Source organism: Myotis daubentonii, chromosome 11, assembly GCF_963259705.1.
Source record: "Myotis daubentonii chromosome 11, mMyoDau2.1, whole genome shotgun sequence".
NCBI classification, from domain to species: domain Eukaryota; kingdom Metazoa; phylum Chordata; class Mammalia; order Chiroptera; family Vespertilionidae; genus Myotis; species Myotis daubentonii.
In genome coordinates this window covers 65,658,425-65,730,513 of record NC_081850.1, presented here as the reverse complement: position 1 = coordinate 65,730,513, position 72,089 = coordinate 65,658,425, and the positions used below count along the sequence as shown (strand labels likewise).

The 72,089-nt window shown below is 41.2% G+C and overlaps 4 protein-coding genes across 4 annotated transcripts in view; all 4 read left to right on the top strand.

The window, feature by feature from the left end:
* The window catches only part of LOC132212813 (olfactory receptor 1J4-like), a 14,534-nt gene extending 2,412 nt beyond the window's left edge, over positions 1–12,122 (top strand). The window contains exon 2 of the mRNA XM_059658801.1: positions 11,144–12,122. Coding sequence (XP_059514784.1) covers positions 11,144–12,122 — 979 coding nt within the window. The remainder of the gene's footprint in view (positions 1–11,143) is intronic.
* A 25,612-nt stretch (positions 12,123–37,734) lies between these two features.
* On the top strand, positions 37,735–38,670 carry LOC132212812 (olfactory receptor 1J2-like). The gene has a single exon (XM_059658800.1). The coding sequence runs from the start codon at positions 37,735–37,737 to the stop codon at positions 38,668–38,670; it is 936 nt and encodes a 311-aa protein (XP_059514783.1).
* A 9,706-nt stretch (positions 38,671–48,376) lies between these two features.
* On the top strand, positions 48,377–49,138 carry LOC132211729 (olfactory receptor 1J4-like). Its single transcript, XM_059656227.1, has one exon. It carries the CDS (start codon positions 48,377–48,379, stop codon positions 49,136–49,138), a length of 762 nt encoding a protein of 253 aa, XP_059512210.1.
* A 9,313-nt stretch (positions 49,139–58,451) lies between these two features.
* On the top strand, positions 58,452–71,604 carry LOC132212811 (olfactory receptor 1J4-like). Its single transcript, XM_059658799.1, has 2 exons — positions 58,452–58,948; positions 70,662–71,604. The coding sequence occupies exons 1-2, from the start codon at positions 58,452–58,454 to the stop codon at positions 71,602–71,604; spliced, it is 1,440 nt and encodes a 479-aa protein (XP_059514782.1).
* Positions 71,605–72,089: the final 485 nt, after the last annotated feature.

Here is a 72,089-nt window from a genome sequence, read left to right as displayed (position 1 = left end):
GATCATGGCTGGGGGGCAGGGCAAAGGCAGCCCCAGGGCCGCCTTTGCCCTGCCCCCCAGCTCTTAGCTCCCCCCTGGGTTTCTAATCACTGTCAGTGGCAGGGGGCTTCTTCCTGCTTTCCCTTTTGCCTCCCTGCATTGTGCCTACATATGCAAATTAACCGCCATCTTGTTGGCAGTTAACTGCCAATCTTAGTTGGCAGTTAATTTGCATATAGCCCTGATTAGCCAATGAAAAGGGTAGCTCGTACGCCAATTACCATTTTTCTCTTTTATTAGTGTTGATTAATTCCTTTTTGTGCTGTATGCAGAGGTCACTTCTTTCTTTTTTTAGCCATTTGAGGCATACAAAACAGTGGCATTTAGGACACTTAGCAGCAATATCTCATTTTATGACCACTAAAGAAAATTCTATAAAATATCAACTGAGTAATTTTCAACTGTGAGGAAAATAAGAACAAAGATATCTATAAATCATTGTGGAGAAATATTAGAATATATTGCTAAATGAAAAAAGCAATGTGTAAAAGAGTATTTATAGCATGCTACTTCTTACGTAAAATTGAAGGGGAATAAAATATATATGTGTCTGCCCATTTGCGCAGAAAGAAGCACAGGAAGAATAAATCAGAAACAATTGAGATTATTTACCTATAGGAGTTGGGGCAGAAGAGATAGGGAAATGAGCAGAATTATTTGTGTAGTTTTGACTATGTTGTCTTTTGTAAGTAAAACATGAATAGTAAAGGTGGTTAATAAAGCAAAATAGAATAAAACAAATGAAATGAACCTAACTGTATTTTAAATTAACCCCAAACTTAGACTTAAGAGGGAAAATTAAATAAGTACCCTAATTACTAAACCCAGAATTTATCTATATCTCTCAATTAAAAATAAAACACTGAAAACAATGTTTTTAATCTTTATTTTGTGTCATTAACAGTGATATGTGTTCCAGATTCTGAAACAACTCACCAAGTAGCCAAAGATTCAGTAAATAAGTAAACATTGAGGAGAATGTAGTGACTGTCACTCTTGGGGAAAGGAGCTCTGTACATGGAAAAGGAGAAGCTGGGAAGGACAATATGGTGTCAACTAGAATTGGAGATATCAACTCGAAATCATGGGTTTAAAAATGTATAAGTATATTGCAATTTATATGTTATATATCAACATCTATACTGTTCCCACCCATTCTTTCTGTCCCCCTCCTGACCTACCTCCTATGGATGAACATACCTTTAGTTTCTTAGTTTCTAGTTTTTCCTTCCTGTGTTTTTTTTATATATATTTAGCAGTTGGCTTTTCTGAGACCGTTTAGAATCCTTGAAAGCAATGAACTCACCGAAAGCTTCAAAATGAAAAACAACAGTAATGGATTGTAACTCAGAGAATAAGAATCCATGAATACATAATAACATAAATGGATAAATAAAAAAACTAACAAATGTAGGATAAGAATAAGTCTCTTCTTTTAGGACAATACAAATAATAAATAAATAAGAGATGATCAAAATAGAAAAATCACCATTTAGCTTTCACATTTGCAATAATTTTCTCATATAATAATCACCAATGACGGCTTCACAGGGGAGTTTTACCAAACATTCAAAGAACTAACACTATCCTCCTTAAAGTATTCCAAAAAATCCAAGAAGAAGGAATACTTCCAATGTGTTTTTATGTGGCCAGCATTATCCTAATTCCAAAACCATTCCAAAGAAAGAAAATTACAGGCCAATATCCCTGATGAAAATAGATGTTAAAATCATCAATAAAATATTAGCAAATTGGACCCAGCAATATATTAAAAGGATCATATACCATGACCAAATGGGATTTATTCCAGGGATGCAAGGCTGGTACAATATTTTCAAATCAATAAACCTAATATAGCACATAAACAAACTGAAAGACAAAAATCACATGACCATATCAACAGATGCAGAAAGATCATTCTACAAAATGCAATACCCATTTTTTATAAAAACTCTCAGCATGGTGAAGGCCTGGGGTGGGGGTTGGGGAGAGGCTAGAAGAGGTCAATAGGGGGAAAGATGTAATGCTTTCAACAATAAAGATTAAAAATATAAACTCTCAGCAAAGTGGGAATAGAAGGATCATAGTTCAACATAATAAAGGTCATATATGACAAACCTATAGCCAACATCATATTCAATTGGCAAAAACTAAAACCATTTTCCCTAAGAACAGGAACAAGACAGGGATGTACGCTTTCACCACTCTTATTCAACATAGTACTGGAAGTCTTAGCCATATCAATCAGACAAGAATATACATACACACACACACACACACACACACACACACACACACACACACACAGAAGCCTAAGCGACTGTCTGACCATTCTTCCATCCAACCGATTGCTGTGACACACACTGATCACCAGAGGGAAGATGCCTACTTCTGGGGTGCGTCACCTGAGAACTGCCCTCTCGCAATCCAGGACTCCTTGGGGGATGTCAGAGATCCGGTTTAACCCTGATCCCTGCAGGCCAGGCTGAGGGACCCCACCAGTGCACAAATCCGTGCACCAGGTCTCTAGTAAAAAATAGAAGGCATCCAAATTAGAAAGGAGTAACTAAGAAAAGGACGCAAGAGCATACAATGGAGTAAAGACAGTCTCTTCAATAAATGGTGCTAGAAAAATTGGGCAGATACAAGCAAAATAAATGAAACTAGACCACCAACTTACACCAACACAAGAATAAACTCAAAATGGATAAAAGACTTAAATATAAGTCGTGAAACCATATAAATCCTAGAAGAAAGCATAGGCAGAAAAATATCAAACATCTCTCCTAGCATTATGTTTGTGGAGACATCTCCTAGGGCAAGGGCAACAAAAGAGAAAATAAACAAACTGGACTACATAAAAATAAAAAGCTTCTAAATAGCAAAAGAAACCATAAACATAATGAAAAGGGAGCCCACTATATGAGAGAATATATTTGCCAATGATACATCTGATAAAGGGTTAATATCCAAAATATATAAGGAATTCACACAATTAAACAAAAGGAATGCCGGGGTCCAACCCCAGCAGGTCCAGGGGTCCCCAAAGGCGTGGACGGAGTCGGCGAAGAAGGAATGACATGGAGACAGCGTTCAGTTGATCAGCAACCTAGCCAGGATCTCTAGCCCGGATCTCCAGAGAGGTTCTGCTTCGGATCTCCAGCGAGGTTCTGTAGCCATGTTCCCTCGCTAGGTTCTCCAGCCAGGTTCTGTCCAGGCTCTCCAGTCAGGTTCAGTGTCCAGGTTCCAGTCAGGTTCTCCTGCCAATCTCTGTAGTCAGGTTCAGTCCAGGATCCCTTGCCATGTTCTCCCGCTAGGCTCTGTCTCTAGGCTCCGAGGCCAGTCCCTCTCCAGTATCCTCCGGCATGCTCTCTCCAGCGAAGTTCTTCTGTCTCTAGGCTCCGTGTAGGTTCTGTCTTCTTGATTCTGTTCTAAGTTCTGAGTGTTTCTGTCTTGTTACAACTGTATTTATACCAGTTGATTCAATCCTATCAATCTCTATTACAAAGGTTAGGGCGTTTCTTATCTCCATTCCAGGGAGAAAAGATTATGTAGTTTAAGCATGATTGTTCGTAGTTAAAGGGATTAATTACCCGCCTGGCACTTAGTTGAGGGGTTTTATTCCCTCCCTAACTTCAGGGGAAAATCCCTACCTGGGGAAAACAACCTTTCTCAGAGACCTTGGTTAAAACACATAGTGCCAAGAAGGTGAGCAAACATATTAAGAACAGTATGCCATATATGCCAGGTCCCTTGAAACAGCAAGGATGGACCGGCTCCCGGCAAAGGAAGACAAACAATCCAATTGAAAATGGGCAAAGGACCTAAACAGACACTTTTCCAAAGTGGACATACAGATAGCCAAGTGACATGAAAAAATGCTCAAAGTCACTGATCATCAGAGAGATGTGAATTCAAACAATGAGGTATCACCTCACACCTGTCAGAATGGCTACCATCAACAAATCAACAAATGACTAATGAGGGTGAGGATGTGGAGAAAAGGGAACCCTAGTACACTGCTAGTGGGAATACAGAATGGTACAGCCATGATGGAAAACATTATGGAGTTTCCTCAAACAATTAAATATGGAACTGCCATTTGACTCAGTAATCCTACTTCTAGGAAACCCAAAACACCAATCAGAAAGAATAAATGCACCCATATGTTCATAGGAGCTCCATTTACAATAGCTAAGATCTGGAAACAACCCGAGTGCCCATCCGTAGATGAGTGGATAAAAAAGCTGTGGTACATTTACACAATGGAATACTGTGCAGCTATAAAAACAACGGAGCCCTTACCATTTGCAACAGCATGGATGGACCTGGAGAGTATGCTAAGATAATTAAGCCAGTCAGAGAAAGATAAGTATCACATGATCTCACTCATATGTGGAATGTAATGAACAAAACAAACTGATGAACAAAAATAGATCCAGAGACATAGAAGCATCTAACAGACTGTCCAACCTCAGAAGGAAGGCAGGGGAGGATAAGAGATCAACCAAAGGAATTGTGTGCATGTACTAGTATATAAGCATGCCCAATGGACACAGACAGTAGGGGAGTGAGGGCATGTGCTGGGGGGTGGAAGTGGCCAGGGAGAGGTCAATGGGGGAAAAAAGGAGACATATGTAATACTTTCAACAATAAAGAATTTAAATTTAAAAAGAATGCATTTAACAGCATACAACTAGTAATGGGTCCTACCTTAACACCTCGTCTACTTCTGATATTAGTATAGATATATTATAGCTAAATCTACAGATATAGATACTTACACAGATATAGATATACTAGGGGCCCAGTGCACAAATTTGTGCACCTTGAAAGGAACTGTGGGCCACTAGGCTGCGGTGGGCACAGGAACAGGTCTCAGACCATCCTCTGCGCACCCACCTGTCCCTTTCCACCACAGTCTCCAGTACCATCTGCCTGCGGCCCCACTCCCTCCACCACTGCTCCCACACGCTGACAGTGCTGGTCCCGCTCGCACCCGCTGACACTGCAGAGTTATTGGGGCCGGTGCCAGCAGCAAGTGCAAGTGGTGGCTGCTGCCCCGATCGCCCCTCAGAAGCAGGGGGAGGTGGAGAAGCCCTCAGGGGCAATCAGGGCGGCGCTGGGTGTGGGCAGTGGGTGTGAGCGGCAGCAGGTGCAAGGGCTGGGAGGGACCACAGCACATGGGAACAAAGAATTTTCAGTAACCACCAGAGGCTTGCCCCAATGACAGCGCTGGTGCCCCGCCTTAGTCTGGTGCCCCAATTCACCTGCTCCACCATCCTGCTGCAGCTGATGCCTGCCATATTCTGCACTCTGCCACCTACTGCCAATGCCACCATGTTCTGCGTGTGCCCTCTGTTGGTCAGTGCACGTCATAGCAACCAGTTGCTCGGGTGTTCTGCCATTCGGTCTATTTGCATATTAGGGTTTTATATATATAGATGAGTACAGATAAAGATACAGGTAGAGATATAAATACTAGTACAGCATTGGTAGTAAAGATGCCCCATACTCATGGTTAGTGTTTACATGGTATTATTTCCATCCCTTTAAACTTTGCTACATCTTTATATCTGTGATGTATCCATCGCTAACAGTGTAAAGTTGGATTTGCTCTTTTTATGTAAAGAAACAATTATTATATTTGTGGAGAATTTTATCTATTGATATCCTATATAACAAAACCCTAATATGCGTGTGGAGCAGCAGCGGCGAGAGTGGGGCTGCCGGCACAGAGGGGTCCCAGGGCCATGGCAGGAGGGGCCCAGCAGGGCATGGAGGATGGGCTGAGACAGGCTCCTGTGCCCACCGCAGCCTTGCAGCCCACAGTTCCTTTCAAGGCATTCGTGCACTGGGCCCCTAATAATCCTATCTAATAATAGACAAACATGGTAATTGACTGTACCTTTGCTACGCCTCCCATTGGCTAATCAGCCCAATATGCAAATTAACTGCCAACAAAGATGACGGCTAATTTGCATATTGCAGGCAGGGCAGGACAGCGCGAGCCGCCAGCTCACCAACATCCAGGGCAGGCTGGCCCGGGAGGTGGGTCCTGGGCGGCAAGACAGGCCAGCCCAAGAAGCCGGCCTGCCTTGCCAACCGGGATCCAATAGGGTCCCCAGCGGCAAGGCAGGTCAGCCCCAGAAGCCCCAAAAGCCACCTGATATGGTAGTAACTCTATCAGTAAGCACTCTGAAAGTCAGTGGCATAAATGCACCAATTAAAAGACAGATTATGAGGAAGAATCAAAAACAAAACCCACTTTAAATATAAAGACACATATAGATTAAAAGTAAATGAATTAAGCTGCAGCCTGTTTTGCTCAGTGGATATAGCATTAGCCCATGGACTGAAGGGTCCAAGGTTTGATTCCAGTCAAGGGCATGTACCTCAGTTGCTGGCTTGATCCCCAGTCCCTATCAAAGCATGTGCAGGAGGCAACCAATCAATGTATCTCTCCCTTTCCCTTCACTCTCTCTAAAATTCAATGGAAAAATATCCTTAGGTGAAGATTAATAGAAACAAAGTAAATGGATTAAGTAACATTAAAGAGATTATAAGAAAAATATATTCCAAATTTTGTTAGTTGTATAATGGTTAGGTTTAAATTATTAACACCTAAGAAATTGGGTGAAGGGTACATATAATATGCTGTAGTATTTTACAGTTTTTTTTTACATATATGAAATTATTTCAAATTAAAATATTAAAAAATTAAAAATAAAATATTAATTAAAATGTATCTGCATTACATGAAAAATCTCCTAATTGCTTCTAGCATAATTTATTAAATTGTGCTAAAATTTACAAGGGTTCAATTAAAAAATATCTTAATCCTAGTGATATAATAGAAAATATATAATAGTGGAGTTATAAGCACTTATCTGAAAATAAAAATTTAAAGAAGTGAATTTAAAGAAGGGATTAGTCAAAGAAAATATATGCACAACCCATGTACACAGACAACAGTATGGTGATGGCCAGAGAGAAGTGGGGGACAAGAGCTGGGTACAGAGGGCAAGAGGGGGGAAATAGGGACATCCTATATAATAATAATAAAAGGCTAATATGCAAATTGACTGAACAGCAGAATGACCAGTTGCTATGATGCACACCGGCCACCAGGGGGCAGATGTTCAATGCAGGAGCTGCCCCCTGGTGGTCAGTACACTTCCATATGGGGAGTGCTACTCAGCCAGAAGCTGGCTCATGGCTGGCCAGCGGAGTGGTGGTGGCAGGAGCCTCTCCCACCTCCGTGGCAGCACTAAAAATGTCCAACGAAGGGTTTAGACCTGATCCCTTGGGGGCCTAAGCCTTTAGTCAGACATCCCCTGAGCGCTCCCTGGCTGCCAGAAGGATGTCTGACTGCAAGCTTAGGCCTGATCCCCCAGGGAGTGGGCCTAAGTCGACAGGTGGACATCCCCCAAGGGGTCTTGGACTTTGAATGGGCGCAGGCCAGGCTGAGAGACCCCCACCTCCCAAGTGCACAAATTTTTGTGCACCGGGACTCTAGTATAATAATAAATAATAATATGTGAATAAACTCTGTGTTTTGTGTACTCACAACTGGAAACCTACTTTTTTCCAACCCTATATGGCATTTTACAATTTTTGTCTATGTTTAAAATCATTTAAAATGTTAATTGAAAAAATCATTTTTTTTTAGCTGAAATAATGCCCAAGAAGAAAGGTGTCCAGGACATGACTGGAATCAGGGACACTGTGCCCTAGGACTCCCGTCCCTCTGGATCTTGGACACATGGCTCCCCAATGGGCAGGCAGAAATTAGCCAGAAACTTGTGGACTTGGACTTTGTTGCAGTCTCTCATTAATAATTGTAATCATTGGACTCAATTCCCTGGCGCTGGTTAAGGAAAAGGAAAGTCTGCAGAAGTGCCAAGTCTCCAGATATTGCTTCTGTGTGTCTACATATTAGGTCTCCTGAAGGAAACCTGAGATGGGCAACAGACTGGAGCAGAAGGTGTCTGAACTCACCAATGATGAGCCCAGGTGAGAGGAGCTGGAAATCTGCACTTGCCAATGGATCTGCCTGTGTGCTAGTGGGTTCACGTGTGAGACTCAGTGTCCATGAATTTGTGTGTGTGCCTGCGTGTATTGTATATGCTTGTGTACCTGGTATTTAATAGCTGTATGTGTAAGTGTGTGTGTCTGTGTGCACTATGTATCTGACTCAAAGTCCTGTTTTCATGCATGTAGAACAAGTTATCACTTCTTGGCGTGTGGTGAGGGACTCCTGATTCATGCCTGTCAGCATAAACACTGGCATCACAGCTGAGCATCGGGAGTGAGATTGTTGTCTGCTTCTGGACAAGATGCCCGACCTCACCAGGACCAAGGTCAGGTCAGAGAGGGCTCACACCTCTGCTCAGCAGCATGTACTGGTGCACATGGGAGCTGTGCTGTGGGTGAGACACTCGTGTGTGAGAGCTGGAAGGGGTGTTGTTTGATTTTCTCTGTGTGTATGAGACCATGTGTATGTGACCAGGTGATTGGATATTGTTGCTGGTTTAATGACTGTCTGTGACTGAATAGCCTTAACTGCACCAAGTAGACACCTGTCCCTGGAAGGGGATGGTCAGAGGGGTGGAAGCCTGCCTCTCAGTAATAGGAAGGTGTGTGCTATTTGTTGTGGTCAGTGTGTGGCTGAGGGTGCATATGTGCTGTGGTATGTGATTCTTTTGAGATTTTTTACAAAAATATTTTTTATTGGTTTCAGAGAGGAAAGGAGAGGGAGAGAGACATAGAAACATATGTCTCTATGTTTGATGAGACAGAATCATTGATCAGCTGCCTCCTGCACACACCCCACTAGGGATTGAACCAAAAGACCAGACATGTACCCTGATCAGAATCGAACCATGACTTCCTAGTTGATAGGTTGACACTTAACCACTGAGCAACACCAGCTGGGCTCTTGTAAGATTTTCTAATTGTTTGTCGTCTTGTGTGCTTTTGGTGATGTGTGTACAGTGCTTGAGTTATGTATACGTGGTGAGTTGAGTATTACCAGATGAGTCCCTGAGTCAGATGTGTTAGCATTTTTGTTGGTGAGTGGTCCATCATTGTGTGTTGTGCATGTCTCACTTAGTGTGTTACTTATGATTTGTATGTGTGTAGACTAGTATTTTTGAGCTGAACCATATATTGACTATTCTTCCCTGAGGACGGGAACATGGTCACAGGTGACTGGAATCCTCAGCTCAGCGTGTGTGTGTGTGTGTGTGTGTGTGTGTGTGTGTGTGTGTGTTTATGTGTGTTTATGGGTGTCAGAACTCAAGTATGTCCTTACCTGTCCTCCGTCTCTGGCACCATTTAGCTGAGATAGCCACACTCTAAGCAACTCCTTGTTTCTTGAAATAAATATGCTCTCAATTCCATGTACCAGAGTACATGGTACAGAAATTATCTCAGTCCTCAGATTTTGAAACTTATTCTTTACATTTTCTTTTCTTTTTTAAATGTTTTTCTCTGGTTTTTGGTCATTTTTAAAATTTCCCTTTCCTCCTCTTTAATTTTATTAAACATCCCAGGAAATTAACCTCCAGGCATCATGCTGTGTGAGGTTACAGGGCAGAATCACCATCAAATAGCGGTGAGACCTTGGGAAAGTTACTTAAATTTTGGTCTTAGTTTCCTCATCTATAAATGAAAAGAATTACACTGCTATTGTGAATCTTACAGAGGCCCTCAATAAACAGTTACTGTGCAAAATAAAGTTAATATATTTGAGAATTTATTGTCAGTTGAAAGGTATATAAATAAAAAGGAATGAAATTATCTAGTAAGAGGTTTCAGAATTTTGGACAACTTTGAGTCCTCACAGCTCTAATGTAATACTTTGTGCTTGGCTCCTCTAAGCAAGAAAAGTGATGTTTTCCTGTGTAATGGTTAAGAACATGGGTTCTGACCACAAATACTAGTATATATTAGACAGAACCCCATGAAGTAGCTAATACTTGGAGATTTTTATTAGATAAAAACTAGTGGCCGGTGCACGGATTGTGCACCCATGGCCGACTGTGGAATCACGCGGCTTCCTACTCTCTGGTTCCAGTGTGTGTCACCCGAGAACGCCGCTGCCAAATCACCACAGCTTGGCAGCTCCGGCATAGTCTGTCCACTGGTGGTCATTGAGCGTCATATATACTGGCTGGTCAGATGGTCGGGCGGTCACTTAGCATTTTATATATGTAGATGATAATACAAGTTTTATACATTACATATTACATGCATTATACATACAGATGTACACACATGTGTGTGTCCTTCTATTCCGTACTGCATCGCTGTGTGCCCGGAGAATGTGTATCATTTATGTTTCTATTTGTTAAAAACTAAAAAAGGTGAAAGAACATGAATTATTAGTGCAGCTGTAACAGGGTTTTAAAATCTGGGAATGTAAGTTTGACATGTGAATTTAATTAGGAAATGTAGGTAGGTCCTTAGGCCAATGTGAAAATATTCTATTAAATGTTCAACCATATTTTGAAAGATCGTTTTCGCACTATTTTGGTTTTGGAGCTGTTCTGGCTTTAAGTGGTTTTAAATGGCCACCCAGTTTTTGAATCTCCCTGAGTTTACAGCTGTGGGTCAACGACCCCAGCAGATTCACAGGAAGAGTGTGAAAATGCTCCAAGAAGCCCAACTCAGTCCTGTAGTCTCACGTTATTTTAAGGCACTAACAACTGATACCAGTTTCTGGGGCTCATCTTTAGTTTCTGCCACAATGAATTATTAGGATTGGGCTCTAGCCTGGTCCAGAAATTTTCTCAGTCCGTAGAAGAGGTCCCGACACAGACTTGATGTTAAAAGTAATGGTTGAATAAAACAAAGAACCCCTTCTTGCTACTGTGGGAAGGGGTCTTGTGTACTACTTTGGGGGCTCAGTGTTTTCCTGGAGCCAGACTGGGAGAGAGCGAAGATGCATACCTCCACAGGTGTGAGAAATTAATACGAAAGTATTTAAAAATGAATGTTTTCTCAGAGAATAACAGTATGAGTTGTGATGCTTATGGTCGTATTTCTTAGGTTCCTAAGATTTCCACACCTTCTTCATCCCCAGCAGACAGAAGAGCAGCATGAGGCCTGAGAACCAGAGCAGCGTGTCCCAGTTCCTCCTCCTGGGGCTCCCCATCCCGCCAGGGCAGCAGGGCGTGTTCTTCACCCTGTTCCTGGGCATGTACCTGACCACGGTGCTGGGCAACCTGCTCATCATCCTGCTCATCAGGCTGGACTCTCGCCTGCACACGCCCATGTACTTCTTCCTCAGCCACTTGGCCTTCTCGGACCTTTCTCTCTCCTCTGTCACTGTCCCTAAGATGCTCATGAACATGCAGACTCGGCAACAATCCATCTCCTATGTGGGGTGCATTTCTCAGATGTATTTCTTCATACTTTTTGTTGGTCTTGACAATTTTCTTCTGGCTGTGATGGCATATGACAGGTACGTGGCCATCTGTCACCCTCTACACTACACCACCATCATGAGGGAGGGGCTGTGTGTGCTGCTGGTGGTTGGCTCCTGGATTCTCTCCTGTCTCCATGATTTGCTGCACACTCTCCTCTTGGTCCGACTGTCCTTTGGTGCCGATAATATCATCTCCCACTTCTTGTGTGATTTGGCTGCTCTCCTGAAGCTGAGCTGCTCAGACATCTCCCTCAATGAGCTGGTCCTATTCACCGAGGGAGGAATGATTTTCTTCCTGCCTTTTGGTGTTATTTTGGGCTCCTATATCCGTATAGGGATCATCATCCTGAGGGTGCCCTCCACTAAGAGAATCTTTAAAGTCTTTTCTACCTGTGGCTCCCATCTCTCTGTGGTGTTTTTATACTATGGAACAGCTTCAGGTGTTTACTTTTTCTCCTCATCAGGGGGTTCTAAAGACATAATTGCTTCAGTCATGTATACAATAGTTACCCCCATGCTGAACCCCTTCATCTACAGCCTCAGGAACAGAGATATAAAACAGGCCTTAGAGATGTGTGTCAATAGGGTTAAGTTCTTTAACTGGCAATCACTAAATCCTCTTGTTGCTGTCAGGAGCAGAGTGAGATAAATCTCCTAAAATTATTGTATGTTTGACATTTCCATATAACTTTCATAGAACATGCCTTCTGTTGTCTTGTACAAATTTGTTACTATGTCAACTTATTCATGTTTGATACTTGTATTGTTAATAATTCTGTCTTACTAATTGATGTTTTTCATTTGTTCATCATCTCTTATAAGACAGATGCAAAATCTTATGCAGAACATGGTGCACAATTATAATTTGTAAATTTGTCTCTGTTTTGCGATATGTAATTTTTTGCTTATGTATTTTTTATTTTATATTATACAAGACTCACTTATTTAGTATCATATTCTGCCTCTGGTGAACTTTATTTATTCATTTATTTTTTTAACTAATTCCTTTATCCCGGGTTTAGTTGGCTTCAAGCTGATTGTGCACATCTCTTCCCACTGCACAAACAATGACATCATGTTGTCAGAATGCAATCAGCCATGATGAGTAATTACATATGAAAATTGGTATGTGCTACAAAGCATGGCTGTTAAAAATATAGAGACTTCAAAAATGCATTTAAGAGCATACGACTTCATTTATAATTAGGAATATTTTTCTAGTAATGGGTTCTACTTTAATACTTCATCTACTTCTCATACTAGTATAGGTACATCCTATCTAATAAAAGGGAAACCTGGTAATTAGCCATATATCCGCTACCCTTCCCACTGACTAATCAGGGCGATATGCAAATTAACTGCCAGCCAAGATGGCGGCCGGCAGCCAGGCAGCTTGAAGTTAACACGAGGCTTACTTGCTTCAGTGACGGAGGACTCCAATGTTCCCCACCTGTCGCTGCTACCCTCTGAGCTTGCAGTTTGAAACATTGTTACAAATATAGAAGCTAAACAACACCTCAGAAACCTGCTTTCAGCCAGCCGGGATCTCAGAGCTGGAGTTGAAACAGTGTTTCGATTATAGGACCCAAACAAACCAGATACCTGCTTTCAGCAGCAGAGGCCTCAGAGCTGGAGCCAGAGCTAAAGCTGGCCCAGAATTTAAAAAAAAAAAAAAAAAAAAAAGGAGCAGTTGGGAGTTTCAGTCACCTGCCAGCCTGAAAACAGCCATCAGCCCCTCACCCAGACTGGCCAGGCACCCCAGTGGGACCCCCACCCTGAAGGGTGTGTGACCAGCCGCAAACAGCCATCATACCCTCATCCAGGCTGGCCAGGCACCCCAGTGGGGACCCCCACCCTGATCCAGGACACCCTTCAAGGCAAACAGCCGGCCCCCACCCGTGCACCAGGCCTCTATCCTATATAGTAAAAGGGTAATATGCCTCCCAGCATCGGGATCAGCGGAGCCGCGAGGCCTCCCTGAACCGGGATCAGCGTGACAGGGGGCAGCGCCCAAACCCCCTGATCGCCCTGCGGCTCTGTGTGTGACTGGGGGCGGGGCCACAACCTCCCTATCTGCCCTGCTCTGTTCGGGACAGGGGAAGACGACCCAACCCCCTGATCAGCCCTGCTCTGTGCCTGATAGGGGGGAGCTCCCCAACCTCCTGATCGCCCTGCGGCTCTGTGTGTGACAGGGTGAGGCACCCACCCTCCCACAGACCCTGCTCTGTGTGTGACGGGGTAGAGCCATAACCTCCCCATCGGCCCTGCCCTGAGTGTGAGAGTGGCGGTGCCCCAACCACCTGATCGGCCCTGCTCTGTGGGTGATAGAGGGCAGCACCCCAACCCCCCCCCACGGGCCCTGCTCTGTGTGTGACAGGGTAGAGCCATAACCTCCCCTTCGGCCCTGCCCTGAGTGTGACAGGGTGCGGCGCCCCAACCCCCTGATCCACCCTGCTCTGTGTGTGACAGGGGGCAGTGCCCCAACTCCCCTATCAGCCCTACTCTGTGAGTGACAGGGGGGAGCTCTCCAAACCCCTGATGGGTCCTGCTCTGTGCATGACAGGGGGGAGCTCCCCAACCCCCTGATGGGCCCTGCTCTGTGGGTGACGGGGTGGCGCCGCAACCTCCCCATCGACCCTGCCTTGAGTGTGACAGGGGGCAGTGCCCCAACCTCCCAATCGGCCCTACCCTGAGTGTGACTGAGGGTGGCATCGCAACCTCCCAATCCGCCCTGCTCTGTGCATGATAGGGGGTGGCGCCCCAACTCCCCAATTGGCCCTGCTCTGAGCCCAACCAGGGGCTGCACCTAGGGATTGGGCCTGCCCTCTGCCACCCGGGAGCAGGCCTAAGCCAGCAGGTCATTATCTCCTGAGGGGTCCCAGACTGCAAGAGGGTACAGGCCGGGCTGAGGGACCCCCTCGAGTGCACAAATTTTTGTGCACTGGGCCTCTAGTCTACACTAATGAGAGAAAAATGCAAATTGGTGTCACTCTGCTATGCCTACCAGCCAATCAGAGCAACTATGCCAATTAACCCAACAAAGATGGTGGTTAATTTGCATATGCAGGCATGGAGGGAAGACTGAAGACTGAAGAAGCTTGGCTTCTCCATTGCGGCTGCAGTGGAGAAGTCAAGCCTCACTGAGGCCGCAGCAGAGAAGCCAAGCCTCACTGCGCCCGGACCAAAGGCCTGGGTCCCAGGTGCCGGAGGAAAACCACTGCCGGGAGCCAGGTGAAGGAAGGCCTATTGTGCGAATGTTCGTGCAACAGGCTTCTAATATATAAGATATAAAAACACATACAGATGTAGATACTGGTGTAGTTTAGGTAATAAAGATGCCTATGACCTGGAATTGAACCTGCAACCATTCGGTGTGCAGGCTAAAGCTGTAACCACTTAGCAACACTAGCCAGAGCTATTCCCCATTCTTTATTTCCCAGTCCTGACCTATATCCTATGAGTACACACACCCAAACCTTCAAAATGAGTAACAATGGTAATGGATTATCACTCAGAGAATAAGAACCCATGAGTCCATAATGATATCAATGAATAAATAAAAAACAAATGACTGAGGAATGAGGGTAAATGTTTTCTTATAGGAGAATGCAACTAATAAAATAAAGAAGGAAGATATGATAGAATTAGAAGAATCACCATTTGGCCTCAACGTTTTCAATAATTTTATCATATAAGAATTACCAATGGGAAAGAACCAAGATGGCGGCGATATAGGCAGACGTGTCCCAGGTCGTGTCCCGGAGCAAATGGAGCGAGCAGCTGAAGCTAGTAACACTCACACCGAATTGGCGAAATTGCTCAGCTGGTGAGAGGGTTTGCAGCCGGGAAGAGCAGAACTCCCCTGGAAAGGTAAAAAAAACCCAGGGATTTGGGCAGGAAAGTTTGCCAGACCTCTGAGCCCAGAGAGTCGGAGGGAGACTGCGTGGCAGACAGCCGCGTCCCTTGGGACAGGCACAGCCCCTGACGGGGGAAAGGAGAACCGCGGGATTCCTGGCGCCGCCAGGGAAATTGAGAGCTGGGTTCTGTGACCGCGGAGGACTGAGCCTAAAGGGGGCAGCCGGAAGAGCTGACCTGACCATGCAGTCCCGGTAAGAGAAGAAGCTTACAGAAACCAAGCCTTCCCCGTTTCCGCGCCCGGTGTTTGTCTGTTTTCACTGAATCCTGTTCATGGGACACTTCGGATACAGACACTCACCTGTGCTGAAGAGAGGGAGAGTGTGCGGAGGAGTGGAATCTGGGGAGAGACTGGGGAAAGAGGGGGAGCCGGGAGAGGTGGCAGCGAATTGAGTGCTGAGACACCCCTGAGCCCAAGACTGGGGCAGCCATTTACTCCAGAGAGTGAGACTCCTCCCCCCGGCCCCCAGGCAAGGAGCACAGCCACACCCAGATTCCACCCTGTAGGAGATCAAGGATTAAGATAACCTGATCAGTCCCTGGGAGTTAACAGGGTCTGGCCTATAGGGGGATTTTCAATCCCAGCAACAACATAGCGCCGGTAACTAACTATTACGCAGTCAGCTCTGGGCAGTGAACTTCCACTGGACAGAGAGGCCCTATAGCCTCAGAGGCCAACCCCAGAACACTGCCACCCAGAGGCTGACCCAAAAACTGACTCTTTGCTAAACACAAAATAAGGCAGTCTGGGAAATAAATGCGGCATGCTTTAAAATAAGGACTGTGGTTTACAACACAGAGGAACAGTATATCGCAGGGAAACTCAACACTCTCCTGAATACCTGGAGGGTCTAAGGCGAGCCACACTGAAGAATAGAAGAAACGAAGGACCTCCACTACTGCAATTTTTTTTTCTTTTTTCACTTTTTAACTAAGAAACCAATTTTTTTTTCATTCTTTTTTTTCTGTTCTTTTTTCTTTCTTTCTTTCTTTTTTTTTCTTTCTTTTCTTCTTTTTCCATCACCTGATTTTACCCTTTTAATTACTACCTTCTTATTTTTAACCAGTATTATTACTGCTACCATTTTACCATTTTTTAAAGTGCCATTTTATTTTTTCTTTGTTTTATTTTGGGATTAGTGTTCACCATTCTATTTTCATCGTTATATTATTGGTTGTTTCTAGTTTGCATTCATATCCAGGGAGCTGTTGCTGGAATTTGTTGGGATTAATGGCTGTTCTATAGGAGTATTCTCCTCATATAAAAAGTCTCTTCCCTCTTCCACTTCATTCTCTCTTTTCGCTCTTTTTTTTTTTCCTCTTTCCTTTTCTCACTTTTATTTTCCCCCTTCCTTTTTCCCAATTTCATTTTTGCACTCCCTTTTTTTGGTCCCTACTTTTCTTTTCCTTTTTCTCTTTTATCTTTTTCTCTTCCTTCTTCCTTATCCCCTAATTCTCTTAATTCAGGTGGTGACCTTGAATTGGGGTTATTAATATCGTGAATATATTTGTGTATAGTGCCTGGCACGTGGTGCCTTGTTGTGTTGTATTTTGTGCCTTTAAATCAACGCAGCAGATCCAAGCAACAGCAACCTCCTCAGCACCTCATCCTCTGCTGAGGAACAGCAGCTGTACGTGAAACCTCGCCCCACCAGGCAGAAGAGCCACCACAGCTGTGAACAGCACCCACCAGAAGAGCTGCTGACAACTGAAGAGCAGCTGCTACCGCAATCGCCCGAAGAGCAACCACAGACCAAGGAGTCACTGCCGCCAAGGGAGCAACCACTGAACAACTCAACGTCTAGATATGTCAGTGAGATCAAACATGGGTAGACAAAGAAACCCCCAAAGGAAAGAGAAGGAGGACTCTCCAGAAAAGCAGCTAAGTAATACAGAGGCATGCAACATGACAGATAAAGAATTCAGAATAAGGATCCTAGAGTGCATAAACCGGATGGAGGAAAAAATCGACAACCTCTGCAAGAAGCAAGAAGAAACAGATGAAAAAATCGATAACATATGGAAGAAGCTAGAAGAAACAGATGAAAAAATCGATAACATATGGAAGAAGCTAGAAGAAACAGATGAAAAAATCAACAACCTAAGTAAGACCCAAGAGGAAATGAAGAGTGATATAGCTGCAATGAAAAACTCCATTGAAAGTATCAACAGTAGACTAGGAGAAGCGGAGGACCGAATAAGTGAATTAGAAGACAAGGAAACAAAACACACCCAAAATGTACTGCAATTGGAGAAAAAAATTAAAAGACAGGAGGAGAGCCTAAGGGAGCTTTGGGACAACATGAAACGAAACAACATACGAATAATAGGAGTACCAGAACAACAGAAGGATGAACAAGGATTAGAAAACCTACTCGAAGAAATAATATCAGAAAACTTTCCTGAGGTGGGGAAGAAAAAAGTCACACAAGCCCAGAGAGTCCCAAACAAGGTGAACCCGAAAAGACCCACACCAAGACACATCATAATCACCATGGCAAATGTTCAGGACAAAGAGAGAATCTTACAGGCTGCAAGAGAGAGACGGAAAGTTACATACAAGGGATCTCCCATTAGATTGTCAAATGACTTCTCAACAGAAACACATCAGGCCAGAAAAGAATGGACTGAAATTTACAAAGTGATGCAAAGCAAAGGACTGAATCCAAGAATACTCTATCCAGCAAGGCTATCATTCAAACTTGAAGGGGAAATAAGAAGCTTCACAGACAAAAAAAGGCTAAGGGAGTTTGTCACCACCAAGCCAGCAATGCAAGGAATGCTAAAGGGACTGGTATAAAAATAAGAAATAAAAAGCTCAGAAAGAAAACAGCCACACACAAAAAGAAATGGCTACAAACAAGTACCTTTCAATAATAACTTTAAACGTAAACGGACTAAATGCTCCAACCAAAAGACATCGAGTGGCTGAATGGATAAAAAAACATGACCCATACATCTGCTGTCTACAAGAAACCCACCTCATTAGAAGGGACTCACACAGACTGAAAGTGAAAGGATGGAAAAATATCTTTCAGGCAAATGGAAAGGAAAAGAAAGCTGGGGTAGCAATACTTATATCGGACAAAATAGACCTCAAAGTGAAGGCCTTAACAAGAGATAAGGAAGGCCACTTCATAATACTAAAGGGATCAATACAACAAGAAGATATAACCCTGGTAAACATATATGCACCCAATGTAGGAGCACCCAAATTCATAAAAAAACTCCTGGAAGATATCAAAGGAGAGATCGACAACAATACAATCATAGTAAGGGACTTTAATACACCATTGACAGCACTGGATAAGTCCTATAGACAAACAACCAGCAAAGATACAGCAATCCTAAATGACTCACTAGATCAGATGGACTTAATAGACATCTTCAGAACACTTCACCCCAAAGCCAGAGAATATATGTTCTTCTCAGGTGCTCATGGGACATATTCAAAAATAGACCACATATTGGGTCACAAGCAAAGTATCCCCAAATTCAAGAAGATTGAAATCATAAAAAGCGTCTTCGCAGACCACGATGGCATAATATTAGAAATAAAATACAATAAAAACAACCCAAAATACTCAAACACCTGGAAGCTGAATAGCGTGCTATTAAATATTGATTGGGTTACCAATGAGATCAAAGAAGAAATTAAAAACATCCTGGAAACTAATGACAATGAAAACACAACAATCCAAAACCTATGGGACACATTGAAAGCAGTCCTGAGAGGGAAGTTTATAGCTCTACAGGCCTATCTCAAAAAACAAGAAAAAATGGTAGTAAATCATCTAACTCTACAACTCAAAGAATTAGAAAGAGAGCAACAAGAAAACCCCAGAGTGAGCAGAAGGAAGGAGATAATAAAGATTAGAGCAGAAATAAATGACATAGAGACCAAAAAAACAATACAGAAAATCAATGAAACCAAGAGCTGGTTCTTTGAAAGGATAAACAAGATTGATAAACCTCTGGCCAGACTCACCAAGAAGCAGAGAGAGAGGACCCAAATAAATAAAATCAGAAACGATAGAGGCGAAATAACAACAGACCCCACAGAAATACAAATGATTGTTAAAAAATACTATGGACAGCTTTACTCCAACAAACTAGACAACCTGGAGGAAATGGACAAATTCCTAGAAAAATACAGCATTCCAAAACTCAATCAGGAAGAATCTAAAAATCTCAACAGGCCAATAACTATGGAAGAAATTGAAGCAGTCATCAAAAAGCTTCCATCAAACAAAAGCCCAGGACCAGACGGCTTCACAGGGGAGTTTTACCAAACATTCAAGGAAGAACTAAAACCTATCCTCCTCAGACTACTACAAAAAATTCAAGAGGTAGGAACACTTCCAAGCTCATTCTATGAAGCCAGCATCACCCTAATACCAAAACTAGGTAAAGACAACACAATGAAAGAGAATTACAGGCCAATATCCCTCATGAACATAGATGCCAAAATCCTCAACAAAATCTTAGCAAATCGGATCCAGCAGAACATCAGAAAGATCATACACCATGACCAAGTAGGATTTATCCCAGGGATGCAAGGATGGTACAATATCCGCAAATCAATAAACGTGATACATCACATAAACAAATTGAAAGAAAAAAAACACATGGTCATATCAATTGATGCAGAAAAAGCATTTGACAAAATTCAACACCCATTTTTGATAAAAACTCTCAGCAAGGTGGGTGTAGAAGGATCATACCTCAACATAATAAAAGCCATATATGACAGGCCCACAGCCAACATCATACTCAACGGACAAAAACTAACACCATTTCCCCTAAGAACAGGAACAAGACAGGGATGCCCCCTCTCACCACTCCTGTTCAACATAGTACTGGAAGTGTTAGCCATTGCAATTTGGCAAGAAGAAGAAATAAAAGGCATCCAAATTGGAAAAGAGGAAGTAAAACTGTCCTTATTTGCAGACGACATGATATTATACATACAAAACCCTAGAGACTCCATCAAAAAGCTACTAGACTTAATACATGAATTTGGCAATGTAGCAGGATACAAAATTAACCCCAAGAAATCTGAGGCATTTCTATACACCAATAGTGAACTTTCAGAAAGAGAGATTATAAAAACAATCCCGTTTACCATTGCACCGAAAAAACTAAGCTACCTAGGAATAAACTTAACTAAAGAGGTAAAAGACCTCTACTCAGAAAACTACAGGACGTTGAAAAAAGACATAGAGGAAGACATAAACAGATGGAAGAACATACCGTGTTCATGGATTGGTAGAATCAACATCATTAAAATGTCCATACTACCCAAAGCAATCTATAAATTCAACGCACTTCCCATTAAAGTACCAACAGCATACTTCAGAGATCTAGAACGAACTTTCCAAAAATTCATCTGGAATAAAAAAAGACCCCGAATAGCTGCAGCAATCCTGAAAAAGAACAAAGTAGGTGGGATCTCAATACCAGATATCAAGTTGTATTACAAAGCCACTGTTCTCAAAACTGCCTGGTACTGGCACAAGAATAGGCATATAGACCAATGGAATAGAATAGAGAGCCCAGAAATCGGCCCGAACCAATATGCTCAATTAATATTTGACAAAGGAGGCAAGAACATACAATGGAGCCAAGATAGTCTCTTCAATAAATGGTGTTGGGAAAATTGGACAGATATATGCAAGAAAATGAAACTAGACCACCAACTTACACCATACACAAAAATAAACTCAAAATGGATAAAGGACTTAAATGTACGACAGGAAACCATAAAAATTCTAGAAGAATCCAAAGGCAACAAAATCTCAGACATATGCCGAAGCAATTTCTTCACTGATACAGCTCCTAGGGCACTTGAAACTAAAGAAAAAATGAACAAATGGGACTACATCAAAATAAAAAGCTTCTGCACAGCAAAAGAAACCATCAACAAAACAACGAGAAAACCCACTGTGTGGGAAAACATATTTGCCAATGACATATCTGATAAGGGCCTAATCTCCAAAATTTATAGGGAACTCATACAACTTAACAAAAGGAAGATAAACAATCCAATCAAAAAATGGGCAAAGGACCTAAATAGACACCTTTCAAAAGAGGACATTCAGAAAGCCAAGAGACATATGAAAACATGCTCAAAGTCACTAATCATCCGAGAGATGCAAATCAAAACAGCAATGAGGTACCATCTCACACCTGTCAGACTGGCTATCATCAACAAATCAACAAACGACAAGTGCTGGAGAGGATGTGGAGAAAAAGGAACACTTGTGCACTGCTGGTGGGAATGCAGACTGGTGCAGCCACTATGGAAGACAGTATGGAGTTTCCTCAAAAAACTGAAAATGGAACTCCCATTTGACCCTGTGATCCCACTTCTAGGAATATATCCCAAGAAACCAGGAACACCAATAAGAAAGGATATATGCACCCCTATGTTCATAGCAGCACAATTCACCATAGCTAAGATCTGGAAACAGCCTAAGTGCCCATCAGTAGATGAATGGATTAGAAAACTGTGGTACATCTACACGATGGAATACTATGCTGCTGTAAAAAGGAAGGAACTCTTACCATTTGCAACGTCATGGATGGAACTGGAGAGCATTATGCTAAGTGAAATAAGCCAGTCAATGAAGGAAAAATACCACATGATCTCACTCATTCATGGACAATAGAGACCATTCTAAACTTTTGAACAATAATAGATACAGAGGCAGAGCTGCCTCAAACAGATTGTCAAACTGCAGCGGGAAGGCCGGGGAGGGTTGGGGGGCAGGAGGTAGGGGGGTAAGAGATCAACTAAAGGACTTGTATGCATGCATATAAGCATAACCAATGGACATAAGACACTGGGTGATAGGGGAGGCTAGGGGACTGTCTAGGGCGGGGGGATAAAATGGATACATATGTAATACCCTTTGTAATACTTATTTAATTAAAAAAAAAGAGATGGTATGATGAAAAAAAAAAAAAAGAATTACCAATGGATGTTAACTCTAGTGGGTGAAGTTTTAATAAGGAAAAAGTTATGCTTACATAATATCAAGATATCTACCCAAATGACCCCTATTAATTACAAGGATAAAATAGTAACTTGAAGAAAATTGTGACTATTCTGTGGAGAACTCTCAAACACCACCTTAGCCAACTGATCAAGGATAAAAACACTAGAGATTTCAAGATACCTGCAGATTAGCTGAAAGCTGCACCTCCTAGCTCCCAGCCCCAAACCAGATTTGCAATTAAATTGCAGAGCAAACAATTTGAAAAACAGTTCCAGGATAGCTAATCTGGAAACTTATAACCAAAGAGTACAGTAGAAATCACATTGGGGATGGGGGTGGTATAAGGAGGGTGGAAGATTGTAAAAGGGAGAGCCTCCTCATAAATGTGTGGTTGTGCTGAAAAGCCTGAGGGATATCCCAGGCATGGATGGAGCTCCCTCCCCCTAGAAGCATCAGGTCTCAACCTCACACAGGGATCCCAACCCAGAGCAACATAGAAGTGAGGAGGAGCCTGTGTAGCATCTGGTGTTGGAAATCAGTAGAGATTCTGACCACCCAGGAGCTTCAGACCACGCTATCCCAAGGAAAGAAAACAAAGACTTCCCAGTCTTTATTCATTACCACCAAACCAGCACTGCAAGAAATGTTAAAGGGACTGCTTTAAGAAGAAGAAAATATATATTGTAGAGAGGAACATAGGTAAAAGAAAAAAATGGCAAGAAACAGGTAGCTATCAATAATATCTTAAATGTAAATGGATTATTTGTTCCAATCAACAGACATAGGGTATGGGGAGGGTAGTCGAGTGGGAGATAATCAACCAAAGACATTGTATGCATATGTGCATAACCATGGACACAGATGAAAGGGTGATGAAGGTCTGAGGTGGGGGGGGGAGGGCGGCTAGAGGGAGTCAATGGGGGGTAAAAAAGAGGGACATATGTAATACTTTCAACAATAAATAATTATTTAAAAATAAAGATGTTAACACATCTTATGTTCAAAAAAAAAGAAGACATAAGATAGCTGAATGGATAAGAAAATATGAGCCATATATACATACATATATATATATATGATGTCTACAAGGGACCAACCTCAGAAAAAAAAAGATTCACACAGGCTCTAAGTGAAGTAATGGGGGAAAAAAGAATCCATGCAATGGAAACAAACAAACAAACAAAAAACCCCGCTGGGATAGCAATACTTATATATGACAAAATAGACTTCAAAACAAAGGCCATAACAAGAGACAAAGAAGGTCACTACATAATAATAAAGGGATTGATCCAACAAGGGGTTATAATCCTTGTAATATTACAAGAGCAACTAACTATATAAAGAAATTCCTGGTGGACTTTCAGAGAGAGATTTACAGCAACAAAGTCATAGTAGGGGATCTTAACACCCCGCTGTCATTACTGGATAGATGTTTCAGACAAAATATCCAGGAAAAAAAGAAGTGACCTTATACAACAAACTAGATTGGATGAATTTAATTGATATTTACACAACATTTTACCCCAAAGCAGCAGAATATACATTATTTTCCAGTACACATGAAACATTCTCAAAGATACACCACATGTGAGGACACAAAGTAAGTCTTAATAATTCAAGCTGATTGCAATCATATCAAGCATCTTCTCGGATAACAATGGTATGAAACTAAAAATCAACTACAGTAAAAAAAAAAAAATTCTCAAAAACATTCAAACACATGGAGGCCAAACAGCATGTTATTAAACAATGAATAAGTTACCAATGAGATCAAGGAAGAAATAAAAAATTCCCTGAAAACAAACAAAAATGAGAACACAAAACCCAAAATCTATGGGATATAGCAAAAGCAGTCTGAGAGAGAAGTTCATAGCATTACTGGACTATGTCAAGAAGCAAGAATAATCTTAAATAAACAATCTAATCCTACACCTAAATGAACAACAAAAAGAACAACAAATGAAACCAAGAGGTAGTAGAAGGAAGGAAATACTTTAATAAATATCTGAGTGAAAATAAATGACAAAGACTAAAAAATCAACACAGAAGGTCAATGAAACCAAAAGCTGGTTCTTTGAAGACATAAACTAGATTTATGAACCATTAACCACACTCATTAAAAAAGAAAGAGGGGATACAAAGAAATAAAATGAGAAATGAAAGAGAAGTAAACAACTGGTATCACAGAAACGCGAAAGAGTGTAAGAAAGGACTATGAAAAATTAAATACCAACAAGTTGGAAAACCTAACTGAAACGAACAAATTCCTAGAAACAGACAATCTTCCAAAATTTAATCAGGAAGAATCAGAAAAACGGAATACATCAATAACAACTAATGAAATTAAATAAATAATTTACAAACTCCAAACAAAAGTTCTTGACTGCATGGCTTCACAGGAAAATGTTACCCAACATTCAAAGAACTAACTTCCAAGCTCTTCTGATGAGGCCAGCATTATCTTAATTGCAAAACTATATAAGGCCACCAAAATAAAATAAAAGGTTATAGGTCAGTATCTCTACTAAACATAGATTTTTCAAAAAATTTTACCATCTGGATCTAGCAATGCATTACAAAGACCATACACCATCATGAAATGAGATTTACTCCAAGGATGAAACATTGGTGCAATATTTGAAAATCAATACATCACCCAAACAAAATGAAAAATAAAAGTCACATGATCTTATCTATAGATACAGAAAAAGCATTCAATAAAACCCAGCACCCATTTATGATATAAACTCTCAGAAAAGTGGCAATAAGGGGATCATAGCTCAACATAAGTAAGGCAATGCATGAAAAATGTACAGCCAAAAAAATACTCAATAGGCAAAAATGATATGTGTTTCCTTTAAGATCAGGAATAAAACAGGGATATCTGCTTTTACCACTCTTTTTCAACATAGTACTGGAAGTCCTCGTTCAGACAAGAAAAAGAAATAAAATGCATCAAAATTAGAAAGGAGGAAGCAAAACTGTTATTATTCGCAGGTGACATGACATTGTACATAGAAAACCTACAAAGTTCACCAGAAATCTACTAGAACTAATACATGAATCAACAAAGTAGCAGAATACAAAAATAATACCCAGAAATTGGTGGCATTTTTATGCACCAATATATAACTATCAAAAAGAGAATCTAAGAAAATTATCCCATTTACTATTGCAACAACAACAGAAATAAGGTAATTGGGAACAAATTTAAACAAGGAGGTAAAAGACCTGTACTCGGAAAACTATAGGACATTGAAGGAAGAAACTGAGAAAGACACAAATAAGTGAAAGCATACACTATGTTCATAGATTGCAATAATTAACATCATAAAATGTCCCTACTGCCCAAAGCAATCTATAAGTTCAATACAATTACTATTAAAATACCAATAACAGGAGGGAAGATGGCGGCGATATAGGCAGACGCGTCCCAGGTCGTGTCCCGGAGCAAATGGAATGAGCAGCTGAAACTAGTAATACCCACACCAAATTGGCGAAATTGCTCAGCTGGTGAGACGGATTGCAGCCGGGAAGAGCAGAACTCCCCTGGAAAGCAGGTCCAAGCAACAGCAACCTCCTGAGCACCACACCCTCTGCTGAGGAACAGCAGCTGTAAGTGAAACCTCGCCCCACCAGCCAGAAGAGCCACCACAGCTGTGAACAGCACCCACCAGAGGAGCTGCTGCCAACTGAAGAGCAGCTGCTACCGCAACTGCCCGAAGAGCAACCACAGACCAAGGAGTCACTGTCACCAAGGGAGCAACCACTGAACGACTCAATGTCTAGATATGTCAGTGAGATCAAACATGGGTAGACAAAGAAACCCCCAAAGGAAAGAGAAGGAGGACATTCCAGAAAAGCAGCTAAATAATACAGAGGCATGCAACATGACAGAAAAGGAATTCAGAATAAGGGTCCTAGAGTGCATAAACCAGATGGAGGAAAAAATCGACAACCTCTGCAAGAAGCAAGAAGAAACAGATGAAAAAATCAACAACTTAAGTAAGACCCAAGAAGAAATGAAGAGTGATATCACTGCAATGAAAAACTCCATTGAAAGTATCAACAGTAGACTAGGAGAAGCGGAGGACCGAATTAGTGAATTAGAAGACAAGGAAACAAGACACACCCAAAATGTACTGCAATTGGAGAAAAAAAACTAAAAGACAGGAGGAGAGCCTAAGGGAGCTTTGGGACAACATGAAACGAAACAACATACGAATAATAGGAGTACCAGAACAACAGAAGGATGAACAAGGATTAGAAAACCTATTAGAAGAAATAATATCAGAAAACTTCCCTGAGGTGGGGAAGAAAAAAGTCACACAAGCCCAGAGAGTCCCAAACAAGGTGAACCCGAAAAGACCCACACCAAGACACATCATAATCACCATGGCAAATGTTCAGGACAAAGAGAGAATCTTACAGGCTGCAAGAGAGAGACGGAAAGTTACATACAAGGGATCTCCCATTAGATTGTCAAATGATTTCTCAACAGAAACACATCAGGCCAGAAAAGAATGGACTGAAATTTACAAAGTGATGCAAAGCAAAGGACTGAATCCAAGAATACTCTATCCAGCAAGGCTATCATTCAAACTTGAAGGGGAAATAAGAAGCTTCACAGACAAAAAAAGGCTAAGGGAGTTTGTCACCACCAAGCCAGCAATGCAAGGAATGCTAAAGGGACTGGTATAAAAATAAGAAATAAAAAGCTCAGAAAGAAAACAGCCACACAAAAAAAGAAATGGCTACAAACAAGTACCTTTCAATAATAACTTTAAACGTAAACAGACTAAATGCTCCAAACAAAAGACATCGAGTGGCTGAATGGATAAAAAAACATGACCCATACATCTGCTGTCTACAAGAAACCCACCTCATTAGAAGGGACTCACACAGACTGAAAGTAAAAGGATGGGAAAATATCTTTCAGGCAAATGGAAAGGAAAAGAAAGCTGGGGTAGCAATACTTATATCGGACAAAATAGACCTCAAAGTGAAGGCCATAACAAGAAATAAGGAAGGCCACTTCATAATACTAAAGGGATCAATACAACAAGAAGATATAACCCTGGTAAACATATATGCACCCAATGTAGGAGCACCCAAATTCATAAAAAAAACTCCTGGAAGATATCAAAGGAGAGATCGACAACAATACAATCATAGTAGGGGACTTTAATACACCACTGACAGCACTGGATAAGTCCTCTAGACAAACAATCAGCAAAGATACAGCAATCCTAAATGACTCACTAGATCAGATAGACTTAATAGACATCTTCAGAACACTGCACCCCAATGCCACGGAATATACATTCTACTCAAGTGCTCATAACACATATTCAAAAATAGACCACATATTGGGTCACAAGCAAAGTATCCCCAAATTCAAGAAGACTGAAATCATAAAAAGCGTCTTCGCAGACCACGATGGCATAATATTAGAAATAAACTACAATAAAAACAACCCCAAATACTCAAACACCTGGAAGCTGAATAGCGTGCTATTAAATATTGATTGGGTTACCAATGAGATCAAAGAAGAAATTCAAAACATACTGGAAACTAATGACAATGAAAACACAACAATCCAAAACCTATGGGACACAATGAAAGCAGTCCTGAGAGGGAAGTTTATAGCTCTACAGGCCTATCTCAAAAAACAAGAAAAAATGGTAGTAAATCATCTAACTCTACAACTCAAAGAATTAGAAAGAGAGCAACAAGAAAACCCCAGAGGGAGCAGAAGGAAGGAGATAATAAAGATTAGAGCAGAAATAAATGACATAGAGACCAAAAAAACAATACAGAAAATCAATGAAACCAAGAGCTGGTTCTTTGAAAGGATAAACAAGATTGACAAACCTCTAGCCAGACTCACCAAGAAGCAAAGAGAGAGGACCCAAATAAACAAAATCAGAAACGATAGAGGCGAAATAACAACAGACCCCACAGAAATACAAATGATTGTTAAAAAATACTATGGACAGCTCTACTCCAACAAACTAGACAACATGGAGGAAATGGACAAATTCCTAGAAAAATACAACATTCCAAAACTCAATCAGGAAGAATCTAAAAATCTCAACAGGCCAATAACTATGGAAGAAATTGAAGCAGTCATCAAAAAGCTTCCAGCAAACAAAAGCCCAGGACCAGATGGCTTCACAGGGGAGTTTTAACAAACATTCAAGGAAGAACTAAAACCTATCCTCCTCAGACTACTACAAAAAATTCAAGAGGTAGGAACAATTCCAAGCTCATTCTATGAAGCCAGCATCACCCTAATACCAAAACCAGGTAAAGACAACACAATGAAAGAGAATTACAGGCCAATATGCCTCATGAACATAGATGCCAAAATCCGCAACAAAATCTTAGCAAATCGGATCCAGCAGTACATCAGAAAGATCATACACAATGACCAAGTAGGATTTATCCCAGGGATGCAAGGATGGTACAATATCCGCAAATCAATAAACGTGATACGCCAAAACCGGTTTGGCTCAGTGGATAGAGCGTCGGCCTGCGGACTGAGGGGTCCCAGGTTCGATTCCGGTCAAGGGCATGTACCTGGGTTGCGGGCGCATCCCCAGTGGGAGATGTGCAGGAGGCGGCTGATCGATGTTTCTCTCCCATCGATGTTTCTAACTCTCTATCTCTCTCCCTTCCTCTCTGTAAAAAATCAATAAAATATATTTAAAAAAAAAAAAAATAAATAAAAAAAAATAAAAAAAAAAATAAACGTGATACATCACATAAACAAATTGAAAGAAAAAAACCACATGGTCATATCAATTGATTCAAAAAAAGCATTTGACAAAATTCAACACCCATTTTTGATAGAAACTCTCAGCAAGATGGGAGTAGAAGGATCATACCTCAACATAATAAAAGCCATATATGACAGGCCCACAGCCAACATCATACTCAATGGACAAAAACTAACACCATTTCCCCTAAGAACAGGAACAAGACAGGGATGCCCCCTCTCACCACTCCTGTTCAACATAGTACTGGAAGTGTTAGCCATTGCAATTTGGCAAGAAGAAGAAATAAAAGGCATCCAAATTGGAAAAGAGGAAGTAAAACTGTCCTTATTTGCAGACGACATGATATTATACATACAAAACCCTAGAGACTCCATCAAAAAGCTACTAGACTTAATACATGAATTTGGCAATGTAGCAGGATACAAAATTAACCCCAAGAAATCTGAGGCATTTCTATACACCAATAGTGAACTTTCAGAAAGAGAGATTATAAAAACAACCCCGTTTACCATCGCACCAAAAAAATTAAGCTACCTAGGAATAAACTTAACTAAAGAGGTAAAAGACCTCTACTCAGAAAACTACAGGACGTTGAAAAAAGATATAGAGGAAGACATAAACAGAAGGAAGAACATACCGTGTTCATGGATTGGTAGAATCAACATCATTAAAATGTCCATACTACCCAAAGCAATCTATAAATTCAACGCACTTCCCATTAAAATACCAATGGCATACTTCACAGATCTAGAACGAACTCTCCAAAAATTCATCTGGAATAAAAAAAGACCCCGAATAGCTGCAGCAATCCTGAAAAAGAACAAAGTAGGTGGGATCTCAATACCAGATATCAAGTTGTATTACAAAGCCACTGTTCTCAAAACTGCCTGGTACTGGCACAAGAACAGACATATAGATCAATGGAATAGAATAGAGAGCCCAGAAATCGGCCCGAATCAATATGCTCAATTAATATTTGACAAAGGAGGCAAGAACATACAATGGAGCCAGGATAGTCTCTTCAATAAATGGTGTTGGGAAAATTGGACAGATATATGCAAGAAAATGAAACTAGACCACCAACTTACACCATACACAAAAATAAACTCAAAATGGATAAAGGACTTAAATGTACGACAGGAAACCATAAAAATTCTAGAAGAATCCAAAGGCAACAAAATCTCAGACATATGCCGAAGCAATTTCTTCACTGATACAACTCCTAGGGCACTTGAAATGAAAGAGAAAATGAACAAATGGGACTACATCAAAATAAAAAGCTTCTGCACAGCAAAAGAAACCATCAACAAAACAACGAGAAAACCCACTGTGTGGGAAAACATATTTGCCAATGACATATCTGATAAGGGCCTAATCTCCAAAATTTATAGGGAACTCATACAACTTAACAAAAGGAAGATAAACAATCCAATCAAAAAATGGGCAAAGGACCTAAATAGACACCTTTCAAAAGAGGACATTCAGAAAGCCATGAGACATATGAAAACATGCTCAAAGTCACTAATCATCCGAGAGATGCAAATCAAAACAACAGTGAGGTACCATCTCACACCTGTCAGACTGGCTATCATCAACAAATCAACAAACGACAAGTGCTGGAGAGGATGTGGAGAAAAAGGAACACTTGTGCACTGCTGGTGGGAATGCAGACTGGTGCAGCCACTATGGAAGACAGTATGGAGTTTCCTCAAAAAACTGAAAATGGAACTCCCATTTGACCCTGTGATCCCACTTCTAGGAATATATCCCAAGAAACCAGGAACACCAATAAGAAAGGATATATGCACCCCTATGTTCATAGCAGCACAATTCACCATAGCTAAGATCTGGAAACAGCCTAAGTGCCCATCAGTAGATGAATGGATTAGAAAACTGTGGTACATCTACACGATGGAATACTATGCTGCTCTAAAAAGCAAGGAACTCTTACCATTTGCAACGGCATGGATGGAACTGGAGAGCATTATGCTAAGTGAAATAAGCCAGTCAATGAAGGAAAAATACCACATGATCTCATTCATTCATGGATAATAGAGACCATTCTAAACTTTTGAACAATAATAGATACAGAGGCAGAGCTGCCTCAAACAGATTGTCAAACTGCAGCGGGAAGGCCGGGGAGGGTGGGGGTGCAGGAGGTAGGGGGGTAAGAGATCAACCAAAGGACTTGTATGCATGCATATAAGCATAACCAATGGACATAAGACACCGGGGGATAGGGGAGGCTAGGGGACTGTCTAGGGCGGGGGGAAAAAATGGACACATATGTAATACCCTTTGTAATACTTTAAGCAATAAAAAAAATAAAAATAAAAAATTAAACATAGAGAAACACAGGAAGTAGTTAAGATCCGAAAACAGCCTAAGTGCCCATCAGCAGACGAGTGAATAAAAAACCCATGGTACATTTACACAATGGAATACTACTCAGCAGAAAAAAAGAAAATCTTTCCTTTTGAGACAGCATGGATGGACCGAGAAATTATTATGCTAAGTGAAATAAGCTAGTTAGAGAAAGACAAATGCCATATGATCCCACTTATGTGTGTAATCTAATGTTCAAAGTAATAAAAACCACAGAAAATAGAAACAAAAGCATAGATACATAGAGTAGACTGACAACTGTCAGATCGAAAAAATGGTGAAGGAATAAAGCAAGAAAAAATATATATCATATATAGACACAGAAAACAGTACGGTGAGTGCCAGAGGAAAAGGGGTTTTTGGGAGGAGGTGGAAGTAAACAAAGTGGGATCAAAGGAGAGGGAAAGAGATATGACTTTGGGTGGCGAATGCATGATGCAGTGTGCAGGTGTTGTTTTATTTAGCTGTACACTTGACATCTGTATGGTTTTATTAAATAATGTCACCCCAAGAAATTAAATAAAAAAGAAACTAATGAGATAGTTTACCTACAGGAGGTAGGGCAGAAGAGATGGGGAGAATTATTTGTGTAGTTTTGACTCTGTTGTCTTTTGCCACTAAAAATAAATAGATGAGTTGGTGAATAAAGCAAAATATAATAAAACAATAAAAGTGAAACTAATTATAATCCTAATATACTCTGTAATTATACCAAAGAGGAAAATAAGTACCCTAAGTAATTCTTGAACCTACAATTTGACTATATACTCTCACAATAATAAAACCAAACCTGGGCCCAGCTGCCGTGGCTCAGTGGTTAGTGTTGACCTATGAACCAGGAGGTCATAGGTTCGATTCCCGGTCAGGGCACATGCCCAGGTTGCGGGCTCCATCCCCAGTGTGGTGTGTGCAGGAGGCAGCCAATCAGTGATTCTCTCTCTCCCTCTCCCTTTCTGAAATCAATAAAATCAAACAAACAAAAAATACCTGGAAACAACGTTTTAAGCTGTACTTAGTGTGTCATTGACAGTGGTGTGAGTCAAGATTCTGAAACAACTCACCATGTATCCAAAGACACAGCAAATAAGTAAACATTGAGGAAAAGGGAGTCCCTCTCTCTCTAGGGAGCTCTGTACATGGAAAAGGAGAGGCTGGAAAGAACTCTATGGTGCAAAACTAGATTTGGAGATATCAGTTAGAATTCATGGGCTTTAAAATGTATAAATAGATTGAAAGTTATGGGTCATATATCAACATCTATGCTGTTTCCATCTCCCATTCTTCCTGTCCCACTCCTGACCCACCTGCTGTGGGTAAACATTCCTTTAGCTTCTCAGTTTCTAGTTTCTGCTTCTTGTGTTTCTTTTATATATATTTTCCAGTTGGCTTCTCTGAGATCATTTAGAATCCCTGTAGGCAATAAGCACAACTAAAGCTTCAAAACCAATAATAATGATAAAAGATTATAACTCAGAGAATAAGAATCTATGAGTCCATAATGACATAAATGAATAAATAAAAAACTAATCAGAGGGGGAAAGAGTAATTTTCTTCTAATAAGAGAATACAAGTAATAAATCTAGAAGAGATTTATTATGGAATTATAAATATCACAATTTGACAACAACATTTGCAATAATTTTCTCATATAAGAATCACCAATGGATGTCAAATATAGTGAGTTGAAATTTTAGTAAAGGAAATGTTATGTTTGTATAGTATCAAAATATCTACCCAAATGATATCTATTAATTACAAGGTTAGAATAGTAACTTAAAAAAAATAGTAACTTTCCAGTAGATAATCTGGCAGACATTACATTAGCCAATTATAGGTTAGGATGAAAGTATGGTTAGAGAGCTGGAAAGTGTGTTGTTTGGTTTTCTCTGTGTATATGTTACCATGAAAAATCTCTCTATATAAAACCCTAATATGCAAATAGACAGAACAGCGGAGCAACCAAACAACTGAACAACTGATCACTATGACGTGCACTGACCACCAGGGGTCGGACGCGAAACATGGCAGGCATCAAGCAGGCGGCAGAGCACGGAACATGGCAGGCAGGCTGCAGCAAGATGGTGGAGCAGGTGAGCAGGGGTGCCAGACCAAGGCAGGGCGCCGGTCGTTGGCATCAGGGTGAGCCTCTGGTGGTTACTGAAAATTCTTTGCTCCCATATACCACGGTCCCACCCAGCACTTGCACCTGCTGCTGGTGCCAGCCCCGCTCGCACCCACTGCTAGCACTGGAAGCACCGCTCACACCTGCTGCCAGCGCAGTCAGTGGGTGCGAGCGGCAGCTGCCAATCCCAATCGCCCCTGAGGGCTTCTCCACCTCTTCCTGCACCTGAGGGGCGATTGGGGCAGCAGCCGCCACTCCTACCCATGATGGTGCTGGCCCTGCTTGCACCCGCTACTGGTGCCGGCCCCAATTGCTCGTCATGGCATAGTCAGCGCATGGAGCAGAGGCTGGGAGAGCAGGGCTGCCAGCACAGAGGGGACCCAGGGCCACAGTGGGAGGGGCTGAGCGGGGGCACGGAGGATGGGCCAAGTCCTGCCCCTGTGCCCACCACAGCCTCACAGCCCACAGTTCCTTTCAAGGTGCATGAATTCACGTACTGGGACCCTAGTGATAAAATAATAATAAATAATAACATGTGAATAAACTCTGTGTTTTGCATACTCACAACTGGAAACCTACTTTTTTCCAACCCTATATGGCATTTTACAATTTTTGTCTATGTTTAAAATCATTTAAAATGTTAAGTTGAAAACTCCTTTGTCCCAGCTGGAATAATGCCCAAGAAGAAAGGCGTCAGGGCATGAGTGGAATCAGGGACACTGTCCCCTAGGGCTCCCGTCCCTCGGGCTCTTGGGCACATGGCTCTCCAATGGGCAGTCAGAAATTAACCAGAAACCTGGGGACTTGGACTTTGTTTCAGTCTCTCATTAATAATTAAGTGTTATCATTGGACTCATTTCCCGGGAGCTGGTTAAGGAAAAGGAAAGTCTGTAGAAGTGCCAAGGCCACAGATATTTCTTCTGTGTGTCTGGATATTAGGTCTCCTGAAGAACAGCTGAGGAGATGGGCGACAGTCTGGAGCAGAAGGTGTCTGAACTCACCAATGAGGAGCCCAGGTGAGAGGAGCTGGAAATCCGCACTTGGTGATGGATCTGCCTGTGTGCTAGTGGGTTCGCGTATGATACTCTGTGTCCATGAATCTGTGTCTGCATGTATTGTGTATGCTTGGGTATCCGGTATTTAATGTTTGCATGTGTGTGTATGTGTGTGTGTGTGTATGTGTCTGTGTGAGCTATGTATCTGACTCAAAGTCCTGTTTTCATACATATAGAACAAGTTATCACTTCTAGGCATGTGGTGAGGGACTCCTGATCATGCCTGCCAGCATAGACACTGGCATCACAGCTGAGCATCGGGAATGAGACTGTGGTCTCTGCTTCTGGACAAGAAGATGCCCAACCTCACCAGGAACCAAGGTCAGGTCAGAGAGGGCTCACATCTCTGCTCAGCAGCATGAACTGGTGCACATGGGAGCTGTGCTGTGGGTGACACACTCGTGTGTGAGAGCTGGGAGGGGTGTTGATTTTCTCTGTGTGTATGTTATCATGTGTATGTGACCAGGTGATTGGATGTTGTTGCTGGTTTAATGACTGCCTGTGACTGAACAGGATTAACTGCACCAGGTAGACACCCATCCCTGGAAGGGGATGGTCAGAAGGGTTGAAGCCTGCCTCTCAGTAATAGGAGGGCGTGTGCTACTTGTTGTGGTGAGTGTGTGGCTGGGTGTGCATATGTGCTGTGGTGAGTGTTTCTTATGACATTTTTTACAAAAATATTTTTTATTGATTTCAGAGAGGAAGAGAAGGAGAGAGACATAGAAACATATGTCTCTATGTTTGATGAGACAGAATGATTGATCTTCTACCTACTTCACACACCCCACTAGGGATTGAACCCCAGGCATGTACCCTGATCAGAATCGAACCGTGACCTTCTGGTTGATAGGTCGACACTTAACCACCGAGCAACACCATACAGGTTCTTGTAAGATTTTCTAATTGTTTATGGTCTTGTATGCTTTTGGTGATGTGTGTACAGTGCTTCAGTTATGTATATGTGGTGAGTTGCATGTCACCAGATGAGTTCACAAGTCAGGTGTGTTAGTACTTTTGTGGGTGAGTGGTCCATCATTGTGTGTTGTGTATGTCTCACTTAGTGTGTTACTTATGATTTGTATGTGTGTAGACAAGTGTTTTTGAGCTGAACCATATACTGACTATTCTTCCCTGAGGACGGGAACATGGTCACAAGTGACTGGAATCCTCAGCTCAGCAGAGTGCGTGCGTGTGTGTGTGTGTGTGTGTGTGTGTGTGTGTGTGTGTGTATGGGTGTATGGGTATCAGAACTCAAGTATGTCCTTAGCCGTCCCCCCTCTGGCACCATTAGCTGAGATAGCCACACTCTAAGCAACTCCCGGTTTTGTGAAACAAATCTGCTCTCCTTTCCATGTACCCGAGTGTGAGAGCCCCTCAGATTTTGCAACCTCTTCTTTACATTTTCTTTTCTTTTTAAATGTTTTTATCTCCTTTTTGTCTTTATTTTATATTTTCCTTTCCTCCTCTTTACTTTTATTAAACATCCCAGAAAAATAACCTGCTGGCATCATGCTGTATGTGTTTATTGGGCTGGTTCACCATCAAATCGTGTTGAGACCTTGGGAAAGTTACGTAAATTTTGGTCTTAGTTTCCCCACCTATAAATGAAAAGAATTACACTTCTATTGTGAATCTTACAGAGGCTCTCAGTAAACAGTTATTGTGCAAAATAAAGTGAATATATTTGAGAATTATAAAGGAATGAAATTATCTAGTAAGAGGTTTCAGAATTTTGGACAACTTTGAGTCCTCACAGCTCTAATATAATACATTGTGCTGGCCTCCCCAAGTAAGAAAAAGGATGTTTCCCTGTGTAATAGTTAAGAACGTGGGTTCTGATCACAAAGATACATTAGACGGAACCCCATGAAGTAGCTAATACTTGATTTTTATTATATAAAAACTAGTGGCCCAGTGAACGGATTGTGCACCCATGGCCGAAGGTGGAATCACGCGGATCCCTCCTCTCTGGTTCTGGGGTGCGAAACCTGAGAACTGCTGCTGCCAGTTACCGCAGCTCAGCAGCTCCTGCATAGAGTTTCTGCCCTCTGGTGGTCAGTGCGCATCATATATACCGGCCAGTCGAATGGTCGGACAGTCACTTAGCCTTTTATATATATAGATGATAATACAAGTTTTATACATTACATATTACATACATTATACATACAGATATACACACATATGTGTGTCCTTCTATTCCCTACTGCATTGCTGTGTGCTTAGAGAATATGTATCATTTATGTTTCTATTAAAACTTAAAAAAGTTAAAGGAACATGAATTATTAGTGCAGCTGTGACAGGATTTTAAAGTCTGGAAATGTAAGTTTGAAATGTGGATTTAATTAGGAAATGTAGGTAGATACCTAGGCCAATATGCAAATGTTGTACTAAATGTTCAACCATATTATAAAAGATAGTTTATGCACTATTTTAGTTTTGGAGCTGTTCTGGCATCAAGTGGTTTTAAATGGTCACCCATTTGCGAATGTACCTGAGTTTACAGCTGTGGATCAATGACCCCGGCTGATTCACAGGAGGAGTATGAAAATGTTCCAAGGAGTCCAATCAGCCCAGGTGTCTCACATTATTTTAGGGCACTAACAACTGATACCAGTTTCTGGGGCTCATCTTCTGTTTCTGACATTGTGAATTATTAGGGTTTGGCTCTGGCAAGGAACAGAAATTATCTCAGTCCTTAGAAGAGGTTCTGACCTAGATTTGATGTTAAAAGTAATGGTTGAATAAAACAGAGAACCCCTTCTTGCAACTGTGGGATGAGGTCTTATTGATTACGTTGGGGGCTCAATGTTTTCCTGGAACCAGACTGGGAAAGAGGGAAGATGCACACATCCACAGGTGTGAGAAATTAATATGAAAGTATTTAAAAATGAATGGTATTCCCAGAGAATGACAGCATGAGATGTGATGGTTCCGGTCACCATTCTTAGGTTCCTGAGATTCCCAAACCTTCTTCCTCCCCAGCAGACAGAAGAGCAGCATGAGGCCTGAGAACCAGAGCAGCGTGTCCCAGATCCTCCTCCTGGGGCTCCCCATCCGGCAAGAGCAGCAAGGCATGTTCTTTGCCCTGTTCCTGGGCATGTACCTGACCACGGTGCTGGGCAACCTGCTCATCATCCTGCTCATCAGGCTGGACTCTCGCCTGCACACGCCCATGTACTTCTTCCTCAGCCACTTGGCCTTCTCGGACCTTTCTCTCTCCTCTGTCACTGTCCCTAAGATGCTCATGAACATGCAGACTCGGCAACAATCCATCTCCTATGTGGGATGCATTTCTCAGATGTATTTCTTCATACTTTTTGTTGGTCTTGACAATTTTCTTCTGGCTGTGATGGCGTATGACAGGTATGTGGCCATCTGTTACCCTCTACACTATACCACCATCATGAGGGAGGGGCTGTGTGTGCTGCTGGTGGTTGGCTCCTGGATTCTCTCCTGTCTCCATGATTTGTTGCACACTCTCCTCTTGGTTCGACTATCCTTTGGTGCCAATAATATCATCAGCCACTTCTTCTGTGACTTGGCTGCTCTCCTGAAGCTGAGCTGCTCAGACATCTTTCTTAATGAGCTGGTCCTATTCACTGAGGGAGGAATGATTTTCTTTCTGCCTTTTGGTGTAATTTTGGGCTCTTATATCCGCATAGGAACCATCATCCTGAGGGTGCCCTCCACTAAGAGACTCGTTAAAGCCTTTTCTACCTGTGGCTCCCATCTCTCTGTGGTGTTTTTATACTATGGGACAGCTTCAGGTGTTTATTTTTCCTCCTCATCATGGGGTTCCAAAGACATAATTGCTTCAGTCATGTATACAGTAGTTACCCCCATGCTGAACCCCTTCATCTACAGCCTGAGAAGCAGAGATATAAAACAGGCCTTAGAGATGTGTGTCAACAGGGTTAAGTTCTTTAACTGGTAATCACAAAGTCCACTTGATGCTGTCAGAAGCACAGTGAGTTAGAGCTGAGATAGATCTAAAATTATTGTATGATCAACGTCTCCATATAACGTTAATAGAACATGAATTCTGTTGTCTGGTACAAGTGTTAATATGTCAACTAGGCCATATTTGCTACCTAGATTGTTAATAATTCATTATTCCTAATTGACGTTTTTCATTTGTTTATCATCTCTTATAAGAAATATGCAAAACCCTATGCAAAACATGTTTCACATTTATAATTTGTGGATTTGTCTCTTTCTGTTTTGCTATATTTCATTTTTTGCTTACATATTTTTTTATTTTGTGTTATACAAAACGCACTTATTTAGCATCATATTCTGCCTAGATGAACTTTATTTATTTATTTATTTATTTATTTACATACTTACTTACTTACTTACTTACTTTTGAACTAATCGCTTTATGCTGGGTTTAGTTGGCTTCAAGCTGATTGTGCACATCTCTTCCCACTGCACAATCAATTACATCATGTTGGCAGACTGCAATCAGCCATGATGAGTAATTACATATGAAAATTGGTATGTGCTACAAAGCAAGGCTGTTAAAAAATCTAGAGACTTTTCAAAAATGCTTTTAACAGCATACCACTTCATTTATAATTAGGAAAATTTTTCTATTAATGGGTCCTACCTTAACACCTCATCTACTTATCATATGAGTATAAGTACATATACAGATATAAATACAGATACAGATGTAGATGCTAGTGTATTATAGGTAATAAAGATGCCCATGACCTGGAATTGAACCCGCAACCATTCAGTGTGCAGGCTGAGACTGTAACCACTTAGCAATACCAGCCAGGGCTATTACCCATTCTTTCTGTCTCAGTCCTGACCTACATACATCCTATGAGTACACACACCCAAAGCTTCAAAATGAGTAACCATGGTAATGGATTATCACTCAGAGAATAAGAATCCATGAGTCCATAATGATATAAATGAATAAATAAAAAATCAATGACTAAGGAATGAGGGTAAGTGTTTTTGCATAGGAGAATACAACTAATAAACAAGAAAGATATGATAGAATTAAAAGAATAACCATATGGCCTCAACGTTTTCAATAATTTTGTCATATAAGAATTAACAATGGAATGTAACTAAAGTGGGTGAAGTTTTAATAAGGAAAAAGTTATGCTTACATAATATCAAGATATCTACCCAAATGATACCCATTAATTATAAGGTTAAAATAGTTACTTCAAGAAAATTGTGACTTTTCTGTAGAGAGCTTGGCAGACACCACCTTAGCCAACTGATCAAGGATTAAAACACTAGAGATTTCAAGATATCTCCAGATTAGCTGAAAGCTGCACCTACTAGCTCCCAGTCCCAAACCAGATTTGCAACTAAATTGCAGAGCAATCAATTTGAAATCAACTCAAGGATAGGTAATCTGGAAACTTATAACCAAAGAGTACAGTAGAAATCACATGGGGGACGGGGGTGGTAGGAGGGTGGAAGATGGTAAAAGGGAGAGCCTCCTCATAAATGTGTGGTTGTGCTGAAAATCCAGAGGGGTATCACAGGCATGGAGCTCCCTCCCCCTAGAAGCATCAGGTCTCAACCCCACGCAGGGATCCCAACTCAGAGCAACAAGGAGGTGTGGAGGAGCCTGTGTAGCATCTGGTGTTGGGAATCAGTGGAGATTCTGTCCCCTGGGGAGATTTGGACCACACTATTCCAGGGAAAGCAAAATAAAAACTTCCCAGTCTTTTTTCATTACCACCAAACCAGCACTGCAAGAAATGTTAAAGGGACTGCTTTAAGAAGAAGAAAATATATATTGTAGAGAGGAACATATGTAAAAGAAAAAAATTGCAAGAAACAAGTAGCTATCAATAATACCTTAAATGTAAATGGATTATTTGCTCCAATCAAAAGACATAGGGTATGGGGAGGGTGGTTGGATGGGAGGTAATCAACTAAAGACATTGTATGCATATATGCATTACCCATGGACATAGGTAATAGGATAGTGAAGGACTGGAGCAGGGGGCGGGGGGAATCTAGGGGGGTTGGAGGGAGGCCTGGAGGGAGTCAATGGGGGGAAAAGGAGAATATATATAATACTTTCAACAATAAAGAAGTATTTAAAAATAAATAAAGGTGTTAATACATCTTTTGTTCAAAAAAGACATAGGGTAGCGGAAAGGATAAGAAAACATGAGCCACGTATATGCTGTCTACAAGAGACCCACCTCAGAACAAAAGATTCTCACAGGTTGTAAGTGAAGTGATTTAAAAAATAATCCATGCAATGGAAACAAACAAACAACCCGCTGGGGTAGCAATACTTATATCTGACAAAATAGACTTCAAAACAAAGGCCATAACAGGAGGCAAAGAAGGTCACAAATATTACTAAAGGGATTGATCCAACAAGGGGTTATAACCCTTGTAAACATATATGCACCTAATGCAGGAGCAACTAACTATATAAAGAAATTCTTGGTGGACTTTTAGGGAGAGATTGACAGTCATAGTAAGGGACCTTAACTGGATAGATTAAGATCTATCATCACTGAATAGATATTTCAGACAAAAAATCCAGAAGAAAAAAAGCGACTTTAAACAACAAACTAGAGTGGGTGGATTTAATTGATATTTACACAACATTTTACCCCCAAACAGCAGAATAGACATTATTTCTCAGTACACATGAAACATGTTTAAAGATAGACCATATGTGAGGACACAAAATAAGTCTTAATAATTCAAGATGATTGCAATCATATCAAGCATCTTCTTGGATAGCAATGGTATGAAACAAAATATCAACCACAGTGGAAAAAAAAAACTCTCAAAAATATTCAAACACATGGAGGCCAAACAGCATGTTATTAAACAATGAATGGGTTACCAATGAGATCCAGGAAGAAATAAAACGTCACCTGAAAACAAATGAAAATGAAAACACAAAACACAAAATCCATAGGATATAGCAAAAGCAGTCCTGAGAGAGAAGTTCATAGCATTACTAGTCTACCTAAAAAAGCAAGAATAATCTCAAAAAATTTAATCCTACATCTAAATGAACAACAATAAAAAAGACCACGAAATGAAGCCAAGAGTAAGTAGAAGGAAGGAAATAATAAATATCTGAGTGAAAATAAATGACAGAGACTAAAAAAATCAACACAGAAGATCAATGAAACTAAATGCTAGTTCTTTGAAGACATAACTAGGTTGGTGAACCATTAACCACGCTCATTAAAACAGAAAGAGAGAGAGAGAGAGAGAGAGAGAGAGAGAGAGAGAGAGAGAGAGAGAGGACCCAAATAAATAAAATGAGAAATGAAAGAGAAATTAACAACTGACATCACAGAAACACAAAGGAGTATAAGAAAGGACTATGAAAAATTAAATGCCAACAAATTGGACAACCTAAGTGAAATGGACTAATTCTTAGACACATACAATCATCCAAAATTCAACCAGGAAGAATCAGAAAAACTGAATACACCAATAAAAACTAATAAAATTTAAAAAGTAATTTAAAAAACTCCAAACAAAAGTTTTTGACTGCATGGCTTCACAGGCAAATTTTACCAAACATTCAAAGAAGAACTAACACCTCTCCTCCTCAACTATTTCAAAAAAATACAAGAGAAGAAAAGACTTCCAAGCTCTTCTGATGAGGCCAGCATTATCTTAAATGCAAAACTATATAAAGCCACTAAAATAAAATAAAAAATTCTAGGCCAGTATCTCTGCTAAACATAGATGCTAAAATCCTCACAAAATTTTACGAGCTGGAACTAGAAATGCATTACAAAGACCATACACCATGAATAAATGAGATTTACTCCAAGAATGAAACATTGGCGCAATATTTGAAAATCAATAATGTGATACATGGTCCAAACAAAATGAAAAATAGAAATCACATGATCTTTAGATGCAGAAAAAGCATTCAATAAAATCCAGCATCCATTTATGATATAAACTCTCAGAAAAGTGGCAATAAGGGGATCATAGCTCAACATAAGTAAGGTCATGCGTGAAAAATGTAAAGCCAACAGAATACTCAATAGGCAAAAATGATATGTGTTTTCTTTAAGATCAGCAATAAAACAGGATATCTGCTTTCACCACTCTTTTTCAACATAGTGCTGGAAGTCCTTGTTCAGACAAGAAGAAGAAATAAAAGGCATCAAAATTGGAAAGGAGGAAGCAAAACTGTTATTATTTGCAGGTGACATGATACTGTATATAAAAAACCTAAAAACTTCACCAGAAATCTACTAGAACTAATAAATGAATCAGCAAAGTTGCAGAATAAAAAAATAATATGCAGAAATTGGTGGCATTTTTATACACCAATACAGAACTATCAAAAAGAGAATCTAAGAAAACTATCCCATTAACTATTGCAACAAAAAATTAAGATACTTGGGAACAAATTTACACAAGGAGGTAAAGACCTGTACTCGTAAATCTATAGGACATTGAATGAAGAAACCGAGAAAGACACAAATAAGTGCAAGCATACACTATGTTCATGGATTGGAATAATAAATATCATAAAATGTCCCTATTACCCAAAGCAATCTATAAGTTCAACGCAATTCCTATTAAAATACCAATATCATATTCCACAGGTGTAGACAAATATTCCCAAAATTTATATGGAACAATAAAAAGACTCCAAATATCCTCTGCAATCTGGAGAAAGAAGGACAAAGTTGGAGGTATCATAATTCTGGATATCAAATTATACTACAAGGCCATATTATTCAAAGCAGCCTGTACTCGCATAAGAACAGACATATAGATCAATGGAATAGAACAGAGAATCCAAAAATTGACCCACGTCTTTATGGCCAATTAATATTTAACAAAGGAGGCAAGAGCATACAATGGAGTAAAGACAGTCTCTTCAATAAATAGTGTTGGGAAAACTGGACAGGTACATGCAAAATAATGAAAATAGACCACCAACTTACCAGACACAAGAACAAACTAAAAATGGATAAAAGATTTAAATGTAAGTACAGGACCATAAAAATGCTAGAAGCAAACATAGACAATAAAATCTCACACATCTCTCGTAGCAAATTTTTTGCTGATATATCTCCTAGGGCAAAAGGAACAAAGAAAAGAATAAACAAATGAAACTAAATCAAACTAAAAAGTTCAGCACAGCAAAGGAAACCATCAACATAATGAAAGGGGAACCCACTGTATGGGAGAACATATTTGCCAATGATACATCTGATTAGGGGTTAATTTACCAAATATATAAAGAACATCTACAACTCAACATGAACACAAACAATCAAGTTAGAAATTGAGCAAAGGACCTAAAAAGACACTTCTCCAAAGAGGACATACATATGGACAATAGACATATGAAAAGATGCTCAACATCTTTAATGATCAGAGAGAATAAAATTAAAATGATAATGAGATATCACTTTACACCTGCCGGAATAACTATCACTGATAAATCAGCAAGCAAGTACTGATGAGGATGTGTAGAAAAGGAAATTCTAGTTCAATATTTATGGGAACGCAGACTGGTGCAGCCACTGTGGAAAACAGTATGGAGTTTCCTCAAAAAATTAAAAAAGAAACTGCCTTTTGACCTAATGATCCCACTTATGGAAATATATCCTAAGAATTCCAAAACACCACTCTGGACAGTGTGGCTAAGTTGTTATGGCTTCCGCAGGTGGACCAAAGGGTGGTGGGTTTGATACCCTGTCAAGGGCATGTATCTGGGTTGCAGGATTGATCCCTGGCCCTGCTTGAGGGATGTTCAGGAGGCAACCATCAATGTGTCTCTCATTGATGTTTCTCTCTCTCTCTCTCTCTCTCTCTCTCTCTCTCTCTCTCTCTCTCTCTCTCTCTCTCTCTCTCCCTCCCCTCCCTCCTTCCCATTCTACTCTATCTCAAATCACTGGAAAAATATCCTCTGGTAAGGGGATTAACAAAACAAAACAAAAAACAACAACACACAAATGAGTGGGGAATAAAGATGAGTTTCGCCTTATAGAACACAACAAATACAAGAGATGATAGAATTTGTAAAGTTTGATTTGATTGTACCATTTGATTACCACATTTGCCGTAATTTTTTCATATAAGAATCATTAAAGTGAGTGGGTGAAATTTTAATAAGGAAAAATGTTATGTTTATATAATACCAAAATATCTACATTAATTATTCCTTTTAATTACAAGGTTAAAATAGTAACTATAAAAAACTGTAACTTTACAGTAGATAACCTGGCAGATAAAACCATAGCCAATGAAGATAAATGAAAACACTAGTCATTGGAAAAATTAATAGCATACGCCTTTTAATAATATGCACTATGGTATATCCACTGAGAATTAAACTCTGAAACATACATACATACATACAAACAAACAAAGGGTAAACATAGTAAAATGTTAACCATTATGGAATCTGAGCAACGCCTGTCAAGAAATTCTTGACATCATTTTTCTAACTTTTCTGTATTTTTAAAATCATTTCAAAACAAAAAGTGGACACATCCTTTGTCCCAGCTGGAACATGTCCAAGAAGAAAGGCGTCCAGTGCATGACTGGAATCAGGGACACTGTCCCCTAGGACTCCAGTCCCTCTGGCTCTTGGACACACAGCTCCCAAAGGGCAGTCATGAATCAGCCACAAGCTTGGGGACTTGGTTGCAATCTCTCATTAGCAGTTAAGTGTTATCTTTGCACTCATTTCTCTGGAGCTGCTTAAGGAAAAGGAAAGTCAGTAGAAGTGCCAAGGCCCCAGATATTGCTTCTGTGTGTCTGGATGTTAGGTCTCCTGAAGAAAAGCTGAGGAGATGGGTGACAGTCTGGAGCAGAAGGTGTCTGAACTCACCAATGAGGAGCCCACGTGAGAGGAGCTGGAAATCTGCCCTTGCCAATGGACCTGCCTGTGTGCTAGTGGGTTCATGTTTGAGACTTGGTGTTCATGACTGTGTGTATCAGCCTGTGTGTCTGTCTGAATATACTATGTACACTTGTGTACGTGCTGTTTGATAGTTGTGTGTGTGTGTGTGCACTATGTGTCTGACTCTTTTCCTGAGTCAGAATTAACCTGGGCCCTGTTTTAGTGCGTGTAGAGCCAGTCACCAGCCTCCTGGCGTGTGGATAGGGACTCCTGATTCATGTCTGTGATAGTAAACACTGGCATCACAGCTGAGCATCGGGAGTGAGACTGTGGTCTGTGCTGCTGGACAGGAAGATGCCCACCTCACCAGGAACAAGGTCAGGTCAGAGAGGGCTCACACCTCTGCTCAGCAGCGTGTGCTGGTGCACATGCTAGTTGTGTCTGTGGGTGACACACGTGTGTGAGAGCAAAAAGGTATGTGGTTAGGTTTTCTCTGTATGTTACCATGTGTATGTGACCACGTGCATGGGGTGTTGGTGGTAGTTTAGTGATGGTTCCTGTGACAGAATACGCTGAACTGCCCCATGCTGACTGCCCTCCCCAGGAAGGGGATGGGACAGAATGGGGGGAAGCATACCGCTCATTAATAGGAGGGTGTGCGCTGCTTAACGCAGCGAGTGTGGCTGGGTGGGCATATGTATTGTTGGTGTGTGTTTCCTGTGGTTTTTTGAATTTTTTGTTCTTTTGTGTGTTTTGGTGATCTATGTGTATGGTGCATGAGTTATGTATATGCGGGGATTAAGTGTTTACCAGGTGTGTCATGAGCCAGGTGTGTTGATGTGCACTGAGAGTGTGTGTGGGTGAGTGGTCCATCACTGAGTGGTGTGTGTGTCTCAATTTGTATGTTTATTATGACTTGTATGTATATCTATGAGTGTTTATGAGCTGAACCCCATATTGGCTATCCTTCCCTTAGGATGGGAACATGATCACAGTTCATTAAAATTCTCAAATCGGCAGTGTGTGTGCGTGTGTGTGTGTGTGTGTGTGTGTGTGTGTTTGATTTGAATGTATGTCTGGGGTTTCCAACTTGCCCCTATGACCTCAAATATTTCCTTCAGAGACCTTCTCCTGGGGCACCACTGGCTGAGCTAAACAAGCTCCAAAGAACCCCCATGTCCGAAATGGATCTGCTGTGCTTCTCACATACCTGAGTGTGACTGTGTCACTCAGAGGGTGTTAACACTTTCACTTAATGACCAGGCTAAGAAACATTAGGTGTCATGCTGTGTGAAATCAGAGTGCAGGACTGCCACCCACTGGTGTGGCAAACCTTGAGAAAGTCACTTAACTCACTGGCCTCTGTTTTCAATCTACAAAGTAAAGAAAGGAATGACACTTGCCTCATAAACATGTAAGCAAATGATAATGAATGTAAGGGTGTTTTGTTAATGGAAAAACAGACCATTATAAATGAAGCGAACTCTCTAGGTAGGGATCTAAGAAAATTTTGAAGTACTGTCAACCCTAAATTAGCAAACGGTGTTCCCAATGAAGAGGGAAGTTTCATGGGGAGTGGGTAAGAGCACAGGTTCTCATCATGCAGACATATTAGACTAAACTTCACAAAGTAGTCAATATTTGATCATTTTTCTCCTTTACATTTATTCCTAAAGTGGACATATATTAGGTTCAGGTGTGTACAGCATGGTGATTCACCAATTATATGCCCATCACCACAATAAGTCTTGTAACAGTCAAGTCACCATACGAAGTAATTACAATACTACTAAATCCGTTAAAGAATATTTGGTACTTTTTGACCTACAAAAATGGTGTAAAACTTATATCCCTTATATTTCTATTTCCTAACAGAATTCTTCGTGCAGCTGTGAAGATTTTTAACCTGGGAAGGTAAAGCTGATGTTAGATTTACTTAGGAAAATTGATAAGGCCTTTAACCTCGTGTTCAGCAGAGTGTTTATGCCACCAAAATGCTCAGCATTATTATGAAACATAGTTCGTGGACTGTTTTGGAGATTTTCGGGCATCTAGTGGTTTCAGTGGCCACCCATTTCTAGCTTGTCCCTGTGTTTACAGCTGAGGTTCAATGGGATAATGCTCCACAAACGCCCACTCAGCAATTTAAAGCAGAAAGAACTGACAGTTTCTCAGGGGCTCGCCTTCTAGTTCTGCCAGGGGGAATTATTATGGTTTCGCTGTGGGCTTGGTGTAGAAATGATCCCTCCATGCTCATCAAGACCTAAACTCATAGAAGTGGGACCTTGCTTCTCATGTTCACTGCTGCATCTCTGTCCTTAATAGAGGTCCCGACACTGACTCCATGTTCAATAAATCATAGTGAATGACACAGTGAACACACTCTTGCTTCTTTGTAATGAGGTCTTGTTCACTACTTGGGGTTCCACTGTTTTCCTGGAGCCAGACTACAGTAAAGGAAAGATGCATACATCCACAGGTGTGAGAAATTAATAGGAAAGCTTTACAAAATGAATGGTTTTCCCAGAAAAAATGATGATATGAGATGTGATGGTTTTGATCTTCCTTTCTAGGTTCCTGAGAATCCCAAGCCTTCTTCCTCCCCAGCAGACAGAAGAGCAGCATGAGGCCTGAGAACCAGAGCAGCGTGTCCCAGTTCCTCCTCCTGGGGCTCCCCATCCCGCCAGGGCAGCAGGGCGTGCTCTTCACCCTGTTCCTGGGCATGTACCTGACCACGGTGCTGGGCAACCTGCTCATCATCCTGCTCATCAGGCTGGACTCTCGCCTGCACACGCCCATGTACTTCTTCCTCAGCCACTTGGCCTTTTCTGACCTTTCTCTCTCCTCTGTCATTGCCCCAAAGATGCTCATGGACATTCATACTCAGCAACAATCCATCCCCTATGTGGGATGCATTTCTCAGTTGTATTTCTTCATACTTTTTGCTAGTGTTGACAATTTCCTTCTGGCTGTGATGGCATATGACAGGTACGTGGCCATCTGTCACCCTCTGCGCTATACCACCATCATGAGGAATGGGCTGTGCATGTTCCTGGTGGCTGGGTCTTATATGGTTACCTGTGTCCATGCACTTTTTCATACCCTCCTCTTGGTCCGCTTGTCCTTCGGTGCCCGCAATATCATCACCCACTTCTTCTGTGAGCTCACTGTGCTGCTGAAGCTGAGCTGCTCAGACATTTCCCTCAATGAGCTGGTCCTGTTCACTGAGGGAGGAATGCTTTTCTTCCTGCTTTTTTGTGTTATTTTAGGCTCATACATCTGTATAGGAACCATCATCCTGAGGGTGCCCTCCACGAAGAGGCTCTTTAAAGCCTTTTCTACCTGTGGCTCCCATCTCACTGTGGTGTTTTTATATTACGGGACAGCTACAGGTGTTTACTTTTTCTCCTCATCATGGGGTTCCAAAGACATAATTGCTTCAATCATGTATGCAGTAGTTACCCCCATGCTGAACCCCTTCATCTACAGCCTGAGGAATAGAGATATAAAACAGGCCTTAGAGGTGTGTGTCAATAGGGTTAAGTTCTTTAACTGGTAATCAGTAAGTCTTCTGGTTCCAGGTAGGAGCACAATGAGACAGATATTCTATAATTATTATACGGTCGACATCTCCATAGAATCTTTGAATATGCATTCTGTTGTTAAGTACAAGTGCTTTTAATATTCAACTTGTCAAATTTGCTACTTGGGTTGTTAATAATTCTTTATTCTCTTGTTCATAATCTCTTATAAGACCTATATAAAATTTTTTGTAAAATATGTTACACAATTATAATTGTGAGTTTGTATTTTTAGACTATGTTATTGAGGACTCACTGATTTACCATCATGATCCATTCCTGATGAACTTTTTCTTTGAACTGATTATTGTTTGCTCTCTCACACTAGCTTCAAGCTCATTGTGCACATTTCTTCCAACTCACATTCAATGACATCATGTTGGTAGAGGTCAATCAGCCATGATCAGAATAATTACACTATGAAAATTGCCGTGTGCTACAAAGCAAGACTTTATAAATGCATTTTTAAAATCAATTTAATAGCACACATCCAGCAATAGGTCTTAGCTTAACCCTCATGTACTTATGATATTAGTACAGATACAGTATAACTAAATCTATAGACATATATACATATACAATTACAGATAAAGATACAGATAGAGATATAGATGCTAGTACTGCAGTGGTAGTAAAGGTGCCACTTACTCGTTGTTAGTATTTACATGGTATTATTCCCATCATTTTAAGGTTCGCTATGTCTTTATATCTGTGTGGTGTCCATCACTAACAGTGTAAAGTTGGATTTGCTCATTTTATGTAACACAGCAATTATTATATTTGTGGAGAATTTTATCTATTGATATCCTATATAATAAAACCCTAATATGCAAATATATCAAACAGTGGAACAACCGGCAGAAAGAAAGGTCGCTATGATTTGCACTGACCAGCAGGGGCCTGATGCTCAACACAGGAGCTGCCCCCTGGTGGTTAGTGCACTACCACAGTGCAAGCGTTGCTCAGCCACAAGCCAGGCTCATGGCTGGCGAGTGCAGCTGCAGTGGCAGGAACCTCTCTGACCTCCAATGCAGACAGGCAATAAGGAGTGAGGGGACCTAGACTGCGAGAGGGATGTCTGACTTCGGGCTTAGGCCCAATCCCTAAGGAGGATCAGGACTAAGCCAGTCAGCAGACATCTCCCAAGGGGTCCCGTACTGTGAGAGGGTGCAGGCAAGGCTGAGGGATCCCCCATGCCCCAGTGCATGAATTTCATGCACCAGGCCTCTAGTCTAATATAATCATAATACATCTAAATTTATATTTTGCATATTACTGATTTTTATGAAACACCTGCTTCACATTTATTGTCTCTTATCTTCTTCCCTTTTAATTAATCAAATATATATTTTATTTCATTCCCCTTATTTACATATTGATCATATATTATTATTATGTTGTTGTTGTTGTTGTAATTCTTTTATGTGCTATACCAGTATACAGATATTACCTCTTACCCACTCTTTAATTTTTAATTATAGTTTAATATACAAAACATAAAATTTATTATGTTAGCCATTGGAGGTATACAATTGGGTGGCATTTAGGACACACAACACCAATATCTCACACTAGGACCAGTAAAGAAAAATCTCTGGAGCATCAATGAAATTTAGTATTTTGCAACTGGGAAAAATATAAGAACAGAGATATTTATGAATCAAAATGGAGAAATAGGATACATTGTTAAATTTTAAAAAGCAATGTGTAAAAGAGGATTTATAGCATGCTATATATCATGTAAAAATGAAGGGGAAGTAAAATATTCATATATATGCCCATTTAAACATAAAGAAACACGGGAAGTAGTTAAGATCTGGAAACAGCCCAAGTGCCCATCAGTAGATGAGGAATAAAAAAACCCATGGTACATTTACACAGTGGAATATTACTTGGCTGAAAAAAAGGAAAATGCCCTTTTGAGACGCATGGATGGACCTGGAAATTATTACACTAAGTTTAGTCAGAGAAAAACAAATACCATATGACCTCACTTATGTGTGTAATCTAATGGTCAAAATAATTAAAAAACAAAATAGAAACAGAAGAAGCTTAGATACATAGAGTAGACTGACAGCTGTCAGAGGGGAGGTGTTAAGGAGGGCTGGGCAAAAAATGGTGAAGGAATAAAGCAAGAAAAAATTATATATTGCATATAGGCATGGAAAACATTATAGTTTCTGAGTGCCAGAGGAAAAGGAGTTTTTGGGAGGAGGTGGTAGTGAACAAAGGGAGGATCAAAGGAGAGGGAAAGAGATAATTTGGGGTGGTGAGTGCACAATGCAGTATGCAGATGTTGTTTATTTAGCTGTACACTTGACATCTGTATGGTTTTATTAAACAATGTCAATAAATGACATTGTAATCTACATTAGACTGACATCTGTCAGAGGGAGGGGTTAGAATTAGTTGTGTCCTTTTGACTATGTTGTCTTTTTCCACTAAAAATAAATGGAAGACTGTTGAATAAAGAAAAATAGACTAAAACAAGATAAGTGAACCTAATTATAATCCTATTATATACTGTAATTACACCAAAGAGGAAAATAAAATAAGTACCCTAAGTAATTCTTGAACCCAGAATTTTTACTATATACTCTCACAATAAAAAAAACCACAACCTGACAACAAAGATTTAAGCTGTACTTAGTGTGTCACTGACAGTGGTGTGAGTCAAGACTCTGAAACAACTCACCATGTATCCAAGGACTCAGCAAATAAGTAAAAATTTAGGGAAATGGTCTCTCTCTCTTTCTCTCTCTCTCTCTCTCTCTCTCTCTCTCTCTCTCTCTCTCTCTCTCTCTCTCTCCCTCCCTCCCTCCCTCCCTCCCTCCCTCTGGAGCTATGTACATGAAAAAGCAGAGGCTGGAAAGAACTCTATGGTGTCAAACTAGAATTGAAGGTATCAATTAGAAATCATGGGCTTTAAAATGTATAAATAGATTGTAATTTATAGGTCATATATCAACATCTATGCTGTCTCCATCTCCCATTCTTCCTGTCCCACTCCTGACCCATCCCCGTGTGGTTAAACATTCCTTTAGCTTCTTAGTTTCTAGTTTCTGCTTCTTGTGTTTCTTTTATATATATTTTCCAGTTGGCTTCTCTGAGATCATTTAGAATCCTCATAAACAATAAGCACAAATAAAGTTTCAAAATGAATAATAAATGATTATAACTCAAAGAATAACGATCTATGAGTCCATAGTGACATCCTATATAATAAAAGGGTAATATGTAAATTAACCCTAACAGCAGAATGATCAGTCGCTATGATGAGAAATGACCACCTGGGGTCAGACACTCAATGCAAGAGCTGCCCCCTGGTGGTCAGTGTGCTTCCACAGGGGGAGCTCCACTCAGCCACAAGCTGAGCTGATGGCTGCGAGAGCATCGGTGGTGGCGGGAGTCTCTCCTGCCTCCTCAGCAGCACTAAGGATGTCTGACTGCGGCTTAGGCCCGCTCCCCTAAGCTGGCAGGTGGACACCCCCAAGGGATCCCAGGCTGCCAGAGGGCACAGGCTGGGCTAAGGGACCCCCCCCCCCCCGAGTGCACAAATTTTTGTAAACCAGGCCTCTAGTAAATGAATAAATAAAAAAACTAATGAGTGTGGAAAAAGAATAATTTTCTTTTTATGAGAGTACAAATAAAAAATCTAGAAGAAATAATCCTATATGATAAAAGCATAGTAGGCAAATTGTCCCCTTGACCAAGTGTTTGTCCTGGAGTTTGACCAGGAGGCAGGGCCAGCTGGGGGAAAGGGAGGGAAGCTCTGGCCGGCGGCAAGGGCAGCATGCAATGGGAAAGGGAGGGAGGCCCCAGAAGCAGCAGGCCACCAGGGGAAGGGAGGGAGGCCCCGGCCGGTGGCAGTGGCAACAAGCAGCTGGGGGAAAGGAGGGAGTACTAGGCCAGCAGCTAGCAGCTGCTAGGGACCCTACCAGTGCATGCATTTCATGCACTGGGCCTCTAGTAGAATTATAATATCACAATTTGGCAACAACATTTGCGATAATTTTCTACTATAAGAATCACCAATGGATGTCAAATATAGTGACTTGAAATTTTAGTAAAGGAAATGTTATGTTTGTAGAGTATCAAAATATCTACTCAAATGACATCTATTAATTACAAAGTTAGAATAGTAACTTAAAAAAATAGTAACTATCCAGTAGATAACCTGGCAGACACTACATTACCAATTATAGGTTAGGGCAAAAGTATGTTTAGAGAGATGGAGAGTGTGTTTGGTTTTCTCTCTGGGTATGTTACCATGAAAATCTACACTAATAAAAGAGAAACATGGTAATTGGCGTACGACCGCTACCCTTTTCATTGGCTAATCAGCGAGATATGCAAATTAACTGTCAGCCAAGATGGCGACCGGCAGCCAGGCAGCTTGAAACTAACATGAGGCTTGGTTGCCTCAGTGACGGAGGAAACCAACGTTCCCCGCCTGCAGCTGCAGGCCTCTGAGCGGGCAGTTTAAGAAACATTGTAACAAATACCTCCGGACTTCAGCCAGCAGATTCGCAACATTGTAAGCAAAAGCCAGAAACCTACTTTCAGCCGCTCGGAGGCGTAAGAGCTGGAGCCAAGCCTCAAGGTAAAGCTGGCCCAGAATTTAAAAAAAAAAAGAAAAAAGAAAAAAAGGAGCCATTGGGAACTTCAGTCACCCCCAGCCTGAAAACAGCCCTCAGCCCCTCACCCAGACTGGCCAGGCACCCATTGGGGACCCCCACCCTGATCCAGGACACCCTTCAGGGCAAACCAGCCGGCCCCACCCATGCACCAGGCCTCTACCCTATATAGTAAAAGGGTAATATGCCTCCCGGCACCGGGATCAGCGGAGCCGTGAGGCCTCCCGGCACCGGAATCAGCATGACAGGGGGCAGCGCCCAAACCCCCTGATCGCCCTGCGGCTCTGTGTGACAGGGGGCGGGGCCCCAACCCCCTGAGCAGCCCTGCTCTGTGCCTGATAGGGGGAAGCTCCCCAACACCCCACCCCCACGGGCCCTGCTCTGTGTGTGATGGGGTAGAGCCATAACCTCCCGCTCGGCCCTGCCCTGAGTGTGAGAGTGGCGGTGCCCCAACCCCCTGATGGGCCCTGCTCTGTGTGTGACAGGGGCAGCGCCCCAACCCCCTGATTGGCCCTGCTCTGTGCGTGACAGGGGGTGGCGCCACAACTTCCCCATCAACCCTGCCTTGAGTGTGACAGGGGGCGGTGCCCCAACCCCCCAATTGGCCCTACCCTGAGCGTGACTGAGGGTGGCATCACAACCTCCCAATCTGCCCTGCTCTGTGCATGACGGGGTGGCACCCCAACTCCCCAATCGGCCCTGCTCTCAGCCCGACAAGGGGCTGCACCTAGGGATTGGGCCTTCCCTCTGCCACCCAGGAGCAGGCCTAAGCTAGCAGGTCGTTATCTCCCGAGGGGTCCCAGACTGCGAGAGGGCACAGGCCGGGCTGAGGGACCCCCCCCTCCCCCCCCCCGAGTGCACAAATTTTTGTGGACCGGGCCTCTAGTAATACAATAATAATAAATAATAATATGTGAATAAACTCTGTGTTTTGCGTACTCACAACTGGAAACCTACTTTTTTCCAACCCTATATGGCATTTTACAATTTTTGTCTATGTTTAAAATCATTTAAAATGTTAAGTTGAAAAATCCTTTGTCCCAGCTGGAATAATGCCCAAGAAGAAAGGCGTCCAGGGCATGACTGGAATCAGGGACACTGTCCCCTAGGATTCCAGTCCCTCGGGCTCTTGGACACACGGCTCCCCAATGGGCAGGCAGAAATTAGCCAGAAACTTGTGGACTTGGACTTTGTTGCAGTCTCTCATTAATAATTGTAATCATTGGACTCATTTCTCTGGAGCTGGTTAAGGAAAAGGAAAGTCTGTAGAAGTGCCAAGTCTCCGGATATTTCTTCTGTGAGTCTGTATATTAGGTCTCCTGAAGAAAACCAGAGGAGATGGGCGACAGCCTGGAGCAGAAGGTGTCTGAACTCACCAATGAGGAGCCCAGGTGAGAGGAGCTGGAAATCTGCCCCGGGTGATGGATCTGCCTGTGTGCTAGTGGGTTTATGTGTGAGACTCGGTGTCCATGACTGTGTTTCTGCATGTATTGTGTATGCTTGTGTACATGCTATTTAATAGTTGTGTGTGTGTGTGTGTGCACTATGTATATGAACCACAGTCCTATTTTAGCACATGCAGTACAAGTTATCAGCACCAGGAAGGTGATTAGGGACTCCTGATTCATGTCATGTCTGTGATCATAATATTGTCTCTGCTGCTGGACAGAAAGATGCCCACCTCACCGGATACCAAGGTCAGGTCAGAGAGGGCTCAGACATCTGCTCAGCAGTGTGGGCTGCTACACCCAGTAGCTGTGTCTGTGGGTGACACACTCGTGTGTGAGAGCACGAAGGTGTGCTGTTGGGTTTTCTCTGTGTATGTGACCGTGTGTGTGATCACGTGCATGGGGTATTGGGGTGTTTTAGTGACAGTGCCTGTGACTAAAGAGGCTTAACTGTTCCATGCTGACTGCCCTCCCCCCGGGAAGGGATGGTCAGAAGGGGGTAAGTACGTCTCTGATTAAAGGAACATGTGTGCTGCTTGCTGTAGTCAGTGTGGCTGGGTGAGCATCTGTGTTATTGGTGTGTGTTTCTTATGATATTTTTGAATTGTTTGTGGTCCTGTGTGTTTTTGGTGAGTGTGTATAGTGTTTGAGTTATGTATATGTGGTGAGTTGAGTCTTTACCAGGTTGTCATGAATCAGGTGCGTTAGTGTGTTTGTGGGTGAATGGTACATCAGTGAGTGTTGTGCATATCTCACTTAGTATGTTACTTACGATTTATATGCATGTATATGGGTGTTCATGTGCTGAATCACAAATAGGCTATACTTCCCTTAGGATGGGGATATGGGCATTGGTGACTGGAATCCTCACATCAGCTGTGTGTGTGTGTGTGTGTGTGTGTGTGTGTGGTGGGTGTGCGTTTCTGTATGTGATCTGCATTCAGGATCTCAAGAATTTCCTTAAGTGTCCTCCTACTGGGGCACCATTAGCTGAGATAACCACACTCAAAGCTTCTCCTTGCTTCTTTTTTTAAAAAATATATATTTTTATTTATTTCAGAGAGATAGAGGGAGAGAGAGATTGAAACATCAATGATAAGAATCACTGATCAGCTGTCACCTGCACGTCCCTTACTGGGGATCAAGCCCACAACCCAAGCATGTTCCCTTGACCAGAATTGAACCTGGGACCCTTCAGTGCCCAGGGCGACATTCTATACACTGAGCCAAACCAGCCAGGGCTCTCCTTGATTCTTGAAACAAATCTGTTCTCATTTTTATGTACCTGAGTAACTGATCATAATTATACAACCTCTTCTTTACTTAATTAAACATCAAGGCAAAATAAACTCTAGGTATCATGCTGTGTGAGGTTATAGGGCAGAATCACCACCATATAGCAGTGAGACCTTGGGAAAGTTACATAAACTTTTTTTAATCCTCACTGGAGGATATTTTTCCATTGATTTTAGAGAGAGTGAAAGAGAGATGGAAAGATAGAGAGAAATATTGATATGAGAAAAACATATCAATTGGTTGCCTCCTGCATGTACCCCAATCAGGGCCCGGACTGGGAAGGAGCCTGCAACCAAGGTACCTGCCCTTGACCAGTATTGAACCTGGGACCCTTCAGTCTGCAGGCCAACGCTCTATCACTGAGCCAAACCAGCTAGGGCAAGTTACATAAATTTTTGGCCTCAGTTTTCTTGTTTCTGTGAATCTTACAGAGCCTCTCAGTAAATATCTATTGTATAAATAAAGTTAATGTATTTGAGAATTTATTACCAGCTGGAAAGAATATAAATATGAAGAAATGAAATTATCTAGGTAGAGGACTAAGAAGTTTGGACATCTTTTGGTCCTCACAACTCTAAAATAACACATTGTTCTTGCCTCCCTTAAGCAAGAAAAGGGAAATTTCCATGTGTAATGCTTAAGAGCAGGGGTCTGATCACAAAGATATATTAGACGAAACCCGAAAAAGTAGCTAATACCTGGAATTTTTTAATATATAGGAAATGATAATACATATATATATATCGTTATAACATTATATCACATATATTTAGATACAGATATGCACACAAGAGTATATGTGCCCTTCTGTCCCCTAAGGTATAGTGTGACTACAGAATCTGTGCCACTTATTTTTCTATTTCTTAAAAGCTAAAATAGGTGAAAGAACATAAAATTCTTAGTACAGCTGTGAAGAGGTTATAAAATCTGGGAATGTGCCTGGCTGTGTTGGCTCAGTGGTTGAGCATTGACCTATGAACCATGAGGTCACAGTTTAATTTCCTGTGAGGGCACATGCCTGGTTTGTGGGTTTGATCCACAGTTGGGGGGGGGGGGGGCGGGTGGAGGAGGCATCCGATCAATGATTCTTTCTCATCATTGATGTTTTTCTCTCTCTCCTCTCCCTAAATCCATGAAATCAATAAAAATATATTTTTTTTTAAATCTGAGAATGTAAGACTGGTGAGTGGTTTTAATTAAAAAAGGTGGGTGAGGTCCCTATGCTCACCAAATAGCTCAGCATTATTATGAAATATAATTTGTGGACTATTCTGTTTTAGAGCTATTCTGGCATCCAGTGGCTTTCAATGGCCACCCATTTCTAGACTGTGCCTGGGTTTACATTAGCTGTGGGTTAATGGGACCAGGCAGGTTCACAGGAGGAGTATGATAATATTCCAACAACGCCCACTCAGCACTGGAGTCTGATGTTACTTTCAGCAGAAACAACTGACACCACTTTGCAGGAGCTCACATTCCATTCCTGCCACAGTGAATCATTATGGTTTGTCTCTGGCCTGGTGTAGAAATGAGCCCTCCATGCTGATCAAGATCTAATCTCATAGAAGTGGGCACCTTGCTTTTCTTGTTCACTGCTGCATCTCAGTCCTTAGTTGAGGTCCTGACAAAGAATTGATGCTAAAAGTAATGGTTGAACAAAACAGCGAACCCCCTCTAGCTTCTGTGTGATACGGTCTTGTTGACTACAACATGGGGGACCAAAGTTTTCCTGGATCCAGACTGCAATAGAGGGAAGATGTATACACCCATAGGTGTGTGGAATTAATATGAAAGTATTTTAAGGTGGTTTTCATAGAGAATGGCAGTATGAGATGTGATGGTCCTGGCCATTCTTTCGAGGCTCCTGAGACTCCCAAGCCTTCTTCCTCCCCAGCAGACAGAAGAGCAGCATGAGGCCTGAGAACCAGAGCAGCGTGTCCCAGTTCCTCCTCCTGGGGCTCCCCATCCCGCCATGGCAGCAGGGCGTGTTCTTCACCCTGTTCCTGGGCATGTACCTGACCACGGTGCTGGGCAACCTGCTCATCATCCTGCTCATCAGGCTGGACCCTCGCCTGCACACGCCCATGTACTTCTTCCTCAGCCACCTGGCCTTCTCTGACCTTTCTCTCTCCTCTGTCACTGTCCCTAAGATGCTCAGGAACATGCAGACTCAGCAACAATCTATCCCCTATGTGGGATGCATTTCTCAGTTGTATTTTTTCATACTTTTTGGTTCTCTTGACAACTTCCTTTTGGCTGTGATGGCATATGACAGGTACGTGGCCATCTGTCACCCTCTGCACTATTCCACAATCATGAGTCAGGCACTGTGCATGTTGCTGGTGGCTGGCTCCTGGATGGTTGCCTGTGTTCATGCTCTTTTTCATACCCTCCTCTTGGTCCCACTGTCCTTTTGTACTGACAATACCATCACCCATTTCTTCTGTGACCTCACTGTGCTCCTGAAGCTGAGCTGCTCAGACATCTCCCTCAATAATCTGGTCATCTTCACCGAGGGAGGAATGCTTTACTTCCTGCCATTGAGCATTGTCTTGGGCTCATATATCCGTATAGGAACTATCATCCTGAGGGTCCCCTCCACTAAGAGACTCTATAAAGCCTTTTCTACCTGTGGCTCCCATCTCTCTGTGGTGTCTTTATACTACGGGACACTTGCTGGTGTTTACTTTTTCTCCTCATCGTGGGATTCCAAGGACATAATTGCTTCGGTCATGTATACAGTAGTTACCCCCATGCTGAACCCCTTCATCTACAGCCTGAGGAGCAGAGATATAAAACAGGCCCTAAAGATGTGTATGAATAGAGTAACTTTTTAAAGTGGCAATCACTAGATTCTCTTGTTGCAGTCAGGAGCACAGGGAGATATATCTAAAATTATTTATGGTTGACATTTCCATATAACATTAATAGAATATACATTCTGTTGTCATGTACAAATGTTGTTAACATGTCAACTAGGTCATATTTGCCACTTGGATTGTTAATAATTCATTATTGTTTTGCGCTTGTCCATCATCTCTTATAAGGTACTAGAGGCCTGGTGCATGAAAATTTGTGCACTATGGTGGGGGTCCCTCATCCTGATCTGCACCCTCTCGCAGTCCAGGATTCCTCAGGGGATGTCCACCTGCTGGCTTAGGCCTGCTCCCATGGGGGTAGGGGGGTAATGGGCCTAAGCTGTCAGTCAGACATCCCTCTGGCAGCCTGGGAGCCCTCAGGGAATGTTCGACTAACAGCTTAGGCCCGCACCCCAAGGGGTGGACCTAAGCCAGCAGTTGGACATCCCTCTTGCAGTCCGGGACCCCTTGCTCCTTACAGCCCAACTGCTCGCTGCTCCTTAGTGCTGCTGCAGAGGCAAGAGTGGCTCTCGCCACCACCACAGCGCTCGCCATCTGTGAGCTTCTGGCTCAGCAGCGCTCCGCTCCCCCTGTGGAAGTGCACTAACCACCAGGGGTCAGCTCCTGTGTTCAGCGTCTTCCCCCTGGTGGTCAGGGCACATCATAGTGACTGGTCATTCTGGTCATTCCACTATAAGGGTCGCTTAGGTTTTTATTACATAGATTGTGTGTTCACCACCCAAATTCAGGTCTCCTTCTGTCACCATTTATCTTCCCTTTACCTTCTTCTACTCCCCCTCCCCCTTACTTCTGGTAATAACCATATTGTTGTCTCTGTCTATGAATTGTGGGATTTTTTTTGTTTAATCCCTTCAACTTGTTCACCCAGCCCCCCAACACCCTTTCCCTCTAACAGCTATCAGTCTGTTTTCTGTATCTATGAGTGTGCTTGTATTCTGTTCATTAAAGACAATATATATGTGAAATAATATGATGTTTGTCTTTCTATAACTGGCTTATTTTGCTTTGCATAATAATCACAAGTTCCATCCATGCTGTTGCAAAAGGTAAGATTTTCTTATTTTTTATGGCCAAGCAGTATTCCTTTGTATAAATCAGGGGTGGGCAAACTTTTTGACTCGAGGGCCTTAACTGGACAGAAGAAGGAGCTGCAGCCGTGTTTCCCGACGTTGCCATGTTAACACTGCTCCTGGTGAAGGAGCGGAGGGGAGAGCAAGAGAACCCTCCGCTCTTTCGGCTCCGCGGCCTGGATTGAACAGCCGAGTACGGGCTGGATCCGGCCCACGGGCCGTAGTTTGCCCACGGCTGGTATAAATGTTCCATGGCTTCCTTTCCCTTTCTATTGAATTTATTGGAGTGACACTGGTTAACAAAGTTATACTGGTTTCAGATGCACAATTCCACAATACATCATCTGTACACTCTATTATGTGTTCACAAACACAAGTCTCTTTCCATCACCATCTATCACTCCTATATCCTCTTCCATTTTCCCCCATGCAGCCTGCTCCCTAGCAATCACCATACTATTGTCAGTGTCTACTGGGTTTTCTTTTTTGCTGAAATAAGCAACTCAGAGAAAAATTTGTACCACAGCATTTTTATCCACTCATCTACTGCTGGGCACTTAGGCTACTTCCAAATCTTGGCTATTGTAAATAGTGCTGCAATGTACATTGGAGTGCATATATTATTTCAAATCAGTGATTCAGGTTTCTTTGGATATATTCCCAGAAGTAAATCACTGAGTCAAAAGTAAGTTCCATTTTTAATTTTTTGAAGAAACTCCATACTGTTTTTCACAGTGGTTGCACCAATCTGCATTCCCACTAATAGTGCACAAGGGTTCCTTTTCTCCATATCTTGCCAGCATTTCTTTGTTGTTCATTGATGATAGCCATTCTGGTAGGTGTGAGGTGATCTCTCATTATGGTTTTCATTTGCATTTTGCTGGTGATTGGTGACATTTAGCATCTTTTCATATTTCTATAAGTCATATACATGTTCTCTTTGCAAAGTGTCTAAGCAGGTCCTGTTTCCATTTTTTAATTGGATTTTTTGTGTTTTGGGGGGTTGAGTTACATGAATTCTTTAGACATTTTGGGTACTAACCCTTTATCAACATATCATTGGTGAATATGTTATCTCATTCATTGGGTTGTCTTTTCATTTTTCTAATGGTTTCCTTTGCTGTGCAAAAACCTTTTATTGGATGTAATCCCATCGTTTATTTTTTCCTCTCCCTTGTGGAAATATATCAGAAAATACAGTGCTACAAGAAATCTCTGAGACTTTACTGCCAATGTTTCTAAAATTTTTATGGTTTGAGTCTTACATTTAAGTCTTTAATCCATTTTGAATTTATTCTTGTGTATTGTGTAAGTGGGTGGTTTAATTTCATTCTTTTGAAAATATCTGTCCAATTTTTCCAACACCATTTATCGAATATACTGTCTTTACCCCATTGTATGTTCTTACCTACTTTGGTGAATATTAATTGAACATATAGGAGTAGGTTTATTTCTGTACTCTACTCTGTATCATGGATTTATATGTCTGTTTTTATGCCAGTACCATGCTGTTTGCATTACTATGACCTTGTAGTATAGTTTGATATTAGGTAGTGTGATTCCTCAAACTGTGCTCTTCTTTCTCAAGTTTGCTATGGCTATTCAGGGTCTTTTGTGGTTCCATATGAATTTTTGAATATTGTTTCAGTTCTGTGAAATAGGCTATTCGTACCTAGGTAAGAATTGCATTGAATCTACAGATTGTTTTAGGTACAATGGACATTTTAACGATGGTAATTCCTCCTATCCATAAACACAGTACATGATTCCACATATTTGTATCTCCAATTTCTTTCTTCAGTGTCTTATAATTTCCTAGTACGGGTCTTTTACACCATTGTTTAAATTTATTCCTATGTAATTTTTTAAAAAATAACATACATGTTAAAGATAACATATATATAATCATTATTGTTGAAAGTATTAAAAATGTCCCCATTTCCCCCTATTGACTTCTCCCATCCTGCCCCTGTCCCCTACCCCTGGCCTTTGCCACTCTATAGTCTGTGTCCATAGGTTATGCATATACAAATATGAGTTCATTTGTTGATCTTTTCCCCTCCAACCCTACCATAACTTCCCTCTGATGTTTGATAGTCTGTTCGATGTTTCTATGTCTCTGGGTCTATTTTTCTTTATCAGTTTACATTGTTCATTAGATTCCACATATGAGTGAGGTCATATGATACTTATCTTTCTCCCACTGGCTTATTTCGCTTAGCATAATGCTCTCCAGGTCCATCCATGCTGTTGCAAATGGTAAGAGTTCCTTCTGTTTTACAGCAGCATAGTATTCCATCGTGTAGATGTACCACAGTTTTTTAATCCACTCATCACTGATGGGCACTTAAACTGTTTCCAAATCTTAGCTATTGTAAATTGCCCTGTTATGAACATAGGGGTGCGTATATTCTTTCTGATTGGTGTTTCTTAATTCTTAGGATATATTCCTAGAAGTGGTATTACTTGGTCAAATGGGAGTCCCATTTTTAATTTTTTGAGGAAACTCCATACTGTTTTCCTCCGAGTCTGCACCACTTTTCATTCCCATCAGCATTGTACTAGGTTTTCTTTTTCTCTACATCCTTGCTAACATTTGTTGTTTATTGATTTGTTGATGATAGCCATTCTGACAGGTGGGAGATGGTATCTCATTGTTGTTTTGATTTGCATCTTTCAGATTATCCCATTTACCATAGAAAAAAAAAGATTTTTTTTTAAAGATACTTAGAAATAAACCTAAACAAGAAGGTAAAAGTCCTCTACTCTGAAAACTAGAAGGTGTTGAAAAAAGAGATAGAGGAAGACATAAACAAATGGAAGAATATACTGTGATCATGGATTGGTAGAATCATCATTAAAATGTCCATACTACCCAAAGCAGTCTATAGATTTCATGCAATCCCTATTACAATACCAACAGCATATTTCACAGACCTAGAACAAACTCTCCAAAAATTCATATGGAATAAAAAAAAAAAAGACCCTAAATAGGCACAGTAATCTCGAGAAAGAAGAGCAAAGTTGGAGGGATCACAATACCAGATATCAAACTATACTGCAAAGCCACTGTTCTCAAAACTACCTAGTACTGGCACAAGAACAGACATATAGACCAATGGAATCAAACAGAGATCCCAGAAATCGACCCAAGCCATTATGCTCAATTAATATTTGACAAAGGAGGCAAGAGCATACAATGGAGTCAAGATAGTCTCTTCAATAAATGGTGTTGGTAAAATTGGACAGATACATGCAAAAAGATGAAAGTAGACCAATTTATACCATACACAAAAATAAACTCAAAATTAACAAAGGACTTAAATGTAAGAAGGGAAACCGTAAAATCTTAGAAAATCCATAGTAAGCAAAATATCAGACATATGTCATAGCAATATTTTTACTGATACAGCTCCTAGGGCAGTATCAGTAAAGGAGAAAATAAACAAATGGGACTATCTATACTAATAAAAGGGTAATATGCTAACTAGACCGGACATCCATTCAGACGTCCTTCAGGACAAAACCATGGTGGTGATGGCCAAGGCAGAGGCAGTTTGGGGCGATCAGGCTGGCAGGGGAGGGCAGTTAGGGGCAACCAGGCCACCAGAGGAGGGCAGTTAGGAGTGACCAGGCCAGCAGGGGATGGCAGTTAGGGGTGACCAGGCTGGCAGGCAGAGGTGGTTAGGGGTGATCAGGCCGGCCGGCAAGTGAGCAGTTAGGGGCCAGCGATCCTGGATTGCAAGAGGGATGTCTGAGGGGTCCCAGACTGGAGAGGGTACAGGCCGGGCTGAGGGAGCCCCCCACCCCATGCATGATTTTTGTGTACCAGGCCTCTAGTATCAAAATAAAAAGCTTCTGCACAGCAAAAGAAACCATCAACAAAACAACAAGAGAGCCCACTGCATGGGAGAACATATTTGCCAATGTTATATCCTATAAGGGCCTAATCTCCAACATTTATAGGGAAATCATACATCTTAACAAAAGGAAGATGAACCATCCAATCAAAAAATGGGCAAAGGACTTAAATAGACACTTTTTGAAAGTGGACATACAGAAGGCCAAGAGACATACGACAACATGCTCAAAGTGACTAATCATCCGAGAGGTGCAAATCATAATGACAATGAGATACCATCACACGTCTGTCAGAATGGCTATCATCAACAAATCAACAAATGACAAGTGTTGGTGAGGATGCAGAGAAAAAGGAACCCTCATGCACTGCTGGTGGGAATGCAGACTAGTGCAGCCACTGTGGAAGACAGTATAAAGTTTCCTCAAAAAGTTAAAAATGGAACTTCCATTTGACCCAGCAATTCCACTCCTAGGACTATATCCCAAGAAACCAGAAACACCAGTCAGAAAGAATATATGCACTCCTATGTTTATAGCAGCACAATTTACAATAGCTAAGATTTGAAAACAACCTAAGTGCCCATCAGCAGATGAATGGTTTAAAAACCTATGATACATCTACACAATGAAAAACTATGCCTCTATAAAAAAGAAGAAACTTTTACCATTTGCAACAGCATGGATGAACCTGGAGAGCATTATGCTAAGCAAAATAAGCCAGTCGGAGAAAGATAAATACCACATGATCTCACTAATATGTGGGATATAATGATCAACATAATTTGATGAACAAGAATAGATCCAGAGACAAATGGTAGGGGAGCGGGGGGGTTAGAGAGCAACCAAAGGACTTGTATGCATGCATATTAACATAACCAATGGACACAGACACTGGGGTGATGGGGGCTTGCCCGGGGTGGGAATGGCTGGGGGCAGGGGGTCAATTGGGGAAAAAGGAGACATATGTAAAACTTTAGGCAATAAAAATATATGTGTGTATTTAGTGTTTAAAATAAACCATGTGAATACAGAAAAAAAAGACAGTCTTTTCAATAAATGATGTTGGGAAAATTGGTCAGATATATGCAAAAAAAATGAAACTAGACCACCAACTTACACCATACACAAAAATAAACTCAAAATGGATGAAAGACTTAAAAGTAAGACAGAAAACCATAAAAATCTTAGAAGAATCCATAGGTAGCAAAACATCAGACATATGTTGTAGTAATATCTTTACTGATACAGCTCCTGGGGCAATGGAAACTAAGAAGAAAATAAGCGAATGGGACTATATCAAAATAAAAAGCTTCTGCACAGCAAAAGAAACCATCAACAAAACAACAAGAGAGCCCACTGCATGGGAGAACATATTTGCCAATGTTATATCCGATAAGGGCCTAATCTCCAAAATTTATAGGGAAATCATACATATTAACAAAAAGAAGATAAACAATCCAATCAAAAATGGACAAAGGGATTAAATAGACACTTTTTGAAAATGGACATACAGAAGGCCAAGAGACATATGAAAACATGCTCAACATCACTAAATATCCGAGAGATGCAAATCAAAACAACAATGAGGTACCATCTCACACCTGTCAGAATGGTTATCATCAACAAAAAAACAAATGACAAGTGCTGGCGAGGATGTGGAGAAAAAGGAACCCTCATGCACTGCTGGTGGGAATGAATACTGGTGCAGCCACTGTGGAAAACAGTATGGAGTGTCCTCAAAAAATTAAAAATGGAACTCCCATTTGACCCAGTAATGCCACTTCTAGAAATATATCCCAAGAAATCAGAAACACCAATCAGAAAGGATATATGGAATCCCTATGTTCATAGCAACACAATTTACAATAGCTAAGATTTGGAAACAGCCTAAGTGCCCATCAGCAGATGAGTGGATTAAAAAACTGTGGTACATCTACACAATGGAATACTACGCTGCTGAAAAAAAGAAAGAACACTTACCATTCACAACAGAATGGATGGAACTGGAGAGCATTATGCTAAGCAAAATAAGCCAGTCAGAGAAAGATAAATATCACATGATCTCACTCAATCATGGAACATAATGAACAACATAAACTGATGAACAAAAATAGATCCAGAGTCCGAGAAGCATTGAACAAACCATCAAACTTCAGATGGAAGGCAGGGGTTGGGGGAAGAAATCAACCAAAGGGGACTTATTTGCATGCATATAAGCATAACCAATGGACACAGATACTAAGGGGTTGAGGGTATGTGCTGAGAGGTGGGGTGACCAGGGAGAGGTTAATGAAGAAAAAAGTAGACATATGTAATACTATATGTAATACTTTAAGCAATAAAGAATTTAAAAAAGAGAAAATACCTCAGACCCCAAAGATTGTCTTCTGCATAGAAGTAGAGCTGAACAAGTGGTAGAGATTGAGGTTTAGATTTAAATAGGAACTCTTGCATAAAATATAAAGGTAATATGTTGAACTCTAAATATTTTAAGGCAAAATCAGTAGGCAAATACAAAAAAAGAAAGAAAACATAAACTGTGTATATATTTTTAATGCTTGGGAATTATTGTCACTGTCATTAAAAAAAACAATAAAAAGGAAATAATGTAAAAGAAAAAGAAGGAACTCTTACCATTTGCAACAGCATGGATGGACCTGAAGAGTAATAATGCTAAGAGAAACAAGCCAGTCAGAGAAAGATAAGTATCACATAATCTCACTCATATGTGGAATGTAATAAACAAAATAAATCCAGAGACATAGAAGCCTAGCACACACTGTAAAATCTCAGAGGGAAGGTGATGGTGGGTGGTTGGGAAGAAATCCACCCAAGGACCTGTATATATATATGCATAATCCACCACAGACAGTAGTGTGGTAAATGTCTGGGGTGGGGAGTGTGGGTGGGCTAGAAGGGTTAATGGAGAGGGGAAAGGGGACATATGTAATGCTTTAAACGATAAAAAATAAATAAAATTTGAAAATTTGTTTAAAAAGGATAATAACACTAGCTTTTGGAAACATTACCATATGCCTTCTGATAATATGCACTGCGGTATATCAGCTATAAATCTAAGCCTGAAATAAACATACAAACATGCATACATACATACATACATATACATACACAGAAGGTAAACATAGTAAAATGTTAACCATTAGGGAATATGGCTGAATTCTTTGTCCAGGAATTCTTAATATCATTATTACAACTTTTCTATATCTTTAAAATAATATCAAAATAGAAGGTTGAAAAATCCATTCTCCCAGCTGGAACAATGCCCAAGAAGAAAGGCGTCCAAGGCATGATTGGAATCAGGGACACTGTCTCCTAGGACTCCAGTCCCTCTGGCTCTTGGACACACAGCTCCCAAAGGGCAGTCAGAAATCAGCCACAAGCTTGGGGACTTGGTTGCAGTCTCTCATTAGCAGTTAAGTGTCATCTGTGGACTCATTTCTCTGGAGCTGGTTGAGGAAAAGGAAAGTCAGTAGAAATGCCAAGGCCACAGATATTGCTTCTGTGTGTCAGGACATTAGGTCTCCTGAAGAAAAACTGAGGAGATGGGCGACAGTGTGGAGCAGAAGGTGTCTGAACTCACCAATGACGAGCCCAGGTTAGAGGAGCTGGAAATCTGCACTTGGTGATGGATCTGCCTGTGTGCTAGTGAGTTCATGTGTGAGACTCTGAGTCCACCAATGTGTGTGTGTATGTATTGTGTATGCTTGTGAACATACTGTTTGATAGTTGCATGTGTGTATACTATGAATCTGATTCAGTCTTGTTTTAGTGCATGTAGACCAAGTTATCAGCCTCTTGGCATGTGGTTGGGATTCCTGATTCAAGTCTGTGACTGTGAATACTGGCATCACAGCTAAGCACCAGGAGTGAGACTTGTTTCTGCTGCTGGACAAGAAGTTGCTGATCTCACAAGGAACCAAGGTCATGTTAGAGAGGCTCAGACCTCTGCTCAACAGTGTGTTGTGATGCACATGTGAGCTGTGCCTGTGGGTGAGACACTCGTGTGTCAGAGCTGGAAGGTGTGTTATTTGATTTTCTCTGTGTGTATGTCACCATCTGTGTGTAACCACATGGATGAGTGTTGGTGGTGGTTTAACGACTGCCTATGACTGAGTAGGCTTAACTGCCCCATACTGACTGCCTTCGCAGGAAGGGCATGATCAGAAGGGGGACAGCATGCCTCTCATTAATAGGAGAGTGTACACTGTTTGTTGTAGTGAGTGTGGCTGGGTGTGCATATGTGTTGTGATGTGTGTTTCTTGCAAGATTTTTGAATTGTTTGTAAACTTGTGTGTTTTTGGTGAATTGTGTATAGTGTTTGAGTTACATATATGTGGTGAGTTGAGGTTTACCAGGTGTGTTATGAAGCAGGTGTGTTGATGTGCATGTGTGTTTTGGGGTGACTGGTGCATCATTGTATGTTGTGTATGTCCAACTTTGTGTGTTAATTATTAAATGTGTATATGTATATGAGTGTTTATGAGCTGAACCCCATGTTGGCTATCCTTCCCTTAGGATGGGAACATGATCACAGTTCATTGAAATCCTCAAATCAGCAGTGTGTGTGTGTGTGTGTGTGTGTGTGTGTGCATGATCTGTATCCATGACTCAAGTATTTCCTAAAGTGTCCTCCTTCTGAGGCACCATTACCTAAGATACTCAAATTCTAAGCAACACCCTGTTTCTTGAAATGGATCTGCTATCATTTTTATGTACCTGAGTGTGACTGAGTTACTCAGGATTTTCCAACCTCTTCTTTACTTTTACTAAACATCCCAGGGAAACAACAAACAAAACAACCATAAACTCCAGGCATCATGAGTGTGAAGGTATTGGGCAGAATTACCATTAAATAGTGATGAGACCCAGGGAAGGTATATAAAACATTGGTCTCACTTTCCCATCTATAAAATGGAAAAAATAAATCAAGTTTTGTGAATCTCGCAGAGGTCCTCAGTAAATAGTTATTGCATAAATAGACCTAATGTATTTGAGAATTCTTTGTCAGTTGGAAATTAAATAAAATGAAGGACTAAAATTATCTAGTAAAGGGAATAAAAAGTTTTTGGACAACTCTGGGTCCTCACAGCTCTAAAATGATACACTGTGTTTGGCTCCTAAGCAAAAAAAAAAGGAAGTTTCCCTGTGTAACAGTTAAGAGCATGGGTTCTGATCACACAGACATATTAGACTGAACCCCATGAAGTAGCTAATACTTGGTGATTTTTAATTTATAGAAAATGGTAATACATTTATGTCAAGTTATAAACATATCACATATGTAATAGATATTAATATACACACACGTATTTGAGCGCCATTCTGTCCCTGCTGTACTGCTGTGTGCCTACAGAATTTGTGTCATTTATGTTTATATTTCTTAAAAACTAAAATAGGTCAAAGAATACAAATTCTTAGAGCAGCTGTGAAGAGGTTTTAAAATTTGGGAAAGTAAGGCTGACATGTGGAATTAATTAGGACATGTAGGTAAAGTCTGTAGCTGGTACCCAAAGGTTCATCTAAATGTTCAGCATTATTATGAAAGACAGTTTGTGGACTATTCTGTTTTGGAGCTATTCTGGCATCAAGTGGCTTTCAATAGCCACCCATTTCCAGACTGTCCCTGAGTTTAAAGCTGAGGGTAATGGGACCCAGCAGGTTCATAGGAGGAGAGTGACAACCCTCCAAAATGCCAACTGAGCACTAGAGTCTCACATTACTTTAAGGCACAAAAAAACTGACACCACTTTTCCAGGGTTCATCTTCTGTTTCTGTCACAGTGAATTATTATGGCTTGGCTCTGGCCTGATGTAGAAATTATCCCTCCATGCTCATCAAGATGTAAACTCATAAGGACACATATGTAATACCTTAATCAATAAAGAAATTAAAAGTCAAAAATAAAAAAAAGATGTAAATTCATAGAAGTGGGCACCTTGCTTCTCTTGTCTCTGCTGCATCTCAGTCCTTAGTAGAGGTCCCAACATAGACTTGATGTTAAAAGTAATGGTTTAATAAAACGGTGAACCCCCTCTTGCTTCTGTGTGGTGAGGTCTTGTTGACTATTTGGGGGTTCAATGTTTTCCTGGAGCCAGATTGTATTAGAGGGATGATTCACACATGCATAGGTGTGAGAAATATGAAAGTATTTAAAAATTAATGGTTTTCCCAGAAAATGACAGTATGAGATTTTAAGGAATTGGCTCATGCAATTGTGGATGGTCCTGGTTGTCCTTTCTAGGTCCTGAGTCTCCCAACCCTTCTTCATCCCCAGCAGACAGAAGAGCAGCATGAGGCCTGAGAACCAGAGCAGCGTGTCCCAGTTCCTCCTCCTGGGGCTCCCTATCCCGCCAGGGCAGCAGGGCGTGTTCTTCACCCTGTTCCTGGGCATGTACCTGACCACGGTGCTGGGCAACCTGCTCATCATCCTGCTCATCAGGCTGGACTCTCGCCTGCACACGCCCATGTACTTCTTCCTCAGCCACCTGGCCTTCTCTGATGTCTCCTTTTCATCTGTCACTGTCCCTAAGATGCTCATGAACATACAGATTCAGCACCTCCGCATTTCTTACCCAGGGTGTATTTCACAGATGTATTTTTATATACTTTTTGGTTGTGTTGATAATCTCCTTCTGGCAGTGATGGCATATGACAGGTACGTGGCCATTTGTCACCCTCTACACTACACCATCATCATGAGGGAGGGGCTGTGTGTGCTATTGGTGGCTGGCTCCTGGATTCTCTCCTGTAGCAGTGCCCTGTTGCATACCCTCCTCTTGGTCCGGCTATCCTTCTGTGCTGACAACATCATTCGGCACTTTTTCTGTAGCCTCCCTAGTCTACTCAAGCTGTCTTGTTCAAACACCTCTGTCAATGAGCTGGTCATATTCACTGCAGGGGCTGTAGTTGTCATTTTTCCATTGAGTGGCATCCTGACCTCCTATGGCCACATTGCAGCTTCCATCCTGAGGGTCCCCTCTACCAAAGGGATCTGCAAAGCCTTGTCCACCTGTGGCTCCCATCTGTGTGTGGTGTCTCTCTTCTATGGAACAATTATGGTTCTGTACTTTTCCTCCTCATCAAACAACTCCAATGACAAAGACATGATTGCCTCTCTGATGTATACAGTGGTGACCCCCATGCTGAACCCCTTCATCTATAGCCTGAGAAACAAAGACATGAAATTGGCTCTGGGGATTCTCTTCAGAAACAGTGTCCTTGTTGCCAAGTGAGAATTATCTGATCGTGTTCTTATTTCACACATTGACCTTGTCGAAAATCCTGTAAAATGGTGTGTTGACCACCCATGTCTCTAGCATCCTCCCCACGGATCTTATTGGATCTAATCCCTTTTAATTTAGTCATATCTTTTGTCCATTTATTCTCTCATGATCAAAATATGGCACTGCCCACAACACACACTCATCCTGTAGTTTTCAAACTCTTGATTAGTCAGGCTTGGATTGATCTTTCTAAATAGCTTGCATTATTAGCTTATCCTCCTGAAGAGACATTAAGGACTTGCTAAGATCACAAAAAACCAACCATCTTTCTCAAAAGGAAAATGACACTGGCATGTTATGCTTCCTTTTAAAAGATAAAACCAGTTTGGCTTCAAGCTAAATTAAGGTGTGAAATATGGCTGTACCTTCTCAGGCCCTGATTTTCTAACTCTTAGGTGACTTAGGTGACACCTGGTCAGAATTCTTATGTCTGT

Excerpts from the sequence above, each read along its gene's own strand:
- LOC132212812 (XM_059658800.1), top strand. The coding sequence starts at position 37,735 with ATGAGGCCTGAGAACCAGAGCAGCGTGTCCCAGATCCTCCTCCTGGGG.
- LOC132211729 (XM_059656227.1), top strand. The coding sequence starts at position 48,377 with ATGTACTTCTTCCTCAGCCACTTGGCCTTTTCTGACCTTTCTCTCTCC.
- LOC132212811 (XM_059658799.1), top strand. The coding sequence starts at position 58,452 with ATGAGGCCTGAGAACCAGAGCAGCGTGTCCCAGTTCCTCCTCCTGGGG. Across the intron at positions 58,949-70,661 it reads ACCCTCCTCTTGGTCCCACT|CATGAGGCCTGAGAACCAGA; the intron begins GTCCTTTTGTAC and ends ACAGAAGAGCAG.